Source organism: Lactuca virosa, chromosome 8, assembly GCF_052849685.1.
Source record: "Lactuca virosa cultivar CGN04683 chromosome 8, Lactuca_virosa_CGN04683_v6, whole genome shotgun sequence".
In the NCBI taxonomy this organism is placed as follows: Eukaryota; Viridiplantae; Streptophyta; class Magnoliopsida; order Asterales; family Asteraceae; genus Lactuca; species Lactuca virosa.
The window spans coordinates 367527516-367599604 of NC_136433.1; positions in this window are offsets into that span (position 1 = coordinate 367527516).

The following is a 72089-nucleotide window of genomic DNA, read 5'->3' on the forward strand; positions in this document are numbered from 1 at the left end:
TCGAGTTACCAATGCGTTTTCGTGCAATCATTGTATAACCAACTCATAATAACAACTCATATCTCTAGGTTTGAAGAATATAAGATATTATCGTCTCATGATCACTCGTGATAAAATCCATGAAGTGATTTAAATGAGCGCGGGTTGAATCCAATACTCAGAACTTATGAGTAATCATGAGTGTTGTAGGAATACTTTGCTATGTCCAACATCTTAGACATCTACAAGACAACTCATGACAGTCTTGATTTATATCTACTTCCAACATATGACTGACTGTGGATGGTTTGAATTACTTAGTCATTCAGGAAGAATGACCTAGTTTATTATGGAAGTCAAAACATGCAAAATGAAACAAAAGAATAATTGAATCCAATATGGTATCAAAACCTATGAATATAAATAGAACACTTTTTATTTATCACCATACTGATTACTCATTATTCACTGTTTCGGTTCTATCAACTTTATACTTGAATTAAAAAACACTAGTTGTCCCATGCTCCAAGCATGTACACTATGTTTTTTTTCTAAACAATAGCTTTGCCATACACCAAGTAAGCACTCTATGTTTGTCTATGATCTTTACTTTGTGAACTAGATCAATTGATAATAATTTCAATGATTCTCTTTTCACACTCCCAAATCCTTATCGAAAATGTAAGAATTCCAAATTCCTATCATTTACCGAAATCTGTTAGATTTTAACCTTATATGCATTGATCCTCTTGTAATGATTATGCACAAAGTCACAAAGACTTGTCAACAGACATTACAGAGTATTCCAATGGAGTTCAACTCCATGGAAACATCCTTCTTGCATTAAGTTTTTCTAATCTTACATAGTTCAATAACTTCCAACTATGAAACATTTCCATATTCCCATTTTGACTGTCACTTCTGAACAAGAGTTGCCTCCTTTCAGAGTATGTCAATATGGTCCTTCCAAAATTTAACACTGTTCTTCCAACTGTCCCTGAGCAACCAATCTTTGGTAAACCTTAGATTGTTCTCGACAATTGCTTAATCATTTTAGTCATATCCAATTCTAGATTTTCCCCCTTAATGCCCACAGCATTTGGAAAATTTAGAAAGGATGAATATTATAGCACATGCAATCGATCCTATATCTGAAGCATACGGGACACGATTCATGATGTCTCACATAAAGACATGATACTAGGCTAGTCTTTTTGCTATAATATTTCTATGTCTATTTGCCAAGTTCTCAAAATTCAGATTATGAAAAGGGATGCCGTAATCATAATCGAATTTTAGAACGCAAATAATGGAACCAGATATAGAATTTCCTTATGTTGAGCCACTCCAACATAAAATTCATATATATATCCTTGACTAAAGACGATTACAACCTCAATCTAAGCTTTTAGAATTGAAATGAAGTATAATTTCCTCTCCCTTAATTATAGCAAAACAACTTTTTCCCAATTGAAACTTTTGTTTTCTATAATTAACATTGCTAACTTGCAATACTTGCCATAATTATCATGCTCCCACTAACATGAAAATTATTAGCATAACACTTATGCTCCCACTAGCTTTGACATGTACTCATAAATCAGCTGGACTTCTAGAAATCAATACTGTATTTACTTTCTTACCAAAGTTCAAATTTCTGATACGAGATGCTTTGATAAAACTTTATCAAAATCATACACCTTTCCTTAGATAGCACACATGTGTGTCTAAACAATTTCAGAACTATGAAAAGGGATTCCGTAATCATAGTCTCAATTGTTTAGACCTTTGCCATTTCTCACAAGTCCATGTTAGTGTGCCGGCTAACCACACACACTCCACTAACGACTTTGAGAATGCAAATATCACAATTTCTATCTACTTGAAATCTACTTAGTGAAAGCGTTTCCTCACCATCATTTTCATGAATCGGAGAGAAACCTTATGACACTTAGATTTTATGGTGTATGTGTTCCTTTCTATGTGAATTTGTCAAAACCATAATCTCAAGACACGGTTAGTGATAAATTAATATGGACTGAACTTGTGCAATCTTAAATTCTTGCCTCTTGGGCGCACAAGGGCCTGCCATTGCTTCCATGTTGTTATGCAACCAATTGAGAACTCTCAGAACACATATGCAAAGCCAACTTTAACTGGAATGGGCACATAAATAGGAATATGTCAATACGATAGGTTATAAACCTGACGTCATGTGCTAGTGATAAACTACAGGTTTTTTTATTCTTGATTAGTTCTTGAAACTATTTCAGGATCATTTAGACTCCCACTGTCCTCTTAACATATAAGACTCTCTTGCCAAATATTCAAGAGATAGTGTGGATTCTTATCAAGAAAAACACTTCACACAATTGGCCTAAGGTGGTCTCTGTTTTATCCAAAACATCACAACTTACCAATTTCAAATGTACAAGAGTAGAACACATTTTACTCTGACATTTGACAAATGTTACAAACCTTCTTTAAGATATGTCACTCAAGTTACAATTTTAGAGTATGACTCTAAGAATTGTTTTGGAACGAAGTATGAATCAACTTCTTGATTTAACCATTTCTACAATTCACGACTCCTCTTCTTAGCCATAAGAATGCACTAAGATGTCCCTAGAGGATGAATTGTGATATGGTCTCACAATCATTAATATGATCATAAAACATGATACTAAAGTACTCTCCCATCTTTTCAGATTTGAGAAACGTTTATCTTTCTGCCAAATTTGATTCTTCTCATTCGTTCTTCCATACATCGAAACTTTTCCAATGCTTCAGAATTATACATAAACTTGTAAGTATAACCATTTTTACTAAACTTTAGTAAATCATGACGAATAGTCTTATCGATCTTTTGTGGTAAACTCTGACCAGTGTACAAGAATTTGTACTTGATCCCTTAGTCCTTCACTGAAGTCACATATACATGTGAACAAGCAACTAGTCTTAATTTTTCCAAAAAAATGAAAATTCTCATTCATCATACTATACAACTTGCATGATTCCCAAGTTTCTATCCAACTGAAACCTTGGGTGATGAGAATCTTTCCTTGTTTGGTAAATTTAGACACTACCACAAATGAAAGATCAAATTCATATTCCAATATTGCTATCAATGGAATCACATTAGCAACAATTTTTCACAAATGCAATTGTAAGGATACTTAGAATAAATGAAATCAAAAATTTTTCCTTTTATTTTAAAACTTTGCGGAAAAACTTATGCTTACAGTGCAAAAGCATATGAAAAACTTGTTGTTATCTATTCCTAAGCAATGTATCATAACTCCTAAGCAACAGATCAAAAATTCTGATGATCGAACCATGCGATCGAAGTCCATCTTCGCGATCAGAATCAGCATATACTTCTTTTAAGTTTCTTCACTTTTCTTTGATTATTAAAACAACAACATGTGACCCAGTCACATCATGTAATGAGAATCTCAGAATAGAAACTTAACAGAGTTAGATAGTAGACTTCACCTGAAGTAGAATCAAACATCTTGACTTGATCAACCCTATGATCCTTCAGGTAAATAGGCAGTTTTGTAACCAACGCCCCTTCCTTTGGGAATATAAACATATCGACTCTATGGAAATGGTTCACAGGACTATCACAGACTTAGACTTTCTCTTTACCATTTGGTCAACCGAGTTGACTATGGCCAATCCCTTTCCATTGGGAAGAGAAAGCTTTTCTGGATATGCAATGTTACCATTTTCAAAGTCCATTGGGAAGTTGATCTCCTAATCAAATTTGCTTTACTAGTCCTCAAATCATTACTGATTCAGCAACACCAAGCAAATAGATAAGATCATTTAAGGGTCATGTCATAGTCTATTTGATAGTAGTCCCAAAGGAACTCACTATGTGACTTAGAAAGTGATTGAACATCCAACTTTCTTAAGACTTTGACACCCAACTCTCCTAGCTTGTCAATATGTGACTTCATCTCCAAGATGCGATCACACATAGACCTTGCTTGCCAATAGGGCTTGAGTGACCTTGAACTTGTGGCTTAGGAAAACTAATTGGAGGAGGTGGAGGAAGTGAAGTTCCAAGAGATTTGGGAAGATCATAAATGTCTGAACTAGACATCTTTTGGGAGATATTCAAGATAGTTGATCTAAAGTCCTTAATATAACACCCAATATGAGATATTAAGGCTAGGACCCAACACAATATTTTATAACTTGAAAGAGGGATGCCGTAATCCAGGCTATAAAATATTTGAAGGTAGGTGAATGACGATTCACCAATTTCCACCATGAAAAATGAAATAATTTATTAGGTTTTAATTGGTTTTTGAAACTCCTAGATTCTTTTGAGATTCATTGAACTTTTCAATGACATGTTTCAATCTCGATTGTGCCCTTCAGGTTTTGTGACTGGGATGCCGAGGATCACAAAACAAGGTGTGAATAACCATGCTAATATACTTGGTACCCTTAATATTTAGCCCTCAATCGATGTGCCGGTTAACCACACGCGCTCAACCGATACTATGATAAACATTAAGTTACCCTTTGTCTACCTTGTTAAATGCAGGTTAGTATGTCGGTTAACCACACGCGCTCCACTAACGACTTAAGCAAAATGCAAAGTGTAATTTCATGGGTTAGCACCAAATTCACATTTTCCTAAGTAACTAAGATTGGAAATTTATAAAAGGTTTAGTTACTTAGTATTTATCATTAATACTTTTAATGAAGTGAGAATTATAGTCCTTGTCCTACCCATTCGGCTAACGACCCTCCACCAGTCAAGGAAGCGCTGGGTGAGAGTGGACACCCATTAAGCTGCCATTTTATAGGCAACAACCTTATACCCCCCTTATAGACCGACTTCGTGAATGAGGCCTACTAATGGTAAGACGACTTGCTCTTATACATATATATATATATATATATATATATATATATATATATATATATATATATATATTATTAACTTATAATTTTATAAAGTATAAGGGTTGAATTTTAACTTTTAAAATCCTAAGGGCTTAATTTGGAATTAAAGTATTCATCAAAGAAAACTTTTCAAATTCTAAAACTTGAGGGAAAGTTTTGAACAATTCAAAAACTTTTCAATTCCACAACTTATGTGTTTAAAGTAGTTTTAATTCAAAAGAATCTTCAAGTTCCATAACTTGAGGACAAGTTATGGAAGACTTTAAACTATTAAAAGAATATGACTTTTTTTATGCATAACCTATGGAAATATTTATGAGTTTTATGAATCTTAAATGTGACTTTTCATATAACTTGAGGACAAGTTACAAAAACACATTTTAGAATCAACTCTTAGATTAATTTGGATTGAAAATACATTTTCACATAACTTTTCTATTAATCTAAGCAACTCATAAGAACAAGATAATACAAATCAAACTTTTTTCATGTAATTAGCCTAATTCTTAAACTAATACAAAATATGAATCTATTGACAATTAACTTTGAAATTGGATTAACATGAACATTACCACATCAAAAAGAGGTTTATAAGTTGAAAAACAGCTTAGGGTAATGTTCCTAGTCTAATTTCAGCCAAAAAACTCGAAAATATGCTGTCAGGGGCTCCTACTCGTAGAGTGCATGAACCTACTCGACGAGTAGGATGGATTTCTTCATGGACTCGGCGAGTCCATCAGTGGACTCGACGAGTCCAGTGCCCAGACAGCCAGAAAATTGATTTTTTTTTAGTTTTTTCAGTAATTTGCATCAAGTATAATTGAAAACAAGCCTAGGCTCTGATACCACTGTTGGGTTTAGAGCATTCTAACACTCCTAAGTGTACATGCAACCCTAAATACCTTGGATCTATGTTTTCTCTATTATACATACAAATATGAATATTCCAAGGTATTACCCTATCTAACATACAATCTTTGATACTTGGGTAATAAAACAAGTTAGAAGACATACCTTTTTATGTAGCTTGATTCCTTGATGCTTAAGAGCCGAGTGCCCCAAGTGTGACACCTCAAATGGTTCACAGAACATCAAATACACTTAAAATAACTTAGAGAGAAATGAACCACTTCATGAAATCGGCTAGCCCTCACCATTCCATCATAGTCTTCTCATGGTCGCAGATTTTGGGAAGAATAAGATGCTTATATAGTGTGTCACAATTAGGGTTACACCGTGTAAACCCTAATTGTCATGGCCTTTCATTTCCATGATCCATGGGTACAAAAACACCATGGAGCATCCATGGAGCATCCTATGAGTTTTAGCCCAACTTGATAATCCATGGAGCATTAGCCCACTATACAAGTATGGATGATTTACACAATCAACCCATATATTTAATTAGTCTCCTTTTGATCACTTAATTAATTCCAAAGTAATTCTTGATCAATACTAATTAAATAATCCTATTAATATATTCGAACTTATAATATATTACCAAACCTTAAGTGTTATATCTCTCATTTTAGTCTATCCAAATGCATGATGCCATGCAACCCAAATGGACCATGCCAATCGGGTCAAGTACATACCAATTATAGTTGTGGACTTAGACACGAAGCCAACATATATATCCAATGGCTTACCTATGTATCTAATTGGTATCTTATGATATGTTCATTGCATAATCATATACATAGTCTTATGCATAATATAGCATAAATGATAGATGCATATGTTAAAGAAAATTTAATACAAATCATTTTATCTAGCTCAAACCTATGTTCAAGGTTATTTTGAGGCATGCTAAAAAATGGTTCCATGTGGCAATGCAAGATTCCTCCAAATGACTCTAATATCTTGATCTCTTTGAAGATATTGTCAAAATATGCATAAATATTTTAAAATTTTAACATTCATCTTTATCTATCTCTATAGATTTTACATTCCAAGAATCAAAAAATTCCAATGCGGAAAAACTCAGGGGGTGTTGTGCAGTCAAGATGGGCCCTTCCTTTTCTTACCGTAAGTACCTGAAACCATAAACATGAAACTGTAAGCATGAAGCTTAGTGAGTTCTCCAAAATACCACATACCATACATACAATAGAGATTGCTATGTGTCATCCATAGTCTTACAATTGTCATTATGCCATGAGCTGTATATGATGGCCTTTCCTTGCCAAGCCAGGGGCCAAAACCCATGTCTTACAGACAAGTGCCAAGAGCCACCTCTTGGTCTGCCATGCAAGTATTACAAAGACAACTAGCATACTACATATAATTGCCAAGGTCACTGAAAAAGAAACAGTTCGAAACCCTGTTACGCACTGCGTACCAGAGGGTTACGCCCTACGTAATCCAGATGATGCCAAATTGACTTATTAAGTTCTCAATATCTCAAGACCTCATGTCCAACTCTTAGATGTAACTCAAAGGGACTCTAAAGTCATAAAGTTTCTAACTTTATGACTTTGCATGACTAGGGTGAGCCCAAAACCAAATCCTCATTCCATAAAAGCTTGAATAAGCTCAAACTCTTGCATGAGCGAGAAATTGCAACAAAGACTCCAATTTAATCACCCAAGATCCTCATAAACGCCATAAAGTAACAAACTTGAGCTCTAGAGTAGCTTTTACTCACAAGAACCAAACCATGGGACCAAAAATATGTAAATATCAAAACTAGTCTAGATTTATGGTATATGACCATAAAGGTTCAAGCTTTACACCTTCTAAGGTTTGCATAAAGGGATGGAAGTTCTGGATCTTCAAGCTCCAAGCTCGTCAATGCTTCTTTAATGGATTCCTTCTTCACAAAACACCCAAAAACTCAGTCAAAATGCTCAAGATCTTCACAACGAAGCTAGGCTTTCGAAATGACTACTTTCGGGAGAGTGGAGGCTGAGTATGAAGAGGCCTTAAGCGACTTAAGGTGTTTAAATAAGGTCTCAACCTTAAAATTTAGGGTTTTGTAATCAACATTAGTACGCCCTGCATACTCCTTATGTACGCCCAACATACTCAATGAAGTCACCGTAATCTTTAATGAATTACGCCCTGTGTACACATAATGTACGCCCCGCTCTTTCTCTCTCTCCCTCTCTCTCTTTCTGTATTTCTCTCTTTATCTCTCTCTCTCTCTCTCGGTCTCTCTCTCTCTCTCTCTATCTCTATTTCTCTCTTTCTCTCTTTCTCTCTTTCTCTCTCTCTCTCTCTGTCTCTCTCTCTGTCTCTCTCTCTCTCTCTCTCTCTCTCTCTCTCTCTCTCTCTCTCTCTCTCTCTCTCTTTCTCTTTCTCTCTCTCTCTCTCTCTCGTCAGAACAACCACCATGTTTTCGCATCGGAACACCCATCAAAATGAGTATCCTCGTTCACATTTGATCCCTCATTCGTATCCGGATACTCCCTTTGCATCCGATCACTCCTGTTCGGATCCAATCGCATCCAAACACTCCCATTCTCATCCATTTACTCCCTTTCATATCCAAACACTCCCATTTGCATCCAATCGCATCCGGATACTCCCTTTCACATCCAAACACTCCCATTTGCATCCAATCACATCCGGATACTCCCTTTCGCATCCAAACATTCTCGTTCATATCCAACCACATCTGGATACTCCATTTCGCATCCAAACACTCCCGATCAATCAATATTGGAAAACTAATGTTATAAATTCTTAGTAAACATAAATCTTATCTTTATTTTGATATAAAAGCATACCTTCTGTTTTTTATATTAAAAGGACAATTCCAACATTGAGGTGTTTGCTTTGTGTGTGTGTGTGTGTATATATATATATATATATATATATATATATATATAATGGATCTTAAAGATTACACATTTTGTTAGGATAACTTGGACTAACAAAATCTCCAGGTTATCGTATATATACATCTTCAAGTAGGTGCCAATTAAGAAAAAACGGTTTTTCTTGAAATTTATTTTCCATATCTCATAATCAAAATATGTAATTATGGTAAATAATATCCTTGTTGATCTAATCATAACTACTTAAAGAAAAGTTGATCGTAGTCATTGACATGAGTATGATTAAAGCCTTTAATAACAAGTCTTGCTAAATGTTTATAGATCTCCATTTATGTATTCTTTCCAAAAGAAATGCTTCCTCCTGCTATAATTGCTATAGGGAGGAAAAACATTAACAAAGGCCCCCGATAAAGTCTCTCTCAATCTATCCCATTGTATCCAAATCTCTCTAAGTATGAGAAATCTCTCCAAGTATGTGAAATCTCTCCCAAATCTCTCTACGTATGAGAAATCTCTCCAAGTATGTGAAATCTCTCCCAAATCTCTCCAAGTATGAGAAATCTGTCCCAAATCTCTCCAAGTATGAGAAATCTCTCCCAAATCTCTCCATGTATGTGAAATCTCTCCAAAATCTCTCCAAGTATGTGAAATCTCTCCCAAATCTCTCTAAGTATGAGAAATCTCTCAAAGTATGTGAAATCTCTCCCAAATCTCTCTAAGTATGAGAAATCTCTCCAAATATGTGAAATCTCTCCTAAATCTCTCTGAGTATAAGAAATCTCTCCAAGTATGTGAAATCTCTCCCAAATCTCTCCAAGTATGAGAAATCTCTCCAAGTATGAGAAATCTCTTCAAGTATGTGAAATCTCTCCCAAATCTCTCTAAGTATGTGAAATCTCTCCCAAATCTCCCCAAGTATGTGAAATCTCTCCCAAACCTCTCTATGTACCTTCCTTAGTCGAAAACAGCCCAAAAGGACCCTCTTGGTCCGGAACCCTCTTAGTCCGGAACCTTCTCAGTACGGAACCCTCTTGGTCCGGAATCCTCTTGGTCCGGAACCCTCCTAGTCCGGAACTCCCTTAGTCCGGATTATCCTCCTGCTTCGGAACCCCTTTCTGACTCCGGAACATGTGGGGCGGTTCGGACCTCCAAGCTGAACCGGACAAACTCGCTCCTGACCTCGGATCCGAGACGAGAAGAAAGCTTCGGACTTCGCCCAGCACCTCCGGAATTCCCTGTTTACCCACTTCGGACCCTCGCAGTCCTAAACCTCTCCTCCGGAAATTGGGTTATAGCTCCGGAATGCTTAGAGGAGCTTCAGAATTTTGCTGTGACTCCGGATTTCACCCCCTTCACTCCAGATTTTTATCAATTTCGGACTTTTTAGTGATTTTAAGTGATTTTTACTCCGGAAATTTCCTCAGACTTTTATTATTCAAATTTTAAACACTCCAAACTTATATTTTTATATATAAGGCCCTATATTATCATATTTTCAACCATATTTTGGGAAAGGATCGTAAACCAAGGACAATATCTATTGGGTGAGAACTTGACACATTGAAGACTCGTTTTGCAAATGTCGATTTTAACTTCAAGAAATTCGATGTGTCAAGTGAAAGAGTTGGAACAATAACTGAACACCAAATGAAATGGAAGGACCAAAAGCAAGTAGGAAGAGGTTATGAGAGTGTCCCTCCCCCATTTAATCACAATTATACCGCTACTCCATTGACTCAAGCTGAGATAGATCGTGAACCATTTATGGTTTATGGTAAAGCAGCTGTTGAATAGGCAACATAATGTAGTGCTAGGAATTTAGATACTAACGTTTCTACTCCCGATGCAGATTCATCAGTAAGACAAGAAAAGCAGGAGGATGGAAAGATTGAGTTTGATAATAAGTTTGTGTCAAAATTTGGTGTTCCTATTTCAAAAGTTGATGAGTCTGTTTTTGATGTTAAGACTGATGTTTTAATTTGTGATGATTTGGTGTCAAACTCTAATGTTTTTGATAACTGTGGTGTTGGTTTTGTGAATTCTACTGAATCTGAAACTAGCACATCCACATCTTCTACACCTGTCACACAATCTGACTCATGGACATGCACGTGTGGAAAAGTTATAAAAGTCAATAAGAGCACGAAATCTGATAAAGGCGATACCAGGTTTAATAATAATAAGCAAATATGTTTCAACTGTGGTACTATCGGCCACATTGCTAGAAATTGTCCCAACAGGGCATTAGTGCATTTTTCAACACCGAGGAAAGAAAACGACTCTCGAGGAAGGTCTCTAACGAGAAAGTCCTCGAGATCTCGTCTTCGTGATGATGATCGGAAGGTTTATGCTGAAAAGAAAAGGCCCGATCTTAAACTGAACAAACAAGTTTTCTGTAACCCAGCCACAGGTACTTTGCCGAAATTGAACAAGGCTAAGCCAAGGTCCATTTCGTCAAAGGGTGCGTCTGGATTTTCAACTCGTTCTAGCCGAAAATCTAAATGCTCAAAGAAAAAGAAAAACATTTCTAAATCACCTGTGAACACTTTAAAACCTAACTACCAATGGGTGCGCAAATCTACACTTGTCCAATCATCATCATCCTTTGAAAGTGTTTCTGATAATAATGGAATATTGAAAAATCAAAAGGATAAATCTTTGAATGTTAAGGGTAAACCCAGGGGTGTATTGACCTGGGTCCCCAAATCTAAATAATCCTGTTTATTGTGCAGGAACAACTGCGGAGGAATATCGGCAGACCTTAGTACATCAATAGTGGTTGTTCCAGGAACATGATAGGAGACATCTCCCAACTGCACAACATTCAAAATTTTAGTGGGGGATACGTTTCTTTCGCGGGAGGAGATGGCGGAAAAATCACTCAAAAAAGGAACAGTTTCCAATGGAGTGCTGAGCTTCGAGAATGTTAACTATGCGCCTGAGTTAAAGCATAGTTTGCTGAGTGTTTCTCAAATTTGTGATAAGGGCTACTCAACACATTTCACCGATAAAGAATGTCTAATTTTGAAGCCAGGCATTGTCATCCCAGATGAATGGATTCTTGTTAAATCAAAATGGGACGACAATGCATATATCATTGACATGAACAACAATCTTCCTGAACAAGTCACTTGCCTCTTCTCGAAGGTTTCCGAGCACAATGCTATGCTGTGACACCGAAGACTCGCACATGCTAACACAAAGAACCTGAATCAACTTGCAAAGAATGATAAAGTGTGCGGTCTTTCTGTCAAGGATTTCATTTCGTTTGAAAAGCGTGTAGCTTGCGCCCAAGGAAAGCATCACAGAAAGCCACATCTGCCTAAACAGGTCAATTCAATCAATTAGGTCCTCCAATTGTTACATATGGACTTATTTGGTCCGGTCAACGTCCTCAGCATCAACATAAATTCATATTGTCTGGTTGTGATCGATGCTTTCTCGCGGTTCACGTGAGTTTTCTTCTTGTCCAATAAGGCTGGGGTTGCTGACTTGATTAAGAAGTTTATTGTGATGATTGAGAACCAGAACAATCACCCGGTGAAGGCGCTCAGAACTGACAAAGGGACGGAATTCAAGAATGCTGTTCTCGATCATTTGTGCGGAAAAAAGGATAGTGCGTCAATACAGTGCCGTTCGCACGTCGCAAAAAAATGGTGTTGCTGAGCGGCGAAACCGAACTCTACAAGACGCCGCAAGGACGATGTTATGTGACTCCAAACTTCCGGTTTTATTTTGGGCCGAGGCGATCAACACGGCGTGTTATGTTCAAAATCGTGTTCTGATCAACAAAGCTCAGATGAAGACTCCATATGAAATTCTCTACGGTCACAAGCCATCCGTTAGTCACTTCCGTATCTTTGGCTGTCCTTGCACCCTCCTTCATCTGGAATCCAATCCCAAATTCAACGTTAAAGCCGATGATTGTTACTTTGTGGGGTATGCTGCTTGCACGGCGTACAAGGTCTTCAACAAAAAGACAAAGCAAATCGTAGAATCCTTCGTTGTGCGTTGGTTGGAGGAGAACGAGACGGATGCCAGAGTCGGTCCAGATTGGTTGTTTGACTACACATCTTTATTAAAATCGTTCAATATGTTTTCAGATGATTTGTCTGGTTCCAGCTCCGGTTCGAAGACTGTGATTGAAGATGAAGATGAAGAAGTTGTTTACAGACCGCCGGTGGTGTCCTCTACGACTCCTACAATGGATGCATCTGTTCCAAGCGATTCTTCAGATTCTCCGAGTTATCAAACCAATCCAGATGTTGATGCCACTCCTCTTACTCCTGATGAAAAGAGTTAATGTCTAGAGATGCTTCCGCTGTTACTCAAACATTTATGGAACTACTCTTTCCCGAACCAATTGCTAATGAGTTCGTGGCAGGCCCCTCTCATGATTCCAGACCTTTTGAGGTGGATCATTCAGCAGATAATGGATTTGTCAATATTCACAACCTTCCCGTAATGCTCAATGACATCAGCCAGGAGCTACCTTCTCGAACTCAACGCGATCATCCGATCGAGAACGTCATTGGTCAGCTGGGAGACGGTGTTCGAACGCGGAGTCAGAGTGGAGATGTAAATACATGTCTCTATACTTGCTTCATATCTCAAATAGAGCCAAAGACTGTTGAAATGGCTTTGAATGAGCCCAGCTGGGTGGATGCAATGCATGAGGAGTTGAATCAGTTTGAAAAGATTGGGGTTTGGAAGCTGGTTGAATTACCTAAGGGCAAGAAGTCACTCGACACGCGCTGGGTTTATCGAAACAAGCAAGATGAATCAGGGGTTATTGTGCGAAATAAGGCCTAATTGGTTGTACGTGGATTTCGCCAAATTAAGGGTCTAGACTACACCGAATTTTATGCTCTGGTGGCTCGCTTGGAGGCTATTCGCATTTTCCTCGCGTATGCTTCCTACATGAACTTCACAGTTTACCAGATGGATGTCAAGACTGCCTTCCTGTACGACGCTATGAAGGAAGAAATCTATGTTGATCAACCTCCTGGGTTTGTCAACTCGATGTTTCCGAATCACGTCTACAAGTTGGACTAGGCTTTATGCGGGTTACATCAAGCTCCAAGCGCGTGGTATGCAACTCTTACGAAGCACTTGCTCGATCATGGCTATTCACGGGGAACAATCGATCAAACCTTGTTCATTAAGCATGTTGGTGCTGATCAGATTCTTGTTCAAGTCTACGTCGATGACATCATATTCTGGTCAACATGTCCACATCTATGCAAGGAGTTCGAAAGCATGATGAAGAAGAGGTTCGAGATGAGTTTCCTAGGGGAAATGACCATGTTTTTGGGGTTTTAGGTCAAACAAGACTCAACCAGAATCCTTTTACATCAAGCCAAGTATGTTGAAGATATGCTAGAGAAGTTCGGGTTTCGAGACGCAAAACCTGCCTTGACGACAATGGTCGAGCAACCTTTGTTGACTCCAGATACTGAGGGCGAATCCGTTGATCAGATTGACTACAGATCGATGATCGGATCGTTGATATATCTAACCGCAAGCAGGCCAGACATCATGTTCGCGGTTTGTTAATGCGCACGATATAAGGCTAATCCTAAACTTTCACATATTATTGCTATCAAAAGAATTTTTCGGTATCTCAAAGGCAGCCCAAAATTGGGTTTTTGGTATCCGAAAAATTCTGAATTTGATTTATATGCTTTTGCTGACAGTAATAATGGAGGCTGTGAGCTTGACAGGAAATCAACGTCTGGCGGATGTCAATTTCTTGGATACCGGCTGGTGTCATGGCAGTGCAAAAAACAGCATACAGTCTCAACCTCAATGGCAGAGGCAAAATACGTAGCTTCTTCTGCCTATTGTTCTCAAGTTATCTGGATACAACATCAGCTCATGGATTATGGTTTGAATTTTCTAGAAACCCCTATCTTTTGTGATAATGAAGTTGCAATTCAAATTGCTAAAAATCCGGTCCAACACTCGAAAACCAAGCACATCGACATCAAAGTGCACTTTATCAGAGACTGTTATGAGCGTTCGCTCATTCGGTTGGAATAGGTTCCCACTGCTAATAATGTGGCGGATATGTTCACAAAACCGTTTAACAAAGCACGATTCGATGTGCCTGTGGGATTTTTGAAAATGATATGCTTTGAGGACTAATTTTTGCTTTAGGATAGTTTAAATTTGCTTTTAATTTTCATTCTCACCCTTGCACAAATTTAGGGGGAGAAATAAAAAAAAACAAACAAAAAGTAGAAAATTAAATAAAAAATCGAAAAAAAAATAGTAACATTTAATTTTCATTTGATAATAGGCAATTGGAATCTGTGTAATGTACCAAAGTTGAATTGTCTAGGCTCTGTGTTCGATGCGCTGGTAGGCCCGAAAGATTTAAAGGACTTGACAAGATATAGATGAACTTAAGGAATCTAGAGACTTGACAAACCTTAACCTAGATAGTTCCGTTTACCCTGACAATACGACGCTTGGGTAGGTTGAGCAGGGAGATATACATGAGAATCCACCGGTCACACTAAAGTAATCCGTATCTAGAACCGTGGTTTACCTCTTCCTCGATGTACAGACTCTGTCCTTAATTCAGGTATTGACGGGGCGACTTGGGAATTCTGATAAAGTAGGTCTGTTGAATGTTATTTTCTTGCTTTCCTTCTGTTAGTCATATGTTGCCTCCTCTGCGTGATTGAAATACATCCGACCTGGACTGTGACAACCCGGAAAAGTTTTGATTTTAAAGCCCAGTCAATCAACTCAAATGAGTGCCAAACTCATTAATACTGAGTCTAGCCCTGTTAAAGGTCTGTCTAAGGAGTTTAGGCCTAGTGCACTTAAGGAATAAGTGTTGGAATTTATCTTCTAAAGGGAACAGTACAAGAATCAAGCCCTAAAATCCATCAAATGGAGTTTACGACCGTAAACATGGAGTTTACGGCCGTAAACTCATGTAGGCCATAAACTCCTCCATATAAGTTAATTTCTTTCACTTTTCTTCATTCTTTCACTTTCCCTTCAAGAACATATGAATTTTCTCTCAAGTATCATCCTGATCTTCATGCTTGATCTTCAAAAATCGTAAGGGTTATTTCTCTAGTTTGTTTATAATCCTTCTTAACTAGCTTCATCCTCATGATTCATCCATAAAAATCATGTTTTCTTAGATCTTGAAGCTTCACCAAGAACACCAAGAACACACACTAGTGTTCTTGGCCAATATCAACCATTTCAAGCTTCTAGATCGTAAGTACACTTTCCTATACTTCATATCTAGTTAGTATCCATGCTTAGAGGCTTGAAAACACCAAGAACACAAGATCAAGTGGAGTTTACGGCCGTAAACTCCCAAGGCCGTAAACCCCTTTTTGGTGGCCATTAGGGCCATAAACCCTATAGGATGCAAGGAAAGTGACCCATAACCCTTCCTTGATGTTTGAAGGACCTTAAACTTCGCTCAAGTTCACAATGACCATGAGTTTACGGCCGTAAACCCCTTTGGGCCGTAAACTCATCAAAAGCCTCATTTGAGGTGCTCTTCCTCATACAAGTATAGAGCAAAAGTCCTTAAAGCATCCATAGTTTTCAAACCAACACTTAGCCATGTTTGACCATGAGTTTACGGCCGTAAACTCATGAGGAATGGTCCATGGGCCGTAAACTCTAAAAAGTGGTGCAATGGTGCCACAATTACTTCCTAAGGCTTGGACTTGATCATAGTATGCTTAACCTTGACTTGTTAGACCTTAAAACACCAAATGGTAGAAGTTACCATGGGTTTACGGCCGTAAACCCATTAGGACTGTAAACCCTAAACCATAAACTCATGTTAGTGCCATTTCACTTTCCTTTGTTGAATCACATGTGATTCCAACACTTGATCAAGGTCTTTCCTAGTCCCGAAAGGTGTTTCCTTTCATATAGTTGTTTGTAAACACTATATTCATGTCAATATGTGTCCTTATATGTCATTTAGGACTTATTGTGTCTCGGGACTTCATTCGTGGAACTTCTCATCCTTACACTCATACACGTTTGAATCACCCACATCAGGTGAGTTCATACCCCGTAATGAATCTTTTAACTGCTTTAACTGTTTTAAGGGGGGGAATACAAGTTGAACACAATGATAATTGTGTAAATGTATGTTATAAATATCTTTCAAAATGTTACTTATGTCATTTATAAGTCGTCAAAACATTTCAAAACTCTTTTAAAGTTATGTTACGTTCTAGTTATACAAAACTTTGTTTTTAAAGTACAAACATAACTTAGTAGATAAACGCGTCTTTTCAGTAACAGTCCTAGTAGAACATTAGTAAGCTATAATAGGTATAGTTTAGAAGAATGCTAATCATTACTTCTAGTACAATGAAGCACAGAAACAAACAATACCATACAGAATAGATAGTGAAGAGAATCAAACAATACCATACAGAGAAAACACACAATTACTAGAAACAAACAGAACGTACAAGATACAGTACAAAACAAACAAGTTAGGTTGATATAGCATGATAACACATACAAGATCTAATTATACCAATGAATCACTAACTCATTGTTTTAAACAAAAGGTGATAGTTATATTGGGTATACATGATCATATACTTTAATGTGAATTACACGACTTGCAAGAATTTGCAGAGGTCGTGTTTAGTTCCCCTAATCTCCTGACAGGGAGAGCGTATAGTAAGGGTTCTAGCCTTCACATTATAACCGTAATAAAACAAATATGTTTTTAGGTTATTAGTACATCCGCATGTCATTATAAACGACAAATGTGTACTTACACTTCCCTTTCTTTCATAAAGTGACGGTACCAATTGAAAGTCCAACCCAAACTATTTTCGAGTCAAGATAGTTATAAACTAGGGAAAATATACATTCTTACAAATGACAAACGGAACAGTCGAGTCTAGCACATAACAAAAGATGCCTTGGTAGAAGGATACGAGTAAAAGATAGGACCATAATACTAGTCTTATGATTCCTTAATGTATACATAACCGGATATATATATACTAATAGGGTCCGACAGGTAATAGGATGTGTGCTCTCCGCTTTATTTCCTGTTCCTTGTTTGGTTGTGGGCTTGGAACGAATTCACCCAATCTATTTTCTACCCGATTCTATATATATGTATGCTTAGTATACATTGAGTCATCATAAGGGTACCAGGTATGGGTCAGGTTATAGGACACAGAGTCAAAGCACAATTTTTCTACTACAAAACATACTTTCAGTACTTTTGGTATACAGAACTAGAAACTTCCCGGTAAAGCGTTTAATCCATTTTATTAAACCAGTACAATTTAAAAGACCTTAGGTGAGTAACTCTATAATACCTTAGTTTATACACCATGTTTATGTATAAAACTAATACCCAATAGGTAGTTGGATGTGTGCTTTCCGCCTTAATTTCTGTTCCTCGTTTGGTTGTGGAATTAGGGCAGATTCGCTCAATTAACTTTCTATCCGATATTAGATTATATATAGCAGTATAAACTAGGCTATTATAAAAGTAGTCACTGTGGTCACTATTTTATTATAAGAAATAAGAGTTTTCTTAAAGAACTTCTTCATTAGATATAACGGAAACATTACAATTAACTCCATGAGTAACAAGTGATTACACCAGGGTTATATATGACGATGATCTAACAACCAATGGAATGTGTGCTATCCGCCTTAATTCATGTTCCTTGTTTGGTTGTGAGCTTAGGGTAGATGCGCACAATCGATTGTTTGTTTACTCTGAGTCTTATATAACTTTTACCCACTTAGTACCCATAGAATGGGTTGTAGTGTCATTTTACTTAAACTTCCATCAAAGTAGGAAATATATGATTTTCTAGAGGAACAGGCGAACTTTTCAAAACAGGACTTACAACTTACAACATTTTACAACTACATGTTACAACTACATTTTTAACACCATTTTACATGTACATTTTTAACAACACTTTACAACTTACTTACATCACTAAACTCTTATGATCTCACTAGCTTAATTGCTGACCAACTGTTTCAAATAACTTGTATTCTCAGGAGACTATTAGATAGGTGCTCGTGCTGGGGATTCAGAAGATGAAGAATTATAGCTTCAAGTCTTGTTTTGTTATTTGTGTATGAATTCTATGTTTTGTGAACAAACACATTGTAAACACTTTCTTTCGAAATGAAATGGTTGTTCATTACTTGCTTACCATATACCTATCTCGTGATACTAAACATGACGTCCTCCACCACCGAACGATTCCGCCGTTCCAGTTTTGGGGTGTGACATGGACTGCAGCATATGCAATTCTAATTCTCTTCATCTTCTATCTATGCAATTCTTCCTATCTGTTAGCCATATGCTTGTTCCTTTGCGAGATTGGAAGAGATCCGACCTGGGTGTACAACATATGCATTCTAAATCTGACTTCTCCCATAATAATTGTCTGCTCACCTAAAGTAAGGAGTATTTTGGAAGTCCCTGATTATTGGGGTATATCAGGAAGCGGGAAACATGTTCTAGTACATTTAAAATTGAACAATCATTAGGTTGTCTGTAGATCTCGCTGCTCAATTTAGGTGGACAACAATATCCTTGGTCGTTGTCAAATGAAAGGTCCTTAGGAATTTTATCTAGAAACATAAGGTCACAATGCCTTGTCATTTATAGTATGTCAAAAATTTGTCACAAACTTTCGTGTTTAAGTGGACCACAATACATGCGATCGACCAGATCTACACATGAAGGTGGAGGTACTGATAAACGGATTAAGGCTGTCTAAAAACTTTGATCCCAATATCACAAAAGTATTATTAGCGTTAGTTGAGGTGAAATTAGTGTTAATTCATTTTAATTTCAATTTTTTATTATTTTTAATTTTTAATTTTTAATTTTTTAATTTTTATTTTTATTTTCATTTTGCCAAAATTCAAAAAAATTAAAAATTTAAAAATAGTTAAGTTTAATTTTTGAAGCTTTTTGGGTTGTAGTCCATGGTTTTTGGACCGGGTCTTGGGTCCGGGTATATATGGTGCTGAGTCCGGCTGTAAACTCTTTACTCTCATGTTTTTCTTCTGTGGCCGTAAACACCTCTGAATCCTCTCATAAGCTGTTCATCGATCCATCTAATTTTGTGTTTATAACTCGAAATTGATTGTTTACGTTTGTAGATCAAAATGGATGGACTTAAGTTTGCTTATAGTCACAATTTGGCGATCTTTTTGGTTGACCTCCAGCAGCTCATGGTGATTTCAAGTCCATGATCCATGGTTTGAAGAAATGTTGCTTAGCTACTGCTCTGACTCTAAATCCAGTGATCTGCCAAAGCTTGATTAAAGAGTTCTGGAAGACTGCAGTAGTGAAAAAGGGGAATGATGGCTCAAAGTCTGTTGAAGCTACTGTTAAAGGAAGCAAGGTCATTGCAACAAAGCAGATCATCCGGGCAGTTCTGAGAATTAAAGACCAACCAAGTTTCCTGACCGAGATTGAAATGGATCAAGCTCAAGAGCTCCTCGATAAAATGGGATATGAAGGAGAATTTCCTCCAACCCTCAAGAAGCTGTTACCACCATACTGGAGGTTTCTAGCTCATGTCTTTGTGAGCTGCATCTCGGGACGGAGATCTGGAGCGGATGAAATCTCTTTACTGAACACAGGTGCAATCACCGCTCTTGCTGCGGGACTTGATTCCAACTTCTCCAAGTTCATCTTCGACGAACTTATCGGGAATATTAAAGGAAAGACAAGAGATAAATTTCTCATGTACCCAAGGTTCATTCAGCTGCTCATCAACAACCAATTCCCGGAGATTGAAAATAAAGGAGAATCTTTAGACATGAAATCCCTTGGGTCAAACACCATTGGTTTAATTAAATAGAACCATAAGGGTAAATTTATGTTCCAAGGAAAATACCCTTTGGTGAAGTTTGGGGCGTTTGCTGAATTGAATGATGCATCTGAGTCCAGTGATTCCTCTGACCACTTGGAATCTGAAGACGATGTCATTACCGTCTCAGAGGAACATGACACCATGATCAATGTGGAGGTACAGAGTGACTTCAACAAGAGTCAAGACGCGAGTGGTGATGGTGATGATGATGGTAATGATGAGGGTTTTAGTGATGATGACTCAATTTTTGGTGGTAACTTGCCTAGATTGCGGTGATGATGTGAAAATGAATTTTGAGTGGTGATGATGTGAAAATGAATTTTGAGATTGCGGATGATTATTACCCAACAAATGAGGACCTTGACTCCTTCTTTGACGGTGTCTATGAAGTTGCTCAACCGACAACAGAGACACGGGAAGTGGATAATGTTCAAGAAGCTACGCCTCCTACCTCTGTACAGATGGCCAGTTTTCCAATTGATACGGATGCAGCATCAAGGATTCCTCCCCTTAATGTTGATGTTCCAACTTCTACGCCATGTGTGAGTGATCCGCTTGTGACACATACCTCCCAGCCTCCATTGAAGAGAAGAAGACATGATCCGAGGCCGGGGGTACTAATTCAGGAACAGACCTCACCGATTCAGCCGACAATCACAACACAAGAATCTACATCAATCATTCAGACTCAAGAAGGACCTAACAATGTATTTGAAACCTGTGACAACTCGAAATTTCAATCTTATGCAACCATTCACTTCAATCTAAGTCAGACTTATTTCTGCTAACTTTTAGCACTGTTTTGATTCTGTTTGCGTGTTCTAAGACTTATTTCTACTCTAGAGTTATTTGTGCAACATTTAAGTCTCAAAACTCCAAGATTTTGGAGTTTACGGCCATTAAAATGGAGTTTACGGCCGTAAAATCTAAGGGTATAAATATGACACTTAGTCATTTTAGTTATTTTTACCATTTTCAAGCCTAGAAGTGATTCTCTCTCAAGTAGCATCCGATTTTTCTTCTTGATCTTCAACTTTGTAAGTGTTTCTTTCCTTGATTAGTTGATATACTACAACATCTAGTGATTGTACACGATTTAATCCTTGAAATCTCTTCATTTTGATAGATCTTCAAGTGTTCTTCATTTCACCAAGAACACCAAGAACACACACTAGTGTTCTTGGACTTTAAACACCCTTACAAGCTTCTATATAGTAAGTACTCTTACCTTAGCTTGTTGTGTGCTTGAATCACTTAGATTACACCTAGAAAACATCAAGAACACAAGATCATAAGGTGTTTACGGCCAAGGCAATCTCCTTGGGCCGTAAACCCTAATAAATGGGGCAATATGAGCCCTGGTCCCTTCCAAAGCCTTGGAACCAAGTCTAGATCACTTCCAAGAAGAGTATAGGACCTTAAACATCAAAAGAACCAAGAGCAAATGGTGTTTACGGCCAATGCAACCACTTTGGGCCGTAAACATTAGTTAGTGGTGCATATGTGTCACCACTCCTTCCTAAGGTTTGAAACTTGGTCTAGAACCCTTCCAACTTGAACTAAGGACCTTGAACATCAAAATGGTAGAAGTTACCATGGGTTTACGGCCGTAAACCCATTAGGGCCGCAAACCCTAGGCCGTAAACTCATGGAGAGTTTACTCTTGGACCGAAAACTCAAAAGCAAAGCCCTATAACCCTTAGATGCAACCCTATGGTCTTCTAACACTTGAACCAAAGTGTTTTCCATGTTTTAGGGTGTCTTTAGTTGCTTAATTAGTGTTATAATCACTAATTACATACATATATGTGTCTTTATATGTTAAATACGATCAGTGTGTGTGTTCAAGTCTTTACTTGACAACTAGCACCTTATCCAGCACTTTCATCCAAACCACTCACTACAGGTGAGTTCATACCCCTTAATCAACCTTTTAAATGATTTTAAATGCTTTTATGGGGGGGGGGGGAATACAAGTTGAACTATTATAGTTATTATATCAATCACATGTGATTAATAACTACCAAACAAGTGGATTTTCTTACTTTTCAAACTGTGTTATGAAACAAACTAATTCAAATCGTTTTACAAACTCTTTTACATGCTAAATACTTTCTATTCAAACTCTTTTAAACTTATATTTTGTCAAATGCATATCTATATAGACATAGTTATATAAGTAGGATTGAAAGGACTTAGCTCCTAGAGGTTTTGGGGTGTGACAAAATCGGGAGTTCTTCAGCTCCTAGAGGTTCCTCCCTCCCAAGGCCTGATCATGACATTGCTTCTGAGATACTTGCACAGGCCATGGCAGCACAACAAGCAACAGGCCTTCCTCCTCGCGGAAAAGGCATATCAATCGAGGAAGGTAACACAGAGGGAATGGAGCCATCCAATGCAGAGCTCAAGGTCAAGATAGGAGTGTTAAAGAAGAAGGTCTTTCCAGTGGAACAGCCTGAAGCCACTGAAGGTATTTCCAGTGTCCCTATCCAGTCCTCTCAAGCTGACAACCCTATGGATCCTCCACCTCTCAGAACCACACGAATTGTCGATTGATTCGAAATTGAACCTGTAAATGCCAACACTCGAATTACTATCAAGCACGCTAAGAGAAAAGTTACTGTTGAGAAGAAAGAAGGATGGCTGTTTATGAAGAACTCTGATGAGAATCGAAGTGCAGACGAGCATCAACTCACAGTGACTGATCTTGAAAAACGGAGGTTTGGTGACAAGTTTTGCAATCGATCTAGAATTAAGATGTGGGGATATCATGCTGATTTAAAACTGTGGTTGGTGAAAAGGAACGTTGGCGCTCCTGAATACTACAAGAGTACTCACGACTTTTGTTCTTGGACAAAAGTCGATCTTACGGAACTCTAAAATACTCCATTCCACAATCCCTCCAAGGACCCTCCAGCTTTCAATTTCAAATTATTTTTGGAGCGACAGGTCAAAGAAAAATTTTCTGGAATGAAAACAGCTAACTCTATGATTAGAAGAGATCTGGAGGTTGTCGATCCCAAAACAAACAAGCCAATGAAGATAGTGTTGTGGCCTGCTACTAAACAGTCGAAAGAAATTCCAATTCCTCAACATTTTCAAGATGGATATCTGGATCGGATGGAATTATGGGCTTTTGATGAGGTCACAGCCACTGCAGCAATCAAGTTTTCAGATAGTGACACTGTCCTTCGACTTGTTGAAGCTAAGGATCTTCTGAGGTTCAGGGAGAGAGATATTCACACCTTGGCAAATCATCAAATAATTTGAAAGTCAGACATCTTGGAGGCAGCCGCCAAAGAGTACACATGAATGGTTGCAAAGATCATTTCCAATGCGCTTTGGATGGGGGGCTCATGAAATATTGGATGTGAGGTTGCTAGAGAACCCATGATAAAAGAAGACCGAGCTTATGCTAGCCATAAACTAAGGGGGAGATTGATAGGTCATAGATTAGTGGTTTGGGCTAGGCAATCATCTGTATAAGTCGTGGTAGGGTCTTGGTCATGTTGGAAGTGTTTGTAACTTGTTGATGTGTGTTTTCGGTTGGTTTGGTGTTCACGGTCGTCAACAGGTTTACGACCGTGAACTTGTTTATGGCCAGTCAATCCCTATAAATAGTATGTGTCAGAGTCTTTCAGTAGCAACGTATCCATAGAGTTTACGGTCGAAGTGTGTGTGTTTCTCAAGGTGTACCAGATGTTCTTTTCTAATAGACGTGTGCATTGCTTGATAATCTCCTTCTTCTACTCATTATTGTTCTTGTTTGTTTTGATCACTGGTTTGGATCTTTGAATTGGGACCTTTCATATAGTGAGGTGTCGAAGTACGTTTAGGTATGTTTCATGTAGTGTCGAAGACAAGGACTTCGAATGTATGTATTATGTAAGGAAGTTTTACAGGTCGAAGCTCAAATTTTTAGCCCTTACGTATTTCTTGTATGCGTCTATATCACCCTATAAATAGGGTAAGTATAGAAGTCGAGAGAAGCTTTTGGAGCTTTTACGCTTTACTCTCTTGTGTTCATCTGTACTTGTTCAGACGCAATAATCGAGCCAAACATATTTTTTTTACATTTGTGTTCTTAAAGCTTTATGTTCATGATTTCGTTCTTAATACTCGATTCAAATACACTTCAGGTTACTATACTCCCACTAGCTTTGACATATACACAAGATTCATCTTCACTTCTAGAGAAGCCAAACTCTTTGACTTTCTCATAAAAGCAATGATTCCATTTGTGAGAAGATTATTTTAATCCGTAGATTGATTTCTGAAGCTTACACACTCTATTCGGATACTTTGCATCGACAAAACTCTCTGGCTGACTCATGTAAACATCCTCAGCCAACTTCCCATTTAGGAAAGCGGTTTTGACATCCATCTTCCAAATTTCATAGTCATGAAACGCGGATATGGTTAGCACTACCCTTATATATTTAATCTTACTACTAGTGAGAAGGTCTCATCATAGTCAACCCCTGGGGTTTGAGTAAAGCCCTTTGCGACCAGTTGAGCCTTGAAGGTGTGTACCTTTCCACCCATGTCGGTCTTCTTCTTGAAGATCCTATTATACCCAACTATCTTACAACCTGGTACATTGTCAACCAAATTCCAAACATGATTGTTATACATGGACTTCATCCCGCTGTCCATTTCCTCTGTCCATTTGGATGACTAAGGGCCTACCGTTACTTCTTGTAGTTAGTTGTTTCATCAAAATTTACCAGTGTATTATCACAGATAAACGTATCACCATCTGTAGTGATATGAAAACCATATAACTTAGGTTGCATTCTAATTCTAGTAGAACGTCTAAGAGATAATGATTCATCAATTGGTTCAACTGAATTTTCTTCCTTAGGTTGATCGCTAGCATTTTCATAGGTTCCTTCACCGTTTGACACTCGAATTTCTTTAATATCAAATGTACTCCCACTAACCTCTTTGCATATGAATTCTTTCTTGCGAAAGACTCCCCTTCATGCTACAAGGACCACGTTCTCACTAGGTCTACAGAACAAATATCCAAAGGACTTATGTGGGTAGCCGCTGAAAATACATCTCTCACTTCGTGGTTCAAGCTTGTCATGAGTCTCTCGTCTAATGAAAGCTTCACAAACCCAAACATTGATATGTGATAACGAGGAAACCTTCCATGTCCACATCTCGTGAGGTGTTTTGGCACCATTCTTAATTGGGACAATATTAAGAATGTGGGTGGCAGTCTCTAAGGCATACCCCAGAATGAGATTGGTAGTGAAGCTCGACTCATCATGGAACGAACCATTTCCAACAAGGTTTGATTTCTCCTCTCATGGAACTCGATACTAAGATACATACCGCCTCTATCGGATCTAAGAATCTTTATCTTCCTACCCAATTCATTATCGACTTCATGTTAAAACTCTTTGAAATTTTCAAAGGCTTATGACTTATACTTGATTAAGTAGATATAGCCATATCATCTATAATCATCAGTAAAAGTCACATAGAATCGATTTGCATACCTTGTGGTGGATCTGAAGGGCCCACACATATATGTGTGTATGAGATCCAACAATCCTTTACCTCTTTCACAAGAACCAATGAAACGTGATTTTGTCATCTTACCCAATAGACAAGATTCGCATGTATCATCTGACTTTAATTCAAATGATTCCAATACTCGATATTTTTGGAGTTGGGCAATGCGTTTCTTGTTTCCGTGTCCAAGACGACAATGCCACAAGCATGGTTTGTCTATACCATTAGGCGAATCAATTTGAAAAAAAACCATTACCTAAATTGTTTACAATCATCATAGTTTATACACACCAGCACAAGGTAAAGCTTCAAAACAAAAAACATCATTTTTATAAGAAAAAATAGAAGCATTTTCATCATTAAAAAATACCTAAACCTTGTTTAAACAATGCATGAAAAGAAATGATGTTTCATGCAATCTCTAACGAGTAGCAACAATGTATTAAATCTAAAACTAACCCACTACTAAGCACTAAGCCATAAATTCCAATCTTGATGACATGTGACGATTGCCTATTTCCCATGATCAAGTTCATCCTTCAACGCTCCACATCCTCACTTCTTTTTAGCCCCTGCAAATCATAACAAATGTGAAATCCACATCTTGTATCAAAGACCCAAGAACGAGATTATGATGAGTTATTAGATAAGATAGTGTAAATATATGTCGAGGTTGGCTTCACCTTGTCATCCTTGATGTCGTGCAATTATTTCGGGTAGCTTCATTTCCAATTCCCCTTATCATTGCAATAGAAGCAAGTCGCCTTTTTGGGACCAGAAAGAGGAGGAGCATCGTAACTGTATTTTTCATTGGGTCCTGTGCTTGACGACCCAACTTGGGACTTTCCCTTCCAGTTTTTCTTGGGAGGACCTTTCCTCTTCTTCCACTTTCCTTGACCAATTTCTAGAACAGGAGCACCAGTAGGAGTGGAGGCAACACTTTTTCCCTTCATTCTTGCTTCAGCTATTCCTAGGAGGTTGTTTAGTTGAGACAAAGTAGTTTTATTGTTGTTCAAATGATAGGTCAATATAACTGATCATAAAAACTTAGCAGAGATTTCAACACTATTTCGATTGCTAACTCTTCATCAAAATTCACGTGGAGCTCGATTAGCATGTCCATGTATCGTTGCATTCTCTGAACGTAGCTACTAACAGACTCGCCCTCCTTCATCTTGCTAGCAATGAGGGACTTTACCACCTCGTACTTTTCTTGACGAGCTCGCTTATGGTATTTCTCCATAAGGTCATTGTTCATCTCGTACAACCAGTAATCCTCATAGTTCCTTTGCAATTCTGGTGTCATTGTGGCCATCATGATGCAAACAACTTTAGTGGCATCACTATTGTGTTTCTTGTAGGCCACCATTTCTTCAAGAGTGGCCTTCTCTTCGTCAATTTCATCCAATGGTTTCTCGAGGACATATTCCTTGTCCTAAAAATGAAGGCCCATTTTAATGTTGTGCATCCAATCATTATAGCTAGTGCCATCCAATTGCACCTTCAAGTAGATGTTCAACAGAGAGAAGTATCAGTTGGAGTAGACATCTGAAAGAAAAGAAAGATAGTTTTAGTTAGATAAGAATAATCCTCAATATAACACCCAAAATGAAATATCAAGGCTAGGATCCACTAAATAATTTACAACTTAGAAAAAGGATGTCGTAATCTAATTGTAAATTATATAAATGTAGGTAAATGACGATTTACCAATTTCACCATCAAAAAACGAAATTTGAAAGAATTAGGTTTTTAATGAAATTCCTAGATCTTTTGAGATTCATTGAAACTCTTCAATGGCATGCTTAATCTCGATTATGCTCTTCCATTTGTGACTGGGATACCGAGGATCACAAACATGATGTGAATAAACATGCAAATTAGCTTGGTATATCGATGTCATTTATCATCTCATTTTAATGTGCCGGTTAGAGACATGCGCTCCATTAATCAATGATAATTTTCGAGAAACCCATTGCCACTCTTTACTTGTCCCTATTATTGTTCCTGTTAACCACACACACTACACTAACAACTTATAAAGTGCAATGTGTAATTTCATGGGTTAGCATACAAATTCAAATTTAACCTAAAGTAACTAAGATTGAGAATTTTTCAAAAAGTTTAGTTACTTTATAATTCATTATACTTATTAATGAGAATTAATTTGTACTACAAAACTCGTTCGGCTAACGACCCTCTACCAATCAAGGAAGCGATGGCTGAGAGTGGACACCCGTTCAACTACCATTTTATCGGCAGTTTCCTTATACCCCCTTATAGATCCGCTTCATGAATGACGCGTACTAGCGGTTCGACTGACTTAGTCTTATGCATATAGTAATTATTAAACATTTAATTTTACATATAGTATAAAGTGTATTTTAAACTTTTCAAAATGCTCGGTTTAAATATTAAATTTCGAAATGAAAAATTTAATGTAAAATTAAAATTAAACCAAATGATAATAGTTATCTATTAATTAAACATTTAATTAGTTTTATTAAATCAATTTAGGATTATCCAATTAAATTAATCAATATAACTTAATCCTAATTCGTCCCCCTAAATTTCGAAAATATGGGTAGGGATATATCTAATTTTATAATTATCATATTTAACCATATAAATTGATAACTACTAAAAGTAAGAAAAACCTATCAATTTTAGTAGTTATCAATTTATATGGTTAAATATGATAATTATAAAATTATACTAATTAGGGTTAGGAGAAACAGACCTTGATTGTTATTGACAAATAACAAAGATCCTTGTGTTGTTGAAGCCTTGAGAGTAAGCACCACAAATGTCGTGCCTCTAGTGGTTCATACCCACCACTAGCAAGAGGATGAAGATGGAGAGAGGAGAGGGGAGCTTAGAATTTTAGATATCTCTTCAAAGGGATGAGTGGCCGAAATCCCTAGGGGTGAGCCTCCTTTTATAGTGCAACAAGGATGCTCTGGATAACCCTAATCTAAATATAAAAATAATATTTCAAATTTGGTAATTATCCAGCTCCATACTAATCCACATGGGATATTCTAGAAACCCTAGAATATCCTTGTTGAAGTCTTCCTTGCCTTCCATAGGAATGTTCTGGAGCCTTTTTTTTAACTATTGAACAATTGCGCTTTAGACCTTACACTTTTAATTAATTCTTTTAATCACAAAATTAATTCCAATTAGTTTATAATTAAATATTACTAGTTCTAATTAATATATTATTCTCATAATATGTTAACAAATTATTTATTTCAATTTATTAATCAAATAATAAATCAACCTCTCTCTCCAAAAGTCATCCTTTCTAGTTGCTAGTTTTGAGGTCAACCCAAAAGGACTGTGTTGCTATCAATTCAAGTATATATCAATTATAGTTATGGGCTTAGACACCAAATCCAACATGTTCGTGACTCTAACTCATTTATCGGGTACAAGATATGATATAGCATTTTGGTAGTTGATATATTTACCAGAATCTATCAAGAAAACTCATCAAGGAGAGATTCCATACTTATTCATGTTCAATAATTCCTTGTTGAAACTAGTACCAACTAGTGCTACATCAGTCTATGGTTCTTGAGTTGCTTCAAGACCATGTTCCTCCTACTTGCTTTGTTATTAGAAGCTTGCTTTCTTATAACTCACATTTCATCGCAATAAGAGAACTTATTATTGGTAGGTTTGTATAAATAATCTAAGCAACCATTAATAGTATTATACGAATATGTAGTTAATGGATTTTGGGTTTAGAAGCTTTAGCCTAACATAGGCTTCAAATTCACAAAACATTAAGTAAGATAAGGATGAATCCTTTCCATATTAAATCTTGCAAAGTGTTTTATCTACTCATTAGTTGGTTTCTGTACTCAAGTACAAGTGATAGACATTAAGGCATAATCCCAAAAGAATAAAGGAAGATAATTTCCTTCAGCTTGAAAGTAAACCATATCTAATACGATTTAATTCATCCTTTATTATCACTATGCCTTTAGATGGTTCTACTGATCTATATCACAACTTTATATTTGATAAATTTGATAAAGGTTTCACATTTATTTTTTAACCTGTAAAATAAAATTACAACGACTATATTTATTAATAAAGTTGATTTGGTATCTTGTGTTAAATCTTAGATATTCATTAAAAAGGAAATCATACATCTCAGTGTATAGTTCCTTAATATTTGTTTTCTCTACAGTTTAGTAAAAATATCATTAGGATTTACACACACACACATATATATATATATATATATATATATATATATATATATATATATATATATATATATATATATATATATATATATATATATATAACATCTCAAAAATCACAATAAATTTAAACTTTTTAAAACAACCCATTTACTGAAAAGAAGTGTTTACATAGTCATTATTTTCAAAACAGTATTCAAAAACACAGTCTCCCAAGATCCAATCAATCATAAACAAAGGATGTGTATGGTCACGCCTTCGTCTTGCCACGGTCCTCTAAAGTATCTGAAACAAAACGAAAAATATAATCCAATGCTTAGTGAGTTCCCCCAAAGTACCACCACATAAACATAACAACCCACACCAAGCAAACATGAGCAGCCAACCTAACTAGACTGCCTAGTAGGGCCTACAACCTATTTGGAACGCTCTCTGAGCCTTCAGCACGACTGGACCGCCTCACACGGCCTATAGACTATCCGAACTACTCTCTGGGCCTTCAGCTTGACTAGACCGCCTTGCATGGCCTACCGCCTATCCGGACCGCCCCGGGTAGTGTGACCTTCAGCACAAAGCAGGACCGCCTCAACCCGATATACCAACACATATCGACATATACCATAACAATCAATATCTAGCACATACAGGTGGTCATAAAGATCTAACCAATAACTACAACATAGCAAAATTCGATATACCAGGATATATATCTAATAGATCACAATAGCCAATACCATATGGTAAAACCTAGATAGTAATCCAATGGCTCGACCTTGGTGCCTTCGACCTGTAAGTACAGTGAGGAAAACCCATCTCATAATTGGACGACCGGCCCAACCTAAATCCTAAATGTCAAAACATTATCCATTAATAAAATTTTCCTCAAAATGCCCTTGGTCAAACTTGGTCAACGGTCAGAAGTCAAGTCAATACCTAGCCGATTCACCCAGCCGATCCAACCCCACCGAGTCGACCCAGCCGAGTACGCTGGGCGTACTCCTCTATACGTGGGGCGTACTTGGTGGTTGACCAGACTCGGGATGCTGACCGTGTACGCACATTGTACCACTTGGTACGCCCTGTTCAACCATTTTCCCATTAAGAGCTTAATACTCCACATATTCACGTCCAAAGTCAGATCCAAAGCCAAAATACCCTCAAGATTCATAAAGTTTCAAACTTTATGACTTTTCATGCCCATTAAGTTCTTAATACACAAAAGCTCAACATCTTATTGCCTTAATTCCTTCTATAGCATACATGGAGCAAAACTAACCATCAAGACCACATTTTTATGACTTAAGACCACTCCTAAAGTCTGAAAGGATGACTTATTGTGTCAATAACATGCCATGCTCAAGAATCACCATATTTGGGACAAAAAGTATCTTAAAGGAAGAAATGCCTAAATCTACAAGATGGAGTGATCAACTTGTGACCTTTATACCTCCTAGATCCTGTTAACAAGAAGATAATCTCAGATCCAAGATGCTTCCAAGCTCCATGCTCTTCTCACCACCTTCTTCTTCATAAAGAACATCTCCAAAACACTCCAATGGGCTCAAAATGTACTATTCTCACTTAGGGTTTACTTGGGGTCGTTTTACACAGAGGGAGGTTGATGAAGTAATGAGAAATGAGGCGATAATGGTCTTTATATATGGACCAAACCCTAAAAATTAGGGTCTGAACTTTTTTCACGTATGGCCCGCATACGAGGTGTACTCTTATTGTACTAGAGCGCGCCCTAGTAAACGTAGCGTACACAACGTACGCTCGGCGTACTGTCCTGGTCAAAATTACTATATTGCCACTATGGGCCAATCTAGCAACCTTCCTTAAACCCAATGGTCAAAATGCAATATTATTCAAACATAGGGTTGAAATTGAAATTACCTTGACATCGGGATGTTACAATTCGCCCCCACTTGAACTAGACTTCCTCCTCGAAGTCGGTTGTGGCGAATAAGTCATGATAATGCTCCTGTATCTCAGCCTTCGGCTCCCAGGTCCACTCGGAGCCTCTCCCTTGTTGTACGGGACCTTTATCTTTCTCTCCAATATAGCCACCGGCCTCTCAATATAATTCAGGCACTCATCGACCTAAATTGATGGGTTTTAGTATACTACAACATCCTATGGTGCACATACAACCCTAAATACATTGGATCTATGTTTTCACAAATTATACATGAAAATGGTTTCCAAGGCATTAAACCTATAACTAGCATGCATTTGAGATAAACCATATAAGATACTAGTTAGAGTAACATACCTTTTATGTAGGTTGAAGTCTTGATGTATTTGGCCTTAAGATCTTAGCCCCAATAGTGTGGAAGACTCAAATGAAGTCACAACAAATCATGGACAAAGGATGAAACTTGAGAGAGAATTTATACACACCAAGAATACATTAGTTGTCATTTTGGCTATGAAGTAACATATTTATATGTAGGATTCCAAGGGTCATGGGAATAACCCAAATCCATACCCATGGTTGTTATGATCCATGGTTCATGTGGCCCAACTCTTTATGTATCCATACATAAACTTGGTCTAACATGGATCATAAGCCCAACACATATTAATATAACTAATTACCATAATTAGTCCCCATAGATTTAATTTGTCTCTTTTGATCACAAAATTAATTCCAAATTAATTCTTGATCAATACTAATTAAAACATATGATTTCATATTAATATATTAGAACTTATAATATATTAATAAATCATATATAACCTTCTCTCAAGAGTCTATCCTAACAAATTGTCCTGATGATATGCAACCCAAATGGACCATGCTACTCTCGGGTCAAGTATATACCAATAATAGTTATGGGCTTAGACATCTAATCCAACAGTCTCCCACTTGGATAAGTCTAAAACTATTATTTTAAGTATGACTCCAAAACCCGACTAGCTATTGTAGCTCTTAAAAGCCGCTGTCGAACTCTCACCTAGTTAATGACTTGTCCATTAGAGGGATCATATATTCCTCAATTCTGGATATCATATGGACTGAGACATGGATTATAATCATTTTCTCTGTCCATTTGTTGTTTCCCGATTTCCGATTTATGACGACCGACTAATTGAACAAATTCAAATAAGTCCAGACCCGGTCGAGCACTTACGTTTATCATCACTAAATCATCGAGGGGCCCACAGATATCGCTTTTATCCCTCCTAAGGGTAAAAGGAATGGATAAACTTCGACTCATATGCTTGTACTAACTACTTGTTGAATCATACACAAAGGCACGTTTTCTAACATCAAGTTACTGATGCGTTTTCGTACAATCAATGTACAACCAACTCATAGTCAACAACTCATATCTCTAGGTTTGAAGAATATAAGATATTATCGTCTCATGATCACTCGTGATAAAATCCATGAAGTGAGTCAAATGAGCGTGTGTTTAATCCAATAATCGAAAGTGTGATTGACAGTGTTGATTCATACCTACTTCCAAAGTATGATTGATTGTGGAGAGTTTGAATAACCTAGTTATTCGGGAAGTCAAAACATGCAAAGTGAAACACAAGAATAATCGAATCCAATATGGTCTCAGAACTTATGAATATAAATAAAACACCTTTTATATATCACCATATTGAATACACATTATTCATTGTATAATGTTTCGAATAATTAACTTAATACTTGAACTGAAACAATAGTCATGCCATGCTCCAAGCATGTGCACTATGTTTCTCCAAACAATAGTTATGCCATACTCCAAGTATGCACATTATGTTTGACTGTGATCCTTACTTTGTGAAATAGACCAATTGAACATAATTCCAATGATGCTCATTTCATAATCCCAAATCCTTACCGCAAATGAAAGAATACAATATTCTTTGCAAAAAAGTCACAAAGACTTGGCAACAGACATTACAAAGTATTCCAATGGAGAGCAATTCCATGGAAACGAAGTCTCACATTCAAAGTACATTCCTTTGAACATCCTTCTTGCATTAAGTTTTCTAATCTTACACAGATTTAAAGAATATCCTCCACCTATGGAAACATTTCCATATTCCATTTTGACTATCACTTCTGAAAAAGAGTTACCTCCTTTAAGAATATGTCAATATGGTCCTTCCAAAATTTACACTATACTTCCAACTGTCCACGAGCAACCAATCTTTGGTAGACCCCAGATTGTCCTCGACAATTGCTTAATCATTTTAGTCATATCCAGTTCTAGTACTTTTTCCCTCTTAATGCCCTAGGAATTTGGAAAAATGTAGAACAAATGAATATTACAGCACATGTAATCGATCCTATATCCGAAGCATATGGGACACGAGTCATGATGTCTCACATAAATACATGATACCAGACCAGTCTTTTGTTATAATATTTCTATTTCTATTTGCCATGTTCTCATAATTCAGATTATGAAAAGGGATGCCATAATCATAATCGAATTTTAGAACGCAAATAATGTAATCATGACCAAATTTGATTAAAATCTCACAATTAAGCTTTTAGATTTGAAATGAAGTATAATTTCCTCTCCCATAATTATAGCAAAACAACTTTTCAAACCCTGCAGGTTTCCCAATTGAAACTTTTGTTTTCTATAATTAACATTGCTAACTTGCAAAACTTAAGATAATAATCATGCTCCCACTAATATGATAATTATTAGCATCACACTTATGCTCCCACTAGCTTTGACATGTATCAAGAAATAAGTTGGACTTCTAGAAATCAATACTTTATTGACTTTCCTACCAAAGTTCAGATTTCTGCTACGAGATGCTTTGATAAAACTTTATCAAAATCATACACCTTTCCTTAGATAACTCACATGTGTGTCTAAACACTTTTTAGAACTATGAAAAGGGATGTTGTAACCATAGTCCCAATTGTTTAGACCTTTGCCATTTCTCACAAGTCCATGTTAGTGTGCCGGTTAACCACACACTCTCCACTAAGGACTTTGAGAATGCAAATATCACAATTGCTATCTACTTAAAATCTACTTAGTGAAAGCGTTTCCTCACCATCATTTTCATGAATCGGAGAGAAACCTTATGAAACTTAGATTTAATGGTGTATGTGTTCCTATCCATGTGAATTTGTCATAACCACAAGAGGAAGTTAGTGAAAAATCCAAATTCATATCATCTGAACTTGTTCAATCTTAATCTCTTGCCACCCGGCAGCACAAGGGCCTACCATTGCTTCCAAGTAGTTATGCAACCAATTGAGAACTCATAGAACTCACATGCATAGTCAACTTTAACTGGAATGAGCACATAAACAAGAATACGTCAACACAATAGGTTATAAACCTTGAGTCGTGTGCTAGTGATAAACAATACCCTTGATTAGTTCTTAAGACCCTTTTCAAGGTCATTAAGACTCCCACTGACTCCTTGACATATAAGATTCTTTTTTCAAGAACCATTCCTTGACAAAGCAAATATTCAAGAGTTAGTACAGATTCTTATCAAGACAAACACTTCACAGAATTGACCTTAGGTAGTCTTTGTTTTATCCAAAACATCACAACTCACCAATTTCAAATGTACAAGAGCAGAAAACATTTTACTCTACATTTGATAAGTGTTTTAGACCTTTCTTAAGATTATGTCACTCGAGTTACAATCTTGGAGTATGACTCTAAGACTCGTTTTGGAACGAAGTATGATTCATCTTTTGATTTACCCATTTCAACAATTCACGATTCCTCTTCTTAGTCAAACAAATACACTAAGATGTCCTTAGAGGATCAATTGTGATATGGTTATTCATAATCATTAAGACGATCATAAAACATGATATTGAAGTACTCTCCCATCTTTTCAGATTGGAGAAACTTTTATCTTTCTGCCGAATTTGATTCTACTCATTCGTCCTGTCGTACATTGAAACTTTTTCAATGTTTCGGAATTATACTTAAACTTGTAAGAACAACTATATTTACTAAACTTTAGTAAATCATGACGAATAACCTCATCGTTCTTTGTGGTGGACCTGATCAGCGCACAACCAAGTGTACCCGATCTCCCAGTCCTTCACTTGACACACATATACATATGAACAAGGAATTGGTCTTAATTTACCAAAAATGAAGATTCTCATTCATCATACAATACGAGTTGCATGATTCCAAGTTTCTATCCAACTGAAACTTGGGTGATGAAAATCTTTCCTTATTTGGTAAATTATGACACTACCAGAAACGAAAAAATCAAATCCATTTTCCAATATTGCTATCAATGGAATCATATAAACAACAATTTTTCACAAATGCCATTGTATGGATAAATAAAATTAAAACTTTTTCTTTTATTTTAAAACTTGCGGAAAAACTTATCCTTACAATGCAAATGCAAGTGAAAACAGTTGGGTTTTGAGCATTCTAACACTTCCTAGGTGTACATGCAACCCTATTAAACCTTGGATCTACGTTTGTTTAAGATACGTGCAAAATATTATTTTGCAAGGTTTATAACCTATCTACCATGGCATGGGGTACTTTTAACCATAAAAGAACTAGATGAATTACATACCTTTTGTTGATTGTTGATTCCTTGGAGTTTGAGAGCCGAGCACCAATAATGTGAATGCCTCAAATGGAAATCACAAATCACCACAAACTTGGAAAATGTATGAGAGAGTATACTAACTCTTGATTTTGGCCACCACACTTACACACACACTAGGGTGTTATTTCATGCAACATGAGCTTGTTTATATAGTGTGCATGGTTAGGGTGAAACCCTAATAACCCATGTCTTTTCCTTTCCAAGGATCCATGGGTTAAAAGCTCCATGGATCATCCATGGACTTCCATATAAGCTTAGCCCATTAACAAATGAGTATTAGCCCACACCATATAAATATAATAGCCCATGATTTAATTAGTCTTCCTTTTAATCACTAAATCAATTCATAATTAATTCAAGATTATAACTAATTAAATAACATGACTTTATATTAATATATTATAACTTATAATATATTAATAAATTGTAAGTATACAGTTCTCATAAAATTATCCATAAACAGTTTGGGTGAAGTGCAACCCAAATGGACCATGCCGGGTCGGGTCAAGTTTATACCAAATAAGTTATGGACTTAGACACCTTATCCAACAGTCTCCCACTTGGATAAGTCTAATAACTGTATTTGCGTATGTTACTTCAGGAACCAACCAGCAATCGTAGCTCTCAAAAACTCTGTTGAACTATGAAGCGCCATTTTAGATAAGTGATCATATAATCCTCTGTTTTCATGATATCAGCCGGACAAATACATGGAACAACGTCATACTTACTGTCCAACAGTTTGTTTCACGATTTTCGATTTGTTTGACAATGAACAAAATTGAACACATCAATTAGGTTCTGACCGGGCCCGGTACATAGGTCAAAACAAAAACATCGAGGGGCCCAGATATCGCTTCTAATCCTCCAAGGACTAGAAGGAACAGATAAACTTCGACTCATATACTTGTTTCTACTACTTGTTGAATTATACACAAAGGCACGTTTTATAACATCAAGTTACTGATGCGTTTACGTGCAATCAATGCACAACCAACTCATAGGTAACAACTCATATCTCTAGGTTTGAAGACTTATATGATATTACCGTCTCACGATCACTTGAGATAAATTCCATGAAGTGATACAAGTGAGCGTGGGTTAATTCCAATACTCATAACTTATGAGTACTCATGAATGTTGTAGCAACCATTGCTATGTCTAAACACGTTTAGCCATCTACAAACTCGATTCATGACAGTCTTAATTCATACCTACTTCCAACATATGAACGACTGTGGAGTGTTTAAATAACTTAGTCATTCGGAAAGAATAACCTAGCTATTCTGGAAGTCAAAACATGCAAAGTGAAACACAATAATAATCGAATCCAATATGGTCTCAGAACCCTTTTGAATATAAATAAAACCACCTTTTATTTATCACCATATTGATTACACATTATTCATTGTATAATGTTTCAAATAATCAACTTAATACTTGAACAAAAACAACAGTCGTCCCATGCTCCTAGCATGTACACTTTGTTTTTCTAAACAATAGTTATGCCATACTCCAAGTATGCACACTATGTTTGTCTATGATCTTTACTTTGTGAAATAGATCAATTGAACATGATTCCAATGATGCTCATTTCACAATCCCAAATCCTTATTGTAAATGTAAAAATTCCTAATTTCTACCATTTACCAAAAAAAACTGTTAGATTTTAAACTTATATGCACTGATCCTCTCGTAATGATTATGCACAAGGTCACCAAACTTGTCAACAGTCATTACAGAGTATTCCAAAGGAGATCAACTCTATGGAAACGAAGTCTCATATTCAAAGTACATTGCTTTGAACATCCTTCTTCCATAAAAGTTTCTAACTTTCTCATAGATTCTTAATATCCAACTCCCAATATGGAAAATTTCCATATTCCTATTTTGATTATCATATCTGAACAAGAGCTACCTCTTTTCAGAATATATCCATAAGGTCCTTCCAAAATTTAACACTATACTTCCAACTGTCCCTGAGCAACCAATCTTTGGTGAGCCTTAGATAGTCCTCGACAATTGCTTAATCATTTTAGTCTTATCCAATTCTAGACTTTTCCCTTCTTAATGCTCTGAGCATTTGGAAAATTTAGAAAGGATGAATACTATAGCACATGTGACCGATCCTATACCCGAAGCATATGGGACACGATTCACGATGTCTCACATAAAGACCTGATACTGGATCAGTCTTTTGCTACAATTTTTATTTTATTTTCCATGTTTTCAAAAATCGACTATGAAGAGGGATGTCGTGATCATAATCGAACTTGAGAACGCAATATATATAGAATTTCCTTATGTTGAACCATTCCAACATAAAATTCATATATATATATATCCTCGACTAAAGATGATTAAAACTCAATCTAAGCTTTTAGAATTGAAATGAAGTATAATTTCCTCTCCCTTAATTATAGCAAAACAACTTTTTCAACCCCTACAACTTGACGAATTGAAACTTTTGTTTTTCTATAATTAACATTGCTAACTTGCAACACTAAACATAATAATCATGCTCCCACTAACATGATGATTATCAGCATAACACTTATGCTCCCACTAGCTCTGACATATTTCAAGAAATCAGCTGGACTTCTGAAATTTAGATTCGTACACCCTTTCTTAGATAGCTCACATGTGTGTCTAAACAATTTCCAGAACTATGAAAAGGGATGCCGTAATCATAGTCTTAATTGTTTAGACCTTTGCTATTTCTCACAAGTCCATGTTAGTGTGCCGGTTAACCACACATGCTCCACTAACGACTTTGAGAATGCAAACATCACAATTGCTATCTACTTAAAATCTTCTTAGTGAAAGCATTTCCTCACCATCACTTTCATGAATCGGAGAGAAACCTTATGACACTTAGATTTTATGGTGTATGAGTTCCTATCCATGTGAATTTGTCAAAACCATAATCACAAGACAAGGTTAGTAACAAATTCAGCCTTACATGGATTGAACTTGTTCAATCTTAATTTCTTGTCATCTGGTAGCACAAGGCCCACCAATGCTTCCAAGCTGTTATGCACACAGTTTAGAACTAACAGAACTCATATGCATAGTCAACTTAATAGGAACAGACACAGAAACAAGAATTATGTCAACTTAATAGGTTTCAAACCTTAAGTCGTGTGCTAGTGATAAAACTCAGGTTTTACTCCTGATTAAATTTTGAAATCCTTTCAGGATCTTTAAGACTCCCACTGTCCTCTTGACATATAAGTTTCCCTAGTCAAGAACCATTCCTTGACAAAACAAATATTTAAGGGATAGTGCAGATTCTTATTAAGATAAACACTTCACACAATTGGTCTTAGTTGGTCTTTGTCTTATCCAAGACATCACAACTTACCAATTTCAAATGTACAGAAGTAGAAAACATTTTACACTACATTTGATAAGTGTTTTAAACCTTACTTTATGTCACTCAATGTTACAATCTTGGAGTATGACTCTAAGAGTTGTTTTGGAACGAAGTATGATCCATCTTCTTGATTTTAACCATTCTAACAATTCATGACCCCTCATCTTAGTCATAACAATGCACTAAGATGTCCTCAGAGTATGAATTTGTGATATGGTTTCATAATCATTAAGATGATCATAAAACATGTATGATCCATCTTCTTGATTTTAACCATTCCAACAATTCATGACCCCTCATCTTAGTCATAACAATGCACTAAGATGTCCTTAGAGTATGAATTTGTGATATGGTTTCATAATCATTAAGATGATCATAAAAACATGATACTAAAGTACTCTCCCATCTTTTCAGATTTGAGAAACTTTTATCTTTGTGCCAAATTTGATTCATCTCATCCGTTCTGCCATACATTGAAACTTTTCCAATGTTACAGAATTATACTTAACCTTATAAGTATAACCATATTTACTAATCTCTAGTAAATCATGACGAATTGATCTTTGTGGTGGACCTTGACCAACACACACCCAGTGTACCTAATTCCTTAGTCCTTCAATTGACTCACATATGCATGTGATCAATGAATTAGTCTCAATTTTTACAAAGATGAAAATTCTCATTCATCATACAATACAACTTGTATGATTCCAAGTTTCTGTCTAACTGAAGCTTGGGTGATGAGAACCTTTCCTCATTTGGTAAATTCAGACACTACCACATATGAGAGAATCAAACTCATATTTCCAATATTGCTAGAAACATACAAACATCAATTTCCATAAATGCCATTGTAAGGGGATATAATATAAAATAAACTAAACAAAACTTTTATTTCTTTATTAAAATGCGGAAAAATATTCCTTACAATGCATCTTCAAATGAAAACTATGATATTACATATTTCCTAGCAATCTATCATAACTTTTAAGTAGTAGCTCAAAAATCCGATCCTCGAACCATGCGATAGAAATCCATCTTCGTGATCAGATTCAGCACACTCTTATTTTAACCTTCCTTTTGCTCGATCCTGCTAAACATCAAGATGCAACCTAGTCACATCATGTAATAAGAATCAACAATTAGGAACTTTAACAAAGTTAGATAGTGGACTTACCTGAAGCCGAGTCAAACATTTCGTCTCTACTTGCTTTCAACCATTTCAGGTATTCAGGGCAGCTTCGCTTCCAATGTCCCTTCTCATGACAATAAAAACATATAGACTCTTTGGGAATGGTACATGAGACAATCACAGACTTAGCCTTTCCCTTTACCTTTTGGTCAACCGGGTTGACCTAGGCCGATCCCTTTTCATTGGGAAGAGAAAGCTTTTCTGGACTTCCAATGTTACCATTGTCCATGTCCATGGAAGTTTGAGAATTAGACCTTCCATCAATATTTGCTTGACTATTGCGCCAAATCATTGCTGATTCAGCAGCAAAAGCAAATAAGAAAGACCTATTAGGGTTATGTCAGGATCTGTCATATGGTAGTCTTTAATAAACTCACCATACGACTCAGGAAGTGACTGAAGAACCCAGTCAACAGCGAACTTCCTTGAAATAACAGCACCCAACATTCTCAACCTGTCAATGTGTGACTTCATTCCTAAGACATGAGTGCACACAAATCTTCCATCTTTATGTTTCATTTCTAGTAGAGCTTGAGTGACCTTGAACCTTTCAAGTCTTCGGGCTTGTGGATTAGGGAGAATAAATGGAGAAGGTGGAGGGAGTGAAGCATGGTGTTGAGGGACATCATCTTCAAGAGGAAAGCTTGTTCCAAGCGATTTGGGAAGATCATAGTTGTCTGAACCAGACATCTACAATGGGAGAAAATCAAGTTAGTTGATTCAAGTCCTTAATATAACACCCAATATGAAATATTAAGGCTAGGACCCAACACAATATTTTATAACTTGGAAGAGGGATGCCGTAATCCAAGCTATAAAATATTTGAAGGTAGGTGAATGACGATTCACCAATTTCCACCATGAAAAACAAAATAATTTATTAGGTTTTAATTGGATTTGAAACTCCTAGATCTTTTGAGATTCATTGAACTTTTCAATGGCATGTTTCAATCTTGATTGTGCCCTCTCAAGTTTTGTGACTGGGATGCCGAGGATCACAAAACAAGGTGTGAATAACCATGCAAACTCACTAGGTACCCTTAATATTATCACCTAATCGATGTGCCGGTTAACCACACACGCTCCACCGATCTATGATAAACATTAAGTCACCCTTCGTGATCCTTACTAGTCCAAGTTAGTGTGCCGGTTAACCACACACGCTCCACCAACGACTTGGTAAGGTACAAAGTGTGAATTCCATGGACTAGCACCAAGTTCACATTTTTCCTAAAGTAACTAAGATTGGGAATTAAAATATTTAGTTACTTTATAATAATCATTATACTTTTAATGAGGATTTAAAGTCATTGTCATACCCGTTCGGCTAACGACCCTCCACCGATCAAGGAAGCGGTGGGTGAGAATGGACACCCATTAAGTTTCCATTTTATAGGCAACAACCTTATACCCCCTTATAGACCGGCTTCGTGAATGAGGCCTACTAACGGTAAAACGACTTGATCTTATACATATATATAATAATTAACCATTAATGTTAAAAATAGTATAAGGGTTGAATTTTAACTTTTAAAACTCTAAGGGTTTGGAATTAAAGTTTATTAAAGTGTGTGAAACTTTACAAATTCCAAAACTTGAGGGCAAGTTTTGTAACTATCCAAAACTTTTCATTTCATAACTTATGAATTAAAGGTTCATAAAAATGAAGACTCTTCATTTTATGTAACTTATGTGTTTTAAATGTGTGTTTAAAAGAAGTGACCTTTGGAAATCCATAACTTGAGGACAAATTATGGATTCCATTAAAACACATAAATGATCAAGAATTAATCCTAAACAATTCAGCAAATAATTCCTATCATCTTCTAAATTCATAAGAACATGAACATGATCATCAAAGTTTCAAGAATTATATGAACACATACAAAGCATGAAATTTTGATATAAGCTATTGTAAATGGATTAGAACAACCATTACACCAACTAAAACAAGTTTTAAAACACCAAAACAGTTTAGGGTAATGTTTCTAGTCTATTTCCAGCAGCAAAAGTCGAAAAACTACATTCTGAGGCTCCTACTCGCCGAGTGCACGAACCTACTCGGCGAGTAGGATGAGTTTACACATGAACTCGGCGATTCCCCCCATGTACTCGGCGAGTTCATCAGTCAGACAGCCAAAAATCGACTTTTTATCACTATTTTGCATCAAGTATCAAACAAACAAGCCTAGGCTCTGATACCACTGTTGGGTTTTGAGCATTCTAACACTTCCTAAGTGTACATGCAACCCTATTAAACCTTAGATCTATGTTTGTCTAAGATACATGCAAAATATTATTTTCCAAGGTTTATAACCTATCTAGCTTGGCATGGGGTACTTTTAACCATAAAAGAACTAGATGAATTACATACCTTTTGTTGATTGTTGATTCCTTGGAGTTTGAGAGCCAAGCACCAATAATGTGAATGCCTCAAATGGAAATCACAAATCACCACAAACTTGGAAAATGTATGAGAGAGTATACTAACTCTTGATTTTGGTCACCATACTAGGGTGTTATTTCATGCAACATGAGCTTGTTTATATAGTGTGCATGGTTAGGGTGAAACCCTAATAACCCATGTCTTTTCCTTTCCAAGGATCCATGGGTTAAAAGCTCCATGGATCATCCATGGACTTCCATATAAGCTTAGCCCATTAACAAATGAGTATTAGCCCACACCATATAAATATAATAGCCCATGATTTAATTAGTCTTCCTTTTAATCACTAAATCAATTCATAATTAATTAAAGATTAAAACTAATTAAATAACATGACTTTATATTAATATATTATAACTTATAATATATTAATAAATCGTAAGTATACAATTCTCATAAAATTATCCATAAACAGTTTGGGTGAAGTGCAACCCAAATGGACCATGCCGGGTCGGGTCAAGTATATATCAAATAAGTTATGGACTTAGACACCTTATCCAACAAAAACAATGTTGTTATTTTTTCCTAGGCAATCTATCCCAACTCTTAAGCAACAACTCAAAATTCTGATCACCGAACCATGCGATCGAAATCCATCTTCGCGATCAGAATCAGCATATTCTTCTTTTAAGCTTTCTCTCTTTTCTTTGATTCTTAAAACATCAAAATGCGACCGAGTCACATCATGTAATAAGAATCTCAAAATAGGAACTTAATAGAGTTAGATAGTGGACTTTACCCAAAGTAGAGTCAAACCTTTTTGACATTACCATCCTTATGATCTTTCAGGTAAATAGGGCAGCTTCGCAACCAATGCCCCTTTCTTTGGCAATAGAAACATATGGACTCTTTGGTAATGGTACACGGGACTATCTCAAACTTACCCTTTCTCTTTACAATTTGGTCAACCGAGTTGACTATTGGCGATCCCTTTCCATTGGGAAGACAAAGCTTTTCTGGATTTCCAATGTTACCATTGTCAATGTCCATGAAAGTTTGGGAAGTCGATCTTCCAATCAAATTTGCATTACCAGTGCTCCAAATCATTGCTGATTCAGCAGCATCAAACAAATAGGTAGGATCATTAAGGGTCATGTCATGGTATGTCATATAGTAGTCCCAAAGGAACTCACTATGTGACTTAGGAAGTGATTGAAGAACCTTGTCAACAACCAACTTCCTATATACTTTCACACCCAACTCTCTCATCCTGTATATATATCACTTCATCTCCAAGATGTGAGCACACACAGACTTTGCTTGCTAATAGGGCTTGAGTGACCTTGAACTTGTGGGTTAGGGAGAATAATTGGAGGAGGTGTAGGAAGAGAAGTATGATTTCCATGATGCAATCGCGAGACATCATCTTCATTAGGAAAGCTTGTTCCAAGACATTTGGGAAGATCATAGTTGTCTGAACCAGACACCTACAATGGGAGAAATACAAGTCAGTTGATTTAAGTCCTTAATATGAAACCCAATATGAAATATTAAGGCTAGGACTCAACACAATATTTTATAACTTGGAAGAGGGATGCCGTAATGCAAGCTATAAAATATTTGAAGGTAGGTAAATGACGATTTACCAATTTCCACCACGAAAAACGAAAATGAATTTTAAGTCTTAAGTGAATTGAAACTCCTAGATCCTTTGAGATTCATTGAACTTTTCAATGCCATGTTTAAATATCGGTTGTGATCCTCTTGTAATGACTATGCAAAAAAGTCACAAAGACTTGGCAACAGACATTACAAAGTATTCTAATGGAGAGCAATTCCATGGAAACGAAGTCTCACATTCAAAGTACATTCCTTTGAACATCCTTCTTGCATTAAGTTTTATAATCTTACACAGATTTAAAGAATAACTTCCACCCATGGAAACATTTCCATATTCCATTTTGACTATCAGTTCGGAACAAGAGTTGCCTCCTTTCATAATATGTCAATTTGGTCCTTCCAATATTTACACTATACTTCCAAGTTTCCACGAGCAACCAATCTTTGGTAGACCTCAAATTGTCATCGACAATTGCTTAATCATTTTAGTCATATCCAGTTCTAGTACATTTTCCCTCTTAATGCCCTAGGCATTTGGAAAAATTTAGAACAGATGAATATTACAAAACTTGTAATTGATCCTATATCCAAAGCATATGGGACACGATTCATGATGTCTCACATAAATACATGATACTAGACCAGTCTATTGCTATAACATTTCTATTTCTATTTGTCATGTTCTCATAATTCAGATTATGAAAAGGGATGCGGTAATCATAATCGAATTTTAGAACACAAATAATGTAATCATGACCAAATTTGATTAAAATCTCACAAGTTAAGCTTTTAGATTTGAAATGAAGTATAATTTCCTCTCCCTTAATTATAGCAAAACAACTTTTCAAACCCCTGCAGCTTCCCAAATTGAAACTTTTGTTTTCTATAATTAACATTGCTAACTTGCAAAACTTAACATAATAATCATGCTCCCACTAACATGATAATTATTAGCATAACACTTATGCTCCCACTAGCTTTGACATGTATCCATAAATAAGTTGGACTTCTAGAAATCAATACTTTGTTGACTTTCTTACCAAAGTTCAGATGTCTGATACGAGATGCTTTGATAAGACTTTATCAAAATCATACACCTTTCCTTAGATAACTCACATGTGTGTTTAAACACTTTTTAGAACTATGAAAAGGGATGTTGTAACCATAGTCCCAATTGTTTAGACCTTTGCCATTTCTCACAAGTCCATGTTAGTGTGCCGGTTAACCACACACTCTCCACTAAGGACTTTGAGAATGCAAATATCACAATTGCTATCTACTTAAAATCTACTTAGTGAAAGCGTTTCCTCACCATCATTTTCATGAATCGGAGAGAAACCTTATGACACTTAGATTTAATGGTGTACGTGTTCCTATCTATGTGAATTTGTCATAACCACAAGAGGAAGTTAGTGACAAATCCAAACTCATATGGACTGAACTTGTTCAATCCTAATCTCTTGCCACCCGGCAGCACAAGGGCCTACCATTGCTTCCAAGTAGTTATGCAACCAGTTGAGAACTCATAGAACTCACATGCATAGTCAACTTTAACTGGGATGGGCACAGAAATAAGAATATGTCAACACAATAGGTTATAAACCTCAAGTCTTGTGCTAGTGATAAACAATACACTTGATTAGTTCTTGAGACCCTTTTCAAGGTCATTAAGACTCCCACTGACTCCTTGACATATAAGATTCACTTGTCAAGAACCATTCCTTGACAAAGCAAATATTCAAGAGGTAGTGCGGATTCTTATCAAGACAAACACTTCACACAATTGGCCTTAGTTAGTCTTTGTTTTATCCAAAACATCACAACTCACCAATTTCAAATGTACAAGAGTAGAAAACATTTTACTCTACATTTGATAAGTGTTTTAAACCTTTCTTAAGATTATGTCACTTGAGTTAAAATCTTCGAATATGACTCTAAGACTCGTTTTAGAACAAAGTATGATTCATCTTTTGATTTAACCATTTCAACCATTCACGATTCCTCTTCTTAGTCAAACAAATGCACTAAGATGTCCTTAGAGGATCAATTGTGATATGGTTATTCATAATCATTAAGACGGTCATAAAACATGATATTGAAGTACTCTCCCCTCTTTTCAAATTGGAGAAACTTTTATCTTTCTGCCTAATTTGATTCTACTCATTCGTCCTGTCATATATTGAAACTTTTTCAATGTTTCAGAATTATACTTAAACTTGTAAGCACAACTATATTTACTAAACTTTAGTAAATCATGACGAATAGCCTCATCGTTCTTTGTAGTGCACCTGATCAGCGCACAACCAAGTGTACCCGATCTCCTAGTCCTTCACTTGACTCACATATACATGTGAACAAGGAATTAGTCTTAATTTCCCAAAAATTAAGATTCTCATTCATCATACAATACGAGTTGCATGATTCCAAGTTTCTATCCAACTGAAACTTGGGTGATGAAAATCTTTCCTTATTTGGTAAATTATGACACTACCACAAACGAAAAAATCAAATCCATTTTTGCAATATTGCTATCAATGGAATCATATAAACAACTTTTCACAAATGCCATTGTAAGGATAAATAAATTTAAAACTTTTTCTTTTATTTTAAAACTTGCGGAAAAACTTATCCTTACAATGCAAATGCATGTGAAAACAATGTTGTTATTTATTCCTAGGCAATCTATCCCAACTCTTAAGCAACAGCTCAAAATTCTGATCACCGAACCATGCGATCGGAATCCATCTTCGCGATCAGAATCAACATATTCTTCTTTTAAGCATCCTACTTTTCTTTTATTCTTAAAACATCAAAATGGGACCTAGTCAGATCATGTAATAAGAATCTCAAAATAGGAACTTAATAGAGTTACATAGTGGAATTTACCTGAAGTAGAGTCAAACCTTTTTGACTTTACCATCCTTATGATCTTTCAGGTAAATAGGGCACCTTCGCAACCAATGCCCCTTTCTTTGGCAATAGAAACGTATAGACTCTTAGGGAATTTTACACGAGACTATCTCAGACTTAGCCTTTCTCTTTACCATTTGGTCAACCGAGTTGACTATGGCCGATCCCTTTCCATTGGGAAGAGAACGTTTTTTCGTACTTCCAATCAAATTTGCTTTACCAGTGCTCCAAATCATTGTTGATTCAGCAGCATCAAGCAAATAGGTAAGATCATTAAGGGTCATGTCATGGTCTGTCATATAGTAGTCCCAATGGAACTCACTATGTGACTTAGGAAGTTATTGAAGAACCTAGTCAACAACCAACTTCATCATGACTTTGACACCCAACTCTCCCGTCTTGTCTATATATGAGTTCATCTCCAAGATGTGAGCACACACATACTTTGCTTGCCAATAGGGCTTGAGTGACCTTGAACTTGTGGGTTTCGGAGAATAATTGGAGGAGGTGGAGGAAGAGAAGTATGATTTCCATGATCCAATGGTGGGGCATCATCTTCATTAGGAAAGCTTGTTCCAAGAGTTTTGGGAAGATCATAGTTGTCTGAACCAGACATCTACAATGGGAGAAATTCAAGTCAGTTGATTTTAGTCTTTAATATAACACGCAATATGAAATATTAAGGCTAGGACCCAACACAATATCTTATAAATTGGAAGAGGGATGTCGTAATGCAAGCTATAAAGTATTTGAAGGTAGGTAAATGACGATTTACCAATTTCCACCATGAAAAACGAAAAAGAATTTTAGGTCTTAAGTGAATTGAAACTCCTAGATCCTTTTAGATTCATTGAACTTTTCAATGGCATGTTCATATCTCAGTTGTGCCCTCTCAAGTTTGTGACTGGGATGTCGAGGATCACAAACATGGTGTCAATAACCATGCAAATTAACTTGGTACCCTTAACTTTATCCCTAATCGATATTCCGGTTAACTACACGCGCTCCACCGATCTATGATAAAACTTAAGTTTCCCTTTGCCACTCTTACTAGTCCATGTTAGTGTGTCGGTTAACCACACACGCTCCACTAACGACTTGGTAAGGTACAAAGTGTAATTTCATGTGTTAGCACCAAATTCACATTTTCCTAAGTAACTAAGATTGAGATTTTATAAGTGTTTAGTTACTTAGTATTAATCATCATACTTTTAATGAAAATTATAGTGCTTGTCCTACCCGTTCGGCTAACGACCCTCCACCAGTCGAGGAATCGGTGGGTGAGAGTGGACACCCATTAAACTGCCATTTTATAGGCAGTAACCTTATACATCCCTTATAGACCGGCTTTGTGAATGAGGCCTACTAACGGTAAAATTGAGTTACTCTTATACATATATATAAATGTTAAACCTATAATATTATAATAGTATAAGGGTTGAATTTTTAAACTTTTAAAATTCTAAGGGTTAGAATTAAAGTATACATGGGAGGGTAACTTTAGAAATTCCAAAACTTGAGGGCAAGTTTTGAACAATTCAAAAAACTTTTGGAATCCATAACATATGAGTTTAATATGGCTTTTAATGACAGGACTCTTGAAAATCCATAACTTGAGGACAAGTTATGGATGTCATAAAACAATTTATGGAAAAAGACTCTTCATGTTTCTATAACCTATGGCTTTAAAAACTCTTTTAAAGAAAAAATTTTGGTTTTCCATAACTTGAGGACAAGTTATGGAATCCATTAAAGGTCATTTAGATCATCTAATAAACAAACAAACATGTCAAGAAAAACTATGATCCAGATTAAACTCATATGAACAAGACAATTCAAATCAAACAATTTTCATGTAATTAGCCTAACCATTAAACTAATACAAAACATGAATCTATTGACAATTATCTTTTGAATTGGATTAGAATGATCATTACTGCATCAAAAACAGGTTTATAAGTTCAAAAACAACTTTGGGTAATGTTCCTAGTCCAATTCCAGCCTTAAAAGTAGAAAATCTACACTCTGGGCCTCCTACTCGTCGAGTGTATGAACCTACTCGACGAGTAGGATAAATTTTTTCAAGGAATCGGCCAGTCTATCAGTGGACTCGGCGAGTCCACAGTCCAGACAGCCATAAAATCAATTTTTTTCAGCAATTGCATCAAGTATAATTGAAAACCAAGCTAGTCTCTGATACCACTGATGGGTTTTAGTATACTACAACATCCTATGGTGCACATACAACTCTAAGTACCTTGGATCTATGTTTTCACAAATTATACATGCAAATGGTTTCCAATGCATTAAACCTATAACTAGCATGCATTTGACATAAACCATATAAGATACTAGTTAGAGTAACATACCTTTTATGTAGCTTGAAGTCTTGATGTATTTGGCCTTAAGAGCTTAGCCCCAATAGTGTGGAAGCCTCAAATGAAGTCACAACACATCATGGACAAAGGATGAAACTTGAGAGAGAATTCATACACACCAAAACCGTCCATATCCTCCAAGAATACATTAGTTGTCATTTTGGCTATGAAGTAACATAGTTACATGTAGGATTCCAAGGGTCATGGATATAACCCAAATCCATACCCATGGGTGTTATGATCCATGGTTCATGTGGCCCAACTCTTTATGTATCCATACATAAACTTGGTCCAACATGGATCATAAGCCCAACACATATAAATATAACTAATTACCACAATTAGTCCCCATAGATTTAATTAGTCCCTTTTGATCACAAAATTAATTCCAAATTAATTCTTGATCAATACTAATTAAAACATATGATTTCATATTAATATATTAGAGCTTATAATATATTAATAAATCATATATAACATTCTCTCAAGAGTCTATCCTAACAAATTGTCCTGATGATATGCAACCCAAATGGACCATGCTACTCTTGGGTCAATTATATACCAATAATAGTTATGGGCTTAGACATCTAATCCAACATAAATATCATCCAAAGGGAACACTGCCTTACCGTCCAACACAAACTTCGACAACTGAGCGACATGGAAAGTGTTGTGGATCTGACTGAGCTCACTCAACAAATCCAACCGGTATGCCACCCTGGCTACCATGGCGATCACACGAAATGGTCCAATATATCAGGGACCCAGTTTTCCCCTCTTCCCGAAGTGTATCACACCCTTTCAGGGTGAGACCTTCAGTAATACCATATCGCCGACTTGAAATTTCAACTCCGATCGGCGCCGGTCGGCATAACTATTCGACCGACTCTGAGATGTCAGCAGTCTCTGCCTGATCTGGTGAATAAGCTTTGTGTTCTGAACGACTACTTTAGTCCTTCTCATGACCCTGTGACCAACCTCTCCCCAACATATCGGGGTACGACATCTCCGACCATACAAGAGCTCAAAATGCAGTGCACCAATGATGGAGTGATAGTTGTTGTAGAAAATGTTCGCAAGAGGTAGGTAGGAATCCAAACTACCACCAAAATATATAACATAAACCTGCAACATATCCTTAAGTGTCTGGATGGTCCGCTCACTCTTACCATCGGTCTGCGGGTGATAAGCAGTGTTGAAATGTAGCCTTGTGCCCAGTGCCTCGTGGAACTTCTACCAGACTCTAGAAGTGAACCGAACATCTCGGTCTCAAAGAATGGATACCGGAACCCCATGACAAGCAACAATCTCCCGAACATACACACCGGCCAACTTTACAGCCCAAGAGCTCTCCTAGATGGCCAAAAAGTGGGCACTCTTGGTCAATCGATCCATGATGACTCATATAGCATCGAAACCCTTGGCAGTCTTCAACAACTTGGTGATAAAATCTATGGTGATATGTTCCCACTTCTACATGGGAACCTCCAAAGGCTGCAGGTTACCATCTGGCCTCTGATGCTCGTCCTACACTATCCTATAGGTCAAGCACCTCTCAACATACCAGGTTATCTCCCTCTTCATATACAAACACCGGTAACTCAATATCAAATCGCGATACATCTTGGTGGGCCCGAGGTGTATAGAAAAGCGAGACTTATGATCCTCCTCCAACACTATCTGCCTGATCCCACCAAAAACTGGAACCCAAACACGACCAAACCGAGTCAACAACCCCTGACTATCGGTGACAAACCTGTCGATCTCGCCCCTGATCCTCTCTTGCTTCCAATTCTCCTTCCTAATACCCTCTGCCTGTGCCTTTCTGATCAAACCCAAAAGTGGAGAATCAATGAATATCCTCATACACATCTCTCCAAATGAAGATCCATACGACTTGCGGCTCAAGGCATCCGCTACCATATTCTCTTTACATAGATGGTAAAGGATCTCATAGTCATAATCCTTGACCACGTTCAGCCACCTGTGTTGCCTCATGTGCAGGATCGACTGGTCCATAAGATATCGCAAACTTTTGTGATCCGTCTAAACAGTACAATGGAACACATAAAGATAATCTCTCCATATCTTGAGGGCAAACACCACTGCCCCCAACTGCAGGTCATGAGTAGGATATCGTGCCTCATGCAGCTTCAGCTGCCGAGAAGCATAAGCAATCACTTGTCCCCTATGCATAAGGACCGCCCCTAAACCAGTGATGGATGCATCACAAATTACCACAAAATCCTCGACACCCTATGGAAGGGTCAACACCGGGGCCTCACATAACCTATGTTGCAGAATCTCAAAAGCAACTTGCTGCTGAGGGCCCCATCACAAAATCCACTCCCTTCGTCGTCAGACAAGTGAAGGGTACTGCGATCTTGGAGAAGTACTAAATAAATATCAAATAATATCCCGCCAAAACCAAGAAATTCCTAATCTCTCAGGGAGATTTCATAAACTCCCACTGCATTACGGCCTCGATCTTGGCCGATTCGACCAAAATTCCACCTTGGTTAACCAGATGTCCCAAGAACTAGACCTGTCGTAACTAAAACGCACACTTATAGAACTTAGCATACAACCGTTCCCGCTCGGTATTCCCAAAAGCTCTCGATGATGCTCCTCGTTCTGCTCCGGGGTCGTGGAATACACCAAGATATCATCAATGAACACAATAACTGATCGACCGAGCATCGGCCTGCATACCCGATTCATCATATCATAAACACTGCAGGTGCATTGCTGAGGCCAAATGGCATCACCACGAACTCGTAATGCCCATAACGATTCCGAAACACAGTCTTCTCAATCTCCTCCTCACTCGCCCTCACCTGATGATACGCCAACCTCAAGTCGATATTGGAGAACCAAGATGCTCCATGCAACTGAGCAAAGAGATCGTCAATCCACTGAAAGGGATAACGGTTCTTCATCGTCAACTTATTCAACTCAAGGTAATCAATTCACATCCGGTGTGAACCATCCTTCTTCTTTATAAAAAGAATCTGCATTCCCCACGACAAACTAATCGGTCTGATAAACTACTTGCCCAATAGCTCCTGAAGGTGAGAGGACAACTCCTACATCTCGGGTGGTGCCAAGAGGTACGGCGTCTTGGCAATCGGAGCCGCACCTGACACTAAATCAATACTGAACTCAACCTGTCTCTCGGGAGGCACACCGGGAAACTCCTCCGGAAACATAACAGCAAACTCCCTGACAACTGGCACCTCTGAAATTGAAGTTTGCTCCCCTACCCGAGTATCAACCACAGAGGCAAGATAACCCATACACCGATGCTGAATTTACTATCGAGCCCTGGCTGCCGAACAAAACCCTGATTCAACCCTGGTACCTTCTCCGTACATGATCAGTTATCCCCCACTTGGGGTTCGAACTATCACTCGCTAACCCTCATAATCGATCAAATCCCCAAACCTGCTCAGGTAATCCATCCCCACTATCACACACACATCCCCCATAGGGATCAGAAAAAATTGATCAGATAAGCCACCCCGAAGATCTCCACTACACATCCCTGATACACTCTGGATGCACAAACCTTGTGTTCGTTGGGGATAGAAATCCGCAACAGACACTCCAATTCTCTAGGCGGCTTACCAAAATCCCTACTAAAAGATCGAGACACAAAGGACTGACTCGCACCCGAGTCAAATAACACAAGAGCAGGCAAAGACTTCACTAAGAATGTACCTATTAGAAACATAAACATAATCCTGCCATAAAATAATCGACAGAACAATAAATAGAAACATACCAGTCATGACATCTGTTGCTGTCATTTCCACCTCCACAGTGAGCTGAAAAGCACAGCCCCGAGCTTCTTCCTCATCGTCACTTTTCACCAGTTTTTCTTTGCCTTTGGAACTAGAAGCTACATTAACCTTCGGTTCACTTGAGACTTTCGGCGTTTTCTCATCATGAGAAGATGTATCAGTATTGGCCATATGATATGGCTCTTTTGATGAGTCTCCCCCTTGTTTTGGAAGAACGGGAGTCTCAAAAACACCCTCAATTCTATTTAGCATGGATAGAGCAGGATGAAACTTTTCAGCCAAATGCCTTCAAATAGAGATTGTTAGAATAGGGTCATGAGAATCGAGAATGTTGAAGAGCAAGGCATTCACATCACCAACATAACTTTTAATAACTGCTCGCTTAGACTGAAGTTCCTTGATTTCTTTGTTGGCGTGGGCAAGTTTGGCTGCGTGAACTTTGACTGTCGTGGTGTGAGCAGCAAGTTAGTCCATAATGGAGTTTTCCATAGTCAAATCATCAACAATATTATTCATCTTTGTAGAGATTGAAGCTTGAAACTCAGAGTTATTTGTTTACAGACCAGTGCGAACTTGCACAAGAGCTTCTTTCTCCTTTTGCAGTGTGTTGTTAAGACCCACGATCTCATCATTCGCCTTAACTGTGTTTGACTCAACATGTGTTTTTAAGGTTGTCATAAAGGCCTGAGCTTCAGAGAGGAGTTTTTCGACTTTTTCAGTCACCTCTGTACATAAAGAAGTAGAATCAGAAATTGATTTATTTGTCTTGTCCAGATTCGCATGATGTACTTTTGTCATGGCTTGGAAAAAGGCTTCAACTGCAACCTTAGAGTAAACATCACTGGTGGAAGCTTGAGAAGCACTAATCAACAAATCCGACTTCTCGTTGATTGCCTTGAACTGTGTTTGAGTAACAGGGGCATCATCATCACTATCCTCCTGAACTATGAAGGGACTGAATTGAAAGGATTGAAAACCAAACCCATCTCCTTCGAAAAATTTATATGCATCGTCGGGTCGTAGAGGAGAGTGTGACATCCCCTGATTTCTCGGCCAGAAATGATAGATTTTAATTTATGCTTTTTAAAATAAAATCAGAGTAATCCTTTTAAAAGATGTTGCGGAATTTGTTCCCAAAACAAAACATGATAAAAATTTATCAAAACCTTTCTTTAAGAAATATATATTTTCATTGTATATCAAAACCTCGAGATGTCATGTTCTGATACAGATCAAAAGCATAAACAAGACCTTATAAGCCATACAACAGTTATTTACAACTACTGGCCTATAATCCAAAAATCTCTCATCATCATCCGACTATGCTCGGAGTCCACTACAGGTAATATAAAAAGCTGAGCGGGTCAGGCTTGGGAGCCTGGTGAGCATATTGGGTTTTCAACGCACAATAATAATAAATTTATTAAATTCATCAATCAATGATAACCCTGATTACCCATTCCCGTTATCCTCACTTTATGTCCCTAAACACCTATCACAATGGACCTAGCCTAAGGATTCTCATCGGGATGAACACTACTGCTAAGGGGACTCCTTAACCATACATGTCCTTAAGGCAACCATGAGGGGGACGGAGTACACCAATGAACATATAGTTCACCAACACCTACAGGATGCGAACCTGCTAGTGTTCCATACTCTGCTAGACGACTACAACAACAACAACAACAACAACCACAACAACAACAACAACATCGAGGCCTCTCATCATTTTAACATACGTTGACTATTTCGTCTACCCATGTTTTACCTAACATATTTGTAGATAAAATACATATACAGTTTAAAACTTGTTTAAAACATCTATTCAACAGTCACCTCAAATAAACAATTAATATAATTACACATAGCACGTAATTTATAGAAAATACTTCATATCTATGTGTAAGATGAAAGTGACTACACACTCACACGATTTAACGATAATCGGGCAGCACTTCGTTTCCTAAAACAATCGTTTATAAAAAAACTACGAGTTTTATTGAGAAACCGGGCTCTGCGGGGGTTGTGCTTCAAAATCGAAAAGATAAAATTTTCCGGGTCTTCATCCACTTCGGAACGTATTTTGGGTGTTTGCTATAATACCGGGGCTTTGGGGGAAGTTGGAATGGAAGAAATATGGCTTTAAGGGTGTAAAATGGCAATTTTCCAAATTATCCCCGGGAGGTCTCGCACCCTTCTATTTATAGGGGGAGGCTTCGGACCGAGGGGGAGGATAAGTGAACACGCGGCTCGCATGCAAGGCTCCAGGTGGCGGCTTCTGATTGGACCGAGGTCTAGGGTGCGAGGGGGGGGGGGAGGTGGTGCGCATGCGAGGCTCGTACACGCAAGGAGGGCACGCGTCGGACGCCTATTGGTCCGCGCTTCGGACGGCTAAGCTGCTTCGGACACGCGTCTGCTGACTCACCGAGATCGGACATGGGGCGGGTTCCGAGCGAGGGTTACGTGGCCTATTCCAGACCATGCGAAATTTCTCGGATTTCGTGTTTTTCTCGATTTTTGAGCAAAAAACTTCTAAAATCCATAACTTTCGCATACGGGCTCCGTTTTTGACGTTCTTTATATGCACGCGTAGTTAAAACTACGATCTACAACTTTCGTTTAGACTTCGTTGGCTAATTTTGATTTTACTTTTAATATTATTATTTTTAACAGACCGGGACAGGAAATCCGTTAAAAATTCATAACTTCTTCATCCGACGTCCGTTTTCGTCTATATTTTTACCATTGTACTACTATTGACGAGTCCTTCGATTCTCGTTTAGGTTGTGTCAGCTAAAAATCACTCGATCCAAAATTCGAGTTTTTAGTTGTCAACTGCTAAGCTGAAACTTAGAAAAATCATAACTTCCTCATACGAAGACAGATTTGGACGTTCTTTTTATACATACTCTCGGTTTAACGAACACTACAACTTTCATTTAGATCACTAAGGCTAAAAAGTATTTTATCAAAAACACAGTTTTTACGTCATTCGGCGTCGTGTCGGTTTTGTCGCGGAACTTCGACAGGTCATAACTTCTTCGTTATAACTCGGATTTCGGTATTCTTTATATATTCAGAATCCTTGTCACGACCACTACAACTTTCTTAATAGATATCGGCTTTATCTAATATTCATTTTCGACGCTCATTTTTATTCTTAATTAATAAAATCCTAATAATTAAGCATAAAACACATAATTCACAAAATAATCACATAATTCCTCTTTATTTCCTGAAAATGAGTTACAAAGGTTGACCTAGACTATTTCATCATCATTAATGCCTAGCCTAGAAACACGGGCATTACACTTCCATCCCCCTTAGGATGATTCCGTCCCCGGAATCACAAATCAGCAAACAAACGCGAGTAGCGACTCATCATGTCACTCTCCGTTTCCCAGGAGAGATTTGGCCCATTCGTATGTTTCCATCGCACAAGCACTAAATCGACCATCTTGCGTAGCAATTTCATAGTCTTACTATCAACGATTGCCTCTGTTTCTTCAATTAACCTCCTGTTTTCATCCAACCTTAATTCAGAAATTAGAATTATGTCGGGTACATCTCCCCGTGAACTTCCTCAAATAACACACATGGAAGGTGTTATGAATACCCTCTAGTTCTTCTTGTAATTCTAGCTTGTAAGCTTGATTCCCGATCCTCTGAAGAACTTTAAACGGTCCAATAAACCTTGGACTCAACTTTCCCCTTTTACCAAATCTCATAAGTCCCTTCCATGGCGAGACTTTAAGTAAAACTGAATCTCCAACTTCGAATGATATCGGTTGTCTTTTCTTGTCAGAATAGCTCTTTTGACGATCTTGAGCAGCTAACATCCTTTCCCTAATCACTTTCAACTTTTCAGCAGTCTGATGGACTATTTCAGGTCCCATAAACTGCTTTTCCCCAGCTTCGGGCCAATATGACGGTGTTCGACACTTTTCTCCATACAATGCTTGGAAAGGTGCCATCTTGATGCTTGAGTGGAAACCACTATTATATGAAAATTCTACCAGTTACCTTGGAATTCCAGGGTACATGCTCTCAGCATATCCTCCAACGTTTGAATTGTTCGTTCGCTCTGACCATCGGTTTGCGGATGGTAATCTGTACTCAAACACAACTTAGTACCCAATTCCACTTGTAGACTCCTCCAAAACCTTGAGGTAAAACGACTGTCAGGATCTGATGCAATCGTTAACGGAACACCGTGAAGCCTCACAATTTCCTTCACGTAAGAATTCGCAAGCTTATCCATAGACCATTTCTCGTTGGCTGCTATGAAATGCGCACTCTTAGTGAAGCGATTAACGACCACCCAACTCATGTCGTGACCGTTCTTTTTTCTGGGCAGTTTAGTCACGAAGTCCATGGTGATGTCTTCCTATTTACCCATGGGTACAGGTAAAGGTTCTAAACTCCCATACGGTTTCTGATGGTGTGCCTTAACCGTAGCACATGTCACACACTCGGCCACATACTTAGCAACATCGAGCTTCATCGTCGGCCACCAGTAGTAGGGTTTTAGATCCCTATAGATTTTTGTGCTGCCGGGATGAATCAAGTACATGGTCTTGTGAGCTTCTTCCATCAAAAGATCTCTTACTCATCCCGTCTTAGGTACCCAAATCCTATCTTGGAGTACCTTCAGTCCTTGACCGTTTGTATCAAACACTAACGTTTTACCCAAACGTTCTTTCTTTCGGTCATTTTTCTCTAAAGCTTCCTCTTGAGATTTCTTTATACTTTCCACAATTGTCCAGACAACTTCAATTCTCAACGCTCTTGGCCTTTTCTTTTCAAGGTTTACCTTCCGACTGAGAGCATCAACAACAACATTTTCTTTACCAGGGTGGTAAAGTATCTCACAGTCGTAGTCTTTGAGTAACTCTAGCCAGCGTCGCTGCCTAATGCTCAATTCCTTCTGATTAAAGAGATATTGAAGACTCTTATGATCAGTGAAAAGTTTCCATTTAGTGCAATAAAGATATTGCCTCCATATCTTTAAGGCGAATACTACCGCTGCCAACTCCAGATCATGAGTGGGGTAGTTCTTTTCATGCTCCTTCAATTTCCTCGATACATATGCTATCACTTTATCCCTTTGGGTCAAAACACAACCTAACCCAACTCCAGATGCATCACTATAAACTGCGAAGTCATCAACTCCTTCAGGTAAAGAAAGAATTGGTGCTTCAAATAATATCTTCTTTAACTTCTCAAAAGCTTCCTTATGCTTCTCATTCCAAGTATAAGTAGCTCCTTTGTGGGTCAAGGCTGTTAATGGAGTAGCGATCAAAGAAAATCCTTGGATAAACCTCCGGTAATATCCAGCTAATCCTAAAAAGCTTCGGCTCTCCGTAGGACTTTTTGGTTGTTCCCACTTTATCACAGCTTCATACTTTCTTGGGTCAACCATTATCCGTTCTTGCTTGACCACATGACCTAAAAATTGGACTTTTTGAATCCAAAATTCACATTTGGAGAACTTTGCATACAGCTTCTCCTTTTTCACAACTTCTAGCACTTCACGCGGATGCTTTTCACGCTCCTGCTTGCTTTTCGAATAAATCAAAATATCATCTATGAACACTATCACGGATTTATCAAGTTATGGTTTACAAACCCTGTTCATCAAATCCATGAAAGCCGCTGGAGCATTGGTTAGTCCAAATGACATAACCAAGAACTCATAGTGTTCATATCTTGTTCTTAACGCAGTCTTCTCAATATCCTGCTCTCTTACCTTTAGCTGATGATATCCTGACCTCAGATCGATCTTCGAGAAATAGCTCGAACCTTGCAACTGATCGAACAGGTCATCAATCCTTGGCAACGGGTACTTGTTCTTTATTGTTGCCTTATTCAGCTCTCTGTAATCGATGCACATTCTCATGCTCCCGTCTTTCTTCTTTACGAATAACACCGGAGCTCCCCAGGGTGATGAACTAGGTCGAATAACACCTTTGTCCAATAATTCCTGAAGTTGTGTCATAAGCTCTTTCATCCTATTGTTGCTAATCGATACGGTGCTTTTACTATTGGCATCGTTCCTGGTAATAAGTTGATACAGAATTCTACTTGTCGATCAGGGGGTAATCCGGGAAGATCTTCGGGAAAGACTTCCGGATAGTCATGCACCACCGGAATATTCTGCACCTCCTTCTTTTCCTTCTTATCATCGATCACGAATGCTAGATATGATGTACATCCCTTGGCCAAACACCTTCTGGCTTTCATTAGGGAAATGATTCCAGAGTTAACTCTGCGTTTGTCTCCATACACCATAAACGAATCCTTCCCTGGCGGTTTTACTTTTACTATGTTCTTCCTACACAATATTTCGGCATGATTGGCGCTAAGCCAATCCATTCCTAGAACGATGTCGAAACTGTTTAACTCGATAGGCAATAATTCCTCGTGGAACTTATTCTCAATCAAGTCAATCAAGATGTTTTTCATACGATGGCTAACAGGTATAAATTTGCCACTAGCAACCTCGACTATTAAAGCATTAACTAGTTTATCAACAGGCAAAGCTAGTTTTCTACCAAATTCATGCGAAATAAAGGAGTAATTGGCTCCAGAATCAAACAAAATTTGGGCAGGCAATTCGTTTACGAGAAAGGTACCTGAAGCGACATCAGCTTCTTCTTTCGCAGCTTCAAGTGTCATCTGAAAGGCTCTCGCCTTCGGCTTTGGTGGAAGATTGGGCTTTGCTGCATCCTTCTTCTTTGGGAAATCCTTCAAAATGTGCCCCTCTTCATTGCACCCAAAACAGACTTTCTTAACAAAGGTGCATTCATTGGCATAATGCCCAGGCTTCCACATTTGTAACAAGTGACTTCCCTGCTACATTTCCCAGTATGTTTCTTCTTACACTTGTCACACCACTTGGCTTCGGCTCCACCTCCGAATTTCCTCGAACCAGTCTTCGAGAACTTGTTCTTTTTATTGGAACCCGAAGTTCCTTCAAACTTTCTCTTTTCGCCAACTTCAACCTTGCTGACGGCTCTCCCCTTAATCATATCTTCAACAGACTTGGCAGCCCAGAAAGATGCCTCCAATGTAAGTGCCTGATGTACTGGCACCGCTTACTCCCATGGAAGTCCCTTTGCGTACCTGTCAATTTTTGTCAGGTCATCTGGGACAATACGCAAAGCAAACTCCAATCCAATACTCCGACTGGATCTTCTTTTCTAGTGAAAGTTGATGGCTTACAAGTCATAAAGTCTTTATAGTTGCACCCATTTCTCTCCACTCTATCTTCATGGTTATTTCTCCCAACCACAAGCGGTTCAGTTTGACCAATAGATCTACTGTTGTCTCCTTCTTCAGACTGATCGTCATTTAATTCAGGGTGTTCAACAGGAATTGAAGGTTCACTCCTATTGTTTAGCAATATTTGCCTCATTTCCTCCCTTTGTTCAGCCATCATTGTGTGAATCATGGCTTGTACTCCAGCAATGGTGATGGGTTCTGGTGCAGCTCCTGCTATAGGCACCTGTTCCACCATTTGAGGTTGAGGTTGCTGGTTTCTATTTGCATTTCCATCTCCACTTTGGTTTCTTGACATTATAATCTATATACCAAATAAGGTGAATTTAGATCTTTATTCACGATAGACATATAAATTCTCCTTATCACTCGAAAACGTTTACATGTTAGTTCTAATATCGTAATCGTACGCTTAAAATCCTACACACATAAGGTTTCCAGATCCGGTCGGCAACAGACCATAGATCCGAACAAATAATGGCATATATGGTAAACATATAGAATTTAGCACATAAAAGGATTTTAGGCATCTTTCCTAAAATAAACTAGTGCTGGTGTCTAAAATATACTAGACACTCATCTCACGATCATCACTTAGCATTCTGAGTTTAAGTCTAGAAATCCTACAAATTCTTAGTTCGCTTAAACTAATGCTCTGATACCAACTATGACATCCCCTAATTTCTCGGCCAGAAAAGACCGATTTTAATTTATGATTTTTAAAATAAAGTCAGAGTAATCCTTTTAAAAGATGTTGCGGAATTTGTTCCCAAAACAAAACATGATAAAAATTTATCAAAACCTTTCTTTAAGAAATATATATTTTCATTTTATATCAAAACCTCGGGATGTCATGTTCCGATACAGATAAAAAGCATAAACAAGACCTTATAAGCCTTACAACAATTATTTACAACTATTGGCCTATAATCCAAAAATCTCTCATCATCATCCGACTATGCTCGGAGTCCACTACCTGTAATATAAAAAGCTGAGTGGGTCAGGCTTGGGAGCCTAGTGAGCATATAGGGTTTTCAACCCACAATAATTATAAATTATCTAAATTCATCAATCAACAATAACCCTGATTACACATTCCCGTTATCCTCACTTTACGTCCCTAAACACCTATCACAAGGGACCTAGCCTAAGGATTATCATCGGGATGGACACTACTGCTAAGGGGACTCCTCAGCCATACATGTCCTTAAGGCAACCATGAGGGGTTGGAGTACACCAATGAACATATAGTTCACCAACACCTACAGGATGTGAACCTCCTAGTGTTCCACTGGACTGTCTAGAAAGGTCCGTGGTCGTCATCTATACTCCACTAGACGACAACAACAACAACAACAACAACAACATCGAGGCCTCTCATCATTTTAACACACATCGACTATTTCGTCTACCCATGTTTTACCCAACATATTTGTAGATAAAATACATATACAGTTTAAAACTTGTATAAAACATCTATTTAACATTCAACTCAAATAAACAATTAATATAATTACACATAACACGTATTTTATAGAAAATACATCATATCTATGTGTAAGATGAAAGTGACTACACACTCACATGATTTAACGATAATCAGGCAGCATTTCGTTTCCTAAAATAATCGTTTCTAAAAAACTGGATGTTTTATTGAGAAACCGGGCTCTGCGAGGGTTGGGCTTCAAAACCGAAAAGATAAATTTTTCAGGGTCTTCGGGCACTTCGGAACGTATTTTGGGTGTTTGGTATAATATCGGGGCTTTGGGGGAAGTTGGAATGGAAAAAATATGGGTTTAGGGGTGTAAAATGGCAATTTTCCAAATTATCCCCGGGAGGTCTCGCACCCTTCTATTTATAGGGGAGGCTTCGGACCGAGGGGGAGGATAAGTGAACACGCGGCTCGCATGTGAGGCTCCAGGTGGTGGCTTCTGATTGGACCGAGGTCTAGGGTGCGAGGGGGGGGGGGGAAGTGGCGCGCATCCGAGGCTCGGACACGCAAGGAGGGCACGCGTCGGACGCCTATTGGACCGCGCTTTGGACGAGTAAGCTGCTTCGGACACGCGTCTGCTGACTCACCGAGATTGGACATGGGGCGGGTTCCGAACGAGGGTGACGTGGCCTATTCCGTACCATGCGAAATTTCTCGGATTTCGTGTTTTTCTCGATTTTTGAGCCAAATACTTCTAAAATCCATAACTTTCGCATACGGACTCCGCTTTTGACGTTCTTTATATGCACGCGTATGTAAAATTACGCTCTACAACTTTCGTTTAGACTTCGTTGGCTAATTGTGAATTTAATTTTAATATTATTATTTTTAACAGACCGGGACAGGAAATCCGTTAAAAATTCACAACTTCTTCATCTGATGTCCGTTTTCGTCTGTCTGTTTACCGTTGTACTACTATTGTCGAGACCTTTTATTCTCGTTTAGGTTGTGTCGGCTAAAAATCACTAGATCCAAAATTCGAGTTTTTAGCTGTCTACTGCTAAGCTGAAACTTAGAAAAATCATAACTTCCTTATACTAATTCAGATTTGGACGTTCTTTTTATACATACTCTCGGTTTAATGAACACTACGACTTTCATTTAGATCACTAAGGCTAAAAAGTAGTTTATCAAAAACTCACTTTTTACGCCATTCGGCGCCATGCCGGTTTTGTCGCGGAACTTCGACAGGTCATAACTTCTTCATTATAAATCGGATTTCGGTATTCTTTATATATCTGGAATCCTTGTCACGACCACTACAACTTTCTTTATAGATATCGGCTTTATCTAATATTTATTTTCGACCCTCATTTTTATTCTTAATTAAATAAATCCTAATAATTAAGCATAAAACGCATAATTCACATAATAATCACATAATTCCTATTTATTTCCTCAAAATGAGTTACAAAGGTTGACCTAGACTATTTCATCATCATTAATGCCTAGCCTAGAAACACGGGCGTTATAGAGAGATAGGAGGTGATGAATGACTAGTAGTGAAACCTGAAGCCCGTAACCCCGCATCAGATGTGTTGATAGTGGCAGGAGGTTCATTAGTCATGGGTGTGGTAATGGTGGTAGAATCGGTGAATATAGGTGTGGAATAAGCAAGAGTGGTTTTAACTTGAAAACTAACAGGGGGTGGACATGGTGCGATGGTAATCGGGGTAGAAATAGTAGCAGTAGAAGAGAGGGAATAGATGCATTCTCAAAGAACTCATCAGTAATAGGATCTGAGATGGGAATCGAAAAGATTACCTCTGGGTTTTTAGAAATCGGCTGCGAAACGTCATGATTTGAAGTTGCAACAGTCTCTTCGGTTTGGACAGGCTCATCCACTTCAATGCGAACATCTGACTGAGTGTCAGACTGCGAATGTTCGCTTTCACTGGGAGTTGGATATTTGGTCTTGCGAGCTGCTTTCTTGACCTTTCGCTTCTTGGGTGGAGGAGGAGCTGGTGCAGATGAGCCAACTTTTGTATTTCATTTCTTAGGAGTTGTAGCTGCTGTTGAAGTACGTTCTTTTGCAACTTTCTTCTTTCCTCCTTTCTTAGGCTTATCAGCCTATGCTAATATCGCTCGCATCTCATCAGTCAAAGGAAGAAATCCTGAGACTGGAATTTTCCTGTAAGCCTCAAGTATCTTGCTTGCAGCAGGAACAAAGTGAAACATGGCTTCAGGAATTGAACCCACGAACGAAAACCTTAAGTTTCCAACAATGATGAAATTCGTAGTGTGAAAGATCGAAATAGCAGATATAAATGAATCTCGCATCACCGGATGTTTAAGCTTCTCAATGGCCCTTTGAACAACAATCGACCAGAATCGGGAACAAGAAATCTCAATGTGTCTGGTTGACTATCCTATAGGTCAAGCACCTCTCAACATACCAGGCTATCTCCATCTTCATATACAAACACCAGTAACTCAATATCAAATCGTGATACATCTTGGTGGCCCCGAGGTGTATAGAAAAGCGAGTCTTATGAGCCTCCTCCAACACTATCTGCCTAATCCCATAAAAAACTGGAACCCAAACACGACCACACCGAGTCAACAACCCCTAACTATCAGTGACAAACCTGTCGATCTCGCCCCTGATCCTCTCCTGCTTCTAATTCTCCTTCCTAACACCCTCTGCATGTGCCTTTCTGATCAAACCCAAAAGTGGAGAATCAATTAATATCCTCATACACATCTCTCCAAATGAAGATCCATCTGACTTGCGGCTCAAGGAATCCGCTACCAAATTCGCTTTACATAGAGGGTAAAGAATCTCATTGTCCTAATCCTCGACCATGTCCAGCTACCCGTGCTGCCTCATGTGCTGGATCGGCTGGTCCATAAGATATCACAAACTTTTGTGATCCATCTAAACAGTACAATGGACCACATAAAGGTAATGTCTCCATATCTTGAGGGCAAACACCACTGCCCCCAACTCCAGGTCATGAGTAGGATAGCGTGCCTCATGTAGCTTCAGCTACCGAGAAGCATAAGGAATCACTTATCCCCTATGCATAAGTACCGCCCCCAAACAAGTGATGGATGCATTACAAAATTCCACAAAATCCTCGACACCCTCTGGAAGGGTCAACACTGGGGCCTCACATAACCTCTGTTGCAGAATCTCAAAAGCAACTTGCTGCTCAGGCCCCATCACAAATCCACTCCCTTTGTCGTCAGACAAGTTAAGGGTACTGCGATCTTGAAGAAGTCCTGAATAAATATCCAATAATATCCCGCCAAAACCAAGAAATTCCTAATCTCTTAGGGAGATTTCATAAACTCCCACTGCATTACGGCCTCGATCTTGGCCGATTCGACCAAAATCCCACCCTGGTTAACCAGATGTCCCAAGAACTAGATCTGTCGTAACCAAAACTCACACTTATAGAACTTAGCATACAACCGTTCCCGCTCGGTATTCCCAAAAGCTCTCGAAAATGCTCCTCGTGTTGCTCTGGGGTCTTGGAATACACCAAGATATCATCAATGAACTCAATAACTACTCGATCGAGCATCAGCCTGCATACCCGATTCATCATATCATAAACACTACAGGCACATTGGTGAGGCCAAATGGCATCACCACGAACTCGTAATGCCCATAACGATTCCGAAACATAGTCTTCTCGATCTCCTCCTCACACGCCCTCACTTGATGATACCCCAACCTCAAGTCAATATTAGAGAACCAAGATGCACCATGCAACTGAGCAAAGAGGTCGTCAATCCGCAGAGGGGATAACGGTTCTTCATCGTCAACTTATTCAACTCACGGTAATCAATGCACATCCGGTGTGAACCATCCTTCTTCTTTATAAAAAGAATCCACTTTCCCCACGGCAAACTAATCGGTCTGATGAACTACTTGCCCAATAGCTCCTGAAGGTGAGATGACAACTCCTGCATCTCGGGTGGTGCCAAGCGGTACGGCGTCTTGGCAATCGGAGTCGCACCTGGCACAAAATTAATACTGAAGTCAACCTGCCTCTCGGGAGGCACACTGGGAAACTCCTCCGGAAACACATCAGCAAACTCCCTGACAATTGGCACCTCTGAAACCGAAGTTTGCTCCCCTACCCGAGTATCAACCACAGAGGCAAGATAACCCATACACCCATGCTAAATTTAGTATCGAGCCCTGGCTGCCGAACAAAACGCTGATTCAACCCTGGTACCTTCTCGGTAGATAATCAGTTATCTACCACTTAGGGTTCGAACTATCACTCGCTAACCCTCGTAATCGATCAAAGCCCCAAACCTGTCCATCCCCACTATCACACACACATCCCCCACAGGGATCAGAAAAAATTGATCAGATAAGGCACCCCGAAGATCTCCACTACACAACCCTGATACACTCTGGATGCACAAACCTTGTGTTTGTTGGGGATAGAAATCTGCAACAGACACTCCAATTCTCTAGGCGCCTTACCAAAATCCCTACTAAAAGATCGAGACACAAAGGACTGACTCGCACCCAAGTCAAATAACACAAGAGCAGGCAAAGACTTCACTAGGAATGTACCTATTAGAAACATAAACATAAGCATGCCATAAAATAATCGACAGAACAATAAATAGAAACATACCAGTCATCACATCTATTGCTGCCATTTCCTCCTCCATAGTGAGCTGAAAAGCACAGCCCTGAGCCCTCGGGGGCTCTGCTCTCCCCTGGCACCCATCGGTGATCCTCAGAGTTGATGGTGTCGGGGCCTGCGCTGAATTGGCGGCGAGCAATGGACAGTTGACCTTCACATGGCCTACCTGATCACAATGGTAGTAAATCATGGTGCTCGATACTAGGGCTGGCAAGCGAAAATCCCTCACAAAGTGCCTCTTCTTTCCTCATAGCAGTCTTGATAGACCCAAACAGCTCCGATATATGCACTCGAACAATAGAAACTACCTCATCATGAATTATTTTCCTAACCCGGTCCCCAGTCAATCCTGACCCATGCTGGCCACTCAATCCAGCTCCTGATCCAGACCCTGACTCAAATCGCCTCGTAACCACCATACTAAAAATAAACCAGAAAACATCTTGGGCACCCTGCTACATGTACGATCCTATGCTTGCAGTAGTACGGGCCCATACTACCTTCCACACCTACCCATATTTGTTTCAGAAGATCATCACAACAACCCTAATAGCACACACTAGAATACACATACACCCTATTCTTACTTCCTATAGAAAGGCTGGTCATTCCTCAACTGGTCGGCTGACCCCACATAACTCATCCATGGAACTTCCACCAACTCAGCAGCACTCGCGTATGCTAATCATACATAAAACGGGATCCTATTAACAGTCGAATACTTGATTCTACCCTAAGCCCACAACCAGACAAGGAATATGAAATAAGGCTAAATCAAACATTTTCAAGCAATAAAATCTTAGTTATGTACAATTTTGATGCATACACTAAGCAAGTAGTGTTAGGATATTAATCCTTGAAAGATCGATTAGATTCAAAATAGATTATGAACAAGAACAAGACAATGATTCAAAATATGCTTAATGATTATATGTCACAGCCTCAGAAGAACTCGATTAAGAATTTCTACTGTAGAGGCGTGATTAGGGTTAAAGAATATTGCCAAAAGTTATCAAAACATGGTGCATGCATGCACCTTAAATATTATAACCCTAATAAATGACTGGTGGACAAGCCCAAGACCGTTTACATAAATGAACTAATTAAATAAACACAATGACACAACTCTAATTACCAATAATCTCCCCCTTGGCGTCCATTGAGGCGAGAGGCTCTTCAGTGATGTGTCTTCTTTATAGTCTTGAGAGCTTAGGAATGACTGCGAGAAGATGCATGCAAAAATGTCACACCCCAAACCGAAACGGAGGAAACGTTCGGGGGTGGATGACGGCATATGTCGTATCACAACAATTGCATCATAGTAATCAAAGTAAACACAACCATTACATTGAATATATAAAAAGTATTTACATCTATTTGCTTCATATTTCTATACATCCAAAAGTAACAAAATGAAAGACGAGACTCCACACGCTCCGTCTGCTCAAAAGTATGCCAAGGTACCTGTCTATTGATTTCCTGAGAATAGAAGCGGTTTTGAAAGAGAGTATCAGCATAAAATCTGGTGAGTTTATAAGCATCTTTTTGTAATAAAAACCTGTTAATGAATCATTGAGAATGTTTGTATGTTTCTAAGAAAATCCAATATTTTCTAACATGTGACTTTATTACAATGTTCCATAAAGTATTTGTTTGGATGTTTATTTACCACCAGATTAATTGTATAATACACTTTTGAACGTAAAATCCCTTTTTAAAAGAAATCCTTGGCTATCACCAGTATGAATAGAATGTTCTGTTTGAAAACCCTGGTTATTACCAGTATGTATAGTAGTTTTATTTGTCATAAAGAAACCATGTATTTTCCATACTTATGCTAAATAAGCATTATTCATGTAAATTATATTACTACGTATATATATTGTTGTTATCTACTTGCGAGTTTTATGACCATACTAACTGATATGTCGCGAATCGGGCGCCATTATCTTTTATGACTTTGTCACCCATAGACCTACCGGTCCTACTATAGCTAGCAACAAGGTGCGGGATTGTTAGTCCCGTATAGATCTATACACAAACTCACGCTCTCCCTCGAGGAGACTCTGGTTCATAAGGGTAGTCTTCCACTAGTACATGTAATTGTACCCAAAGACGTATCTCTCAACTAGATTAACGACTTTATAAGTAATAATACGGGAAAACCTTTTTATAAATAACGGAGAGGTTAAAAAAGATGTGTGTATGTATATGTATAACCATGTATTGAATTCCCAAACTATACCTATTATACTTTATGTGTTTGTATATGTATAACCATGTATTAAATTCCCAAACTATACCAAATATAGTTTGTGTGTTTGTATATGTATAACCATGTATTGAATTCCCAAACTATACCTATTATAGTTTGTGTGTTTGTATATATATAACCATGTATTGACTTCCCAAACTATACCTAATATAGTTTGTGTGTTTGTATATGTATAACCATGTATTGAATTCCCAAACTATACCTAATATAGTTTGTGTGTTTGTATATGTATAACCATGTATTGAATTCCCAAACTATACCTATTATAGTTTGTGTGTTTGTATATGTACTCTGATTTATGTATTGGTCTGAATACTATGTGGTTCTGCTTGTAAGTTGAAAACGTCCCTTATGCTCAGCATATTACAAAAGGGATAAATATCTAAATATTTTATAAAACATGGAAAGTCTTTTGGTTGTATCGATTTCATAAGTTTTAAACTCGTTGAAATTCTTTTGCATAAGTTCACAAAAAAAATTGTATTAGGCTTGTTTTCCTCCCCTGAAAACATAAAAAAAAATAGTAAAAGTCTAGGGGTATGAACTCACCTACTGTAAGTGATGCGTACACAAGATTGGTTGTAGGATGCTAAGTGTCAAGTGAAGACTCGAGTATACACAGATCTTATTTAGCATATAATGACACATATTTGTATCAAATTATTGTATAACACAACTAGTTATGATAGGGAATCACCCTAGGGACTAGGAAACACTTGAAACTAAGTGTCAAAATCACATATGATTGAATAAGGGAGGTTCACGACAACACTAAGTTGTGTACAGCCATGGGGTTCATGGCCCATGAGTGTACAGCCGTACACTCATGAAGAAGTATGCAAATGAGGTGTTTTAAGGTCCTATCTAGCATCAAGGAAGTGTTCTTGGTCCCATGCTTAGTTTTTAGGAAAGTTTAAGGCCATCTATGAACATCAACAAGGATTTACGGCCCTATGAAGTATGTACGGCCGTACAAGGGTTTACGGTCATACACCCTTCATGTTCTTGCTAAGATGGTTGATTTTAAGATGAATAACAAGTGTTTCTAGTAGATAACAAGCATAGAAAGCAGTTACTCACGATTTGGAAGCTTGATGAGGTTTCGCAGCCACCAAGAACTAGTGTGTGTTCTTGGTGTTCTTGGTGAAAGATGAAGATCTAACCAAAGATGCAATTTATGGAATGAAAACATGGATTCATCACTAGTTAAAGCAATGTAGCAACAAATTAAGGTAGGAAACACTTAAATTTATGAAGATCTAGGTGATAATTTTGATGATAGTAGAGAGAGAATACGAATTCTTGGCTTGGAAGTGTGAAAAGTGTTGAATAATGACTAAGTATCACTTACGTAGGTGAGAGTTCACGACTCTAGATGGGTGTACGGCCGTACACCCATGTGTACGGCCGTAAACTCCTCTTGAAAGAGTGATTGGCCCGAATGCTATACTATGACTTAAGATATCTCATCCCTAAACCCAAACCTTGATGGTACTAGGCTTAGAACACTTAAACAGGCTCCAAACAATGCTAAAAGATAGTGGAAATGAGTCTGACTTTGATGGAATTGAATGGTTGTACAAGATAGAAATTTCGGGTTGTCACATCATCCCCACATTAGAGGGAATTTCGTCCTGAAATTCAGACACTGAATATAAATCATGAACTCGGAAATAGATAAGGGTACTTCCGTTTCATTGAATCTTCACGCTCTCAAGTGAATTCAGGTCCCCGCTTGGCATTCCAGCGAACCTTCACTATCGGGATATAGCTTTGCTTTGTTTGTTTGACCTCTCGGTCCATGACCTCTACTGGCTCTTCCAAGAAGTTAAGGTTCTCGTTGATCTCGATCTCATCAAGAGGGGTCAC